General features: G+C 45.1%; 1 protein-coding gene across 3 annotated transcripts; it reads right to left on the reverse strand.

The window, feature by feature from the left end:
* Positions 1-9,296: 9,296 nt before the first annotated feature.
* fgf11a (fibroblast growth factor 11a) lies at positions 9,297-60,128 on the reverse strand. 3 transcript variants are annotated; one of them, XM_023843405.2, is made up of 6 exons: positions 59,871-60,128; positions 58,562-59,732; positions 33,949-34,059; positions 26,673-26,776; positions 10,060-10,174; positions 9,297-9,454 (listed from the first exon to the last, which is right to left on the reverse strand). In XM_023843405.2, the coding sequence occupies exons 2-6, from the start codon at positions 58,752-58,754 to the stop codon at positions 9,324-9,326; spliced, it is 654 nt and encodes a 217-aa protein (XP_023699173.1). In that variant the 5' UTR covers positions 58,755-59,732; positions 59,871-60,128; the 3' UTR covers positions 9,297-9,323. The 3 variants fall into 3 exon arrangements, with proteins under 3 accessions (XP_023699173.1, XP_023699171.1, XP_023699174.1); XM_023843403.2 differs by having other exon boundaries at positions 10,060-10,258; XM_023843406.2 differs by lacking the exon at positions 33,949-34,059 and having other exon boundaries at positions 10,060-10,258.
* Between the last annotated feature and the right edge of the window lie 8,969 nt (positions 60,129-69,097).

Below are 69,097 nucleotides of genomic sequence, written 5' to 3' on the forward strand. Positions count from 1 at the left end.
TGTTGCGATTAACACAACTACCAGATACACTATGGCAAGATTTATCAGTGGAATTACTGGGATCACTACCCTCAAAGTACTCAGTCCTAGTGATAGATTATTACAGTAGCTACTATGAATATTACGTGCTCATGTTGAGAACCACAACAAAACTAACTGACAGTCTAAAGTCAATATTTAGCTGACTTACTGTATACTTCCAGGCACACAAAGTTCTGATGAGAGTGATGAGAGATTCCTGTTTTGAAAATGGTACCAGACACTTGAGGACATTTCCAAAATGGGTTCAAGCAAATGGCCACGTAAATCGGAAAACACTTCAATTATGGAATGCGTTTGGAATGCCCAGTCAGAGGGACATGACTGAGAAAAGGAATGCAGGAAGTATTTCAAGGTGCACAGAAGGAGTGTTCAGCCATAAACCCTGCCAAACTGTGGTATAGTAGAAAGATGAGAGGAAGCTACACGACTAGGATACAGAACAAAAGGTGAAATAAACTCTATGTAAATGAACAACAATAAAGCAGCATATTCATGTGACTGTGGGAAACAAAGTTTCAACCAGACAGGAGAAAACAGACAAATTCATCACACTGTTCAATCCAAGGCAAGAGTGGAATCAGGGTAGCTGTTGAATCAGCCAATGGTAGCTCGGTATAGTCACTACACAACCATTATTAAGAGATATGACACAATGGGGCAGCGATAACCCAACCTGATGCTGAGAATACAAACACTTGTGGAATGTTCATTAATCCTGCAAGACCTTGCATGAAGCCAGAAGAGGCTGCTCCATAACTTAAAATTTTGATTGGTTGGGCTATGTGTTAAAGATCTTTCAGGTGTGTGCTATTGAGAAAGAAAAAAAAAATGTGGTAGCTATCTATGAAATGAGCAGCTCTGTTGGAAAATGAATTTGCTTGTTCCCTATCAGTTTATATTTCAGTAAAGGGAGAGTGGGTCTCATGTATTGGAATGCATAGCCTGTACCTTTAATTTGTGTAGGACAATACCAGCAGAAAAGAGTGCATTATGGGACCTATGTAAATAATTTTACAAGTGCAAACACATGTGTAACTGATTTAATTCAGACAAGCCCATGTAGAGAATTAGCCTGAATACAAAGCTATAGCACAGTGCAGGAACTAATGGATCATTTATATCTTTGCTCTCTTTAAATTAGAAGAAATCTGCTGTCTTAATTAACTGCCTGTACGAGTTTACTAGACAAAAGGGGTTTATTAAATGGAGGAGGAAAAATTCCCATTTCTTAAACAGTCTGGACACCCAACATGTCACTGTTCTTCACGGTTGTTTTTCCACTAATGGCTTTGATGAAGAGCCTTAATGAAATTTATCACCATCATGGACAGACCATTGCAGTTTTACAGAAATCTAGAGAGACATTTGCGACACGTGTAATCCCCAAGTGTTTGTCAGTACCACTTATACAGCACACTAAGCTCACACACTGAGAGCAATACAAAGCAGGCCAAATTTGATCTGATGAAAATCGAGGGAAAAAATCTAATTAAAAAATGAATAAATTGCCATTTCAATATGAGTACAATAAAGCCAAATTGGCAGGGAAAATATTAATAGGGGCTATATAATACTTTACAACATAAAGTAAAATTGGAATCACTACTAAGAACACTGAAGATAATTAATCACCTGGTGAAGCAATTTGGTGAAGGATTATCATATTTAATGTTTGGCTTAAGTACGCATTACATTCCTGATTTTTATGTATGTAATATGAATTACTCATGGTTCTCTATACGATTTAAATATTTTAACATTCATTTTTTAATGCTGTTTCTTTCATTCTTGGCTTTTTATTGTATTTCTTGGGACCATTCCACCATTGCTGCAAGACACTTTCTCGTTAAAGCAATAACTCAAAATGTATTTGATGGATCTTTTTAAAAATTTGCTGAGGTATTGTAGGGGTGATGAACTGGAACTGATTAAATTTTGAAACAGGTCACCCCAAAATTGACGCACCGCCACATAGTGACAGCAAAAAGAAGGATGACTGCAGAAGATGCTTGACCTTGTGAAAGGATATCTGTATTTCAACTCATTACTCTATTTACTCTATTTGCTCTTTGATGGATCTTACTATATCATAAAAACATTATATGGATGAAAGTATACACCTGAAAATTGACACCTGAACACCTGAGACAAATTACCCAAGACTGAAGCAACAGCAGTAGGTGGCAGCAGAGAATGGAAAGGGAGGCTGCAGCAGTCATCTTGTGAGCAATGGAATTCTGAAGGTTTGGATCTTTTTCAAATTTCCCAGGAACATTGTATAGCTCAGTGGTTTTCAAACTGTGGGGCATGAGATGATTTTCTGAATACTCTAAAATAAAGTTTACATCTCTTTTTCGTCGCCAGCCACCCCGCTCAGCAAATTTTATTGGTATCAGTCTGGTAGCAAGTCAGCAAAATTTAAAATAGGGGAATTTATTCATGATCATGTCACTTAGCCCTTGGCCTGGTCAGTACTTGCACATGAACATACAGGCACAGATCTGGTGAACCTGATTACACTGAGATCAGTCACACAAAGCTGGACTTTCAATAAAGACTCTTTGGAGAGGTGGTAAGAGTGTGTAGGTTAAGTTAGGGTGCTAATATTTTCAGCACACTGCAGTATTTTTGTTTGGGGAAATTTACCATGGGTGACCCCCACATTTGTTGAAATTTATTGTGGAGGAATTTTATTATATTACTTAGCCCTAGTCCTAGTCAGTGGTGGCGCGTGAAAGAACAGGTGCAGATCTGGTATGAAAAATTAGATGCTGCCCAAGTTTAGTGTAGGAGACTAGAGGTATAGGTTGGTGGGTGTCAGAGGAGAATGATTAGGTGCTGGGCAGGGGTGACAGTTCAGTCTCGGGAATACATAGTTGTTGTGCTGACAGGTTCTAGTTATTATCTGAAGGTCAAATGTGGAATGAAAAAAACAGTGTCAAAAAAGCAGAGATCAATGTTAACTTAACTAGGATATGGACACACTGTATGGCATACAGTATGTGCACAGTAAGTGTATGTGCTGTAACCTAACACAAATGCTGTAACCTGCAGTACAAATCCCCCAGAGCAATTTTAATTTAAGTAGACCCCACCAGTCGATCACAGAGCGCGTCACGCAGTTAGCTATAGAGATGTATGTGAGCAAATGCTCCTCAGATGGCCATATTGCACCTTGACTTACAGGGCACCTAGTCTCTGAAAAGTCTTTGCACTGCTGCTGAAACGCACTGGCAGTTCCCAAATCCAGTATCTTTAACATCTGGAAAGCTGCCAATTTAATTACCATAGAAGGTGATTAGTGTCCTTCCGGAGCTGATGTCAACACAGGCATTATTTAAACCGCTGGTATTTCAGACATTTGTGGAAAAAACAGCCACGGAAATCTGTTTAGCAAGACATTCACAATGCCTAAATGTCTACTGAACAAAACATCTCAACTGACACTTAATTTCACGCAATTTGGGAAATGTTCAAAAGGACTTTGATTACTATATTAGAGTTCTTCTTCTTCTTAGGTAACCAACATGTTAGATGCCAGATGCCTGTGAATTACATAATGAAAATGATTGATATCCAATTTCCTGCTGCTTGGGATGCCAGTTCATCGCAGGGCACACACATACTGGGAGACACACACACACACACACAATGGATGCCGAAAATCACGTTTTTGGTCTGTTTGAAGAAACAAAGAAACAAAATGAGCAAACAAACAAACAGAAAAACAAAAATGAAACAAACTCTTCACATGGATCGGGGGAGGGATTCAAACTCCTATCTCTGGAGGTCTATATAGTGCTAACAGAGGTCTAGGGATATCAAGAGGTGGCACAAAAACATACAATGGACAAGATTTACAATCATACAAATATATTTGTTTTATTCAATAATATTCAATAATATGTTTCTCATTGTCAGTTATTATAGAAATGATTACAGGTAAGATTGCAAATGCAGAGACAAGGGTTGAGGAAATAAGTATGGGTGTTGAGTTATTAAATATCAGGAAATTGTCTTTGTTATGTATCCAGTAAATGTTGGTGCATGCATGCTTCGCATAAATGTGTCTCCTCGCTTCTTCCGCCACAGAGCCAAAAATGTTGCTCCAAGGCGACAAAGAGCTCGTCTCACTTGCGTCCTTTTCACTGTGAGGACCGAATTTTGCTGTTATTCAGTTCAGTTCCTTGTCATAGTTGATTTTTTTTAGTAACAGAGGAAAAGGTAGGCTGTGTTAATTCTTTATTGGCTTTGTGCCGTCTTTAAAAAATACTGTCATAAGTCCCCCTGGCTCTTGATGGAAGACTGTATAATTTTTGTTTGTTGGATGGTTTGGAAGACCAGAAGAAGATGAAGCGCTTTCATTTTTTGAAAAGTACACCCCACCAGTCGATCACGGAGCATGTCACGCAGTTAGCTATAGAGATGTATGTGAGCAAATGCTTCTCAGAGCAATGGGTGCTGTTCGGTTTCACTGCGGATGAAGGGGCTGGGCATGTTTTTGATTGACAGCTCATCAGATTCAAGCTCCAAAAACACAACAGCATCCTAAAGGTGCAGATTTATGTTCTTCTTTTTGTTTCTTTAAGTAATTGTGTTTTGTTCCCTTGGCCGGGGTTTAGAATTGGCACATTACATCAGAAAAGGTAAATATCACACACTGTAAAGAAAATAATGACAAAAGCAAACAAACAAAATGAGCTAAAACTTTGCAAATTAACAAGTACAACTGCTGCACTGACCAGGTGGCACAAAAATCCAGGCCATGTTCCTAAGGAAGGGCAAAATGGCATCGGAACGCTTCGAGGGCAAGTGAGTTCAGAGGATGGTGGGTGACCTTGGCAGGTAAATCTGGGTTACCGGTGATCAAACGATCAAAGGCGGAAGTGAAATACAGGATGCCGGCGAACATGGCAGGATTGCGGCCAGCCATGGTGATACAGCGCTCACAGGTCACCTTCTGAGGCACTCAGGGGAAGCGTGCACTCTAGGTGGGCTCTCCTCTCTGCTCTGATATCACATGGACAGATGTGGGAAAAATGGATATTCCCCCTACAGGCAACATTCAACAGAGGCTCAGATGGGTCGTACGGTGCCCTTTGGATGATTAAATATGCGAGGATAGGATCCTGGTTTTAGTGACGGTGAGTTTTTTTTTTTTTTGTTATTCTGCTGCATTGCAGATGTGAGAAATGGGAGTGCGCTCTCCAAAGCACCAGACACAATACCTATCAGCAGCCATGTGAACATTGAAGATAAATGTGAGGGACTGACACATTCATCTTTTAAGCAAATATTTCCACTCATATCATTTATGTCACAGTAGCCTTATATAACCATTGCCTACTAACATTGACTATTGCCATCTTAATTTCTTTATATAGGTCCTTAATTTGTCTCACACCTAAAATACACACACATATGCACACGTACACATACAGTTAGTGAGCAGAATCTCTGTGGTCTTAAAAAGACATTTTTCTGAGAGAGTTTTAACCAGCAGGAATGACCAGGTAATCCTTAGCATCATCCTCACTGCAAACAGCATTTTCATGCACTACCAGTTCTTCAACATCTACCTACCACACAGAATCACCTGCAAAGCCATACTCACTCAAGAGGTCGACTTTCAGGCTGAGGACAAATATTACAGCAGACCAGTAACCACAGGATTAGTTCCTGGCTAGATATGTCAGTTAAATGACAATTAAATGGCTTTTTTTCCTACTTTGATGACAGGTCATTAAACCAAAGCATGCTATCTGTTCCACCAGAGTAAAATCCTCTGTAGACAATGCTAAGGCAGTTTCTGCAGTCCCAAATCACCTACACCCCCAACGACAGTGCAACCCCCAGATGCACTCATTTGAAAATGATGAGGCAATTACACTTACATTAAATCGTAATAACGATCCCCAGAGCAGAACCAGGATGAATCTGTGAGTTAGTACGATGACATTCGTCACCATGATTCCTCCCATGATCAGATTTTCATTTTCTTTGGGGAAGATGAAGTAAAAATACAGCTTGCCTGAAAATCAAAGTCTAATACGGAGGTTTTATATTCAAAACATTGACTTTAAATACATTAAAACACATTTTTGCTGCAATAATCAGAATATCCTCTCTGAGCACCTGTTACATTCTGTAGTGGCGATCTCCTCATAGGGACAGATCATCATTGTGATATTGATGGGTGTACCTGAATCAAACCAAACCCACAATTACTCGACAATTATGAACTGAGCCCGAGTGTCTATTAATGGCCCAGCCAGGCCCAAAAAACCAAAGCACTCCCCTATCTGTGGGCCTTCCCTGACTAAAGGGTGCCCCCTGTCTCCCTCTACACACATATGAAGGTCATCCCAAACAGGGGAACACACATTTATGGCTGCATTGTCCAACGTGAAACAGGGGAACCACAGACACACAGACATGAATGCAGATGTGCATCTATTTAACTCCGCAGTAAACAATTCAGGCAGCTGTAATCCTTTGAAGACTGGAACTTCGGAGCTCAAATAATATCCAAAAGAGGGATCTTGAAGCAGCTTGTCAACACTGCTAAATGGTACTTTCTCGTCTAGTCTTCCCATTCACACTTAGAGCTAATGGATACATTTATAATTACAAATGCAGAGACACAGGCCTACATTGATTGGCAGAAACAGTAGCGGGAGAATGGAATTAGGAATTAGAGCATGCTTCTCTCCAGACATGATTTAATACACAATGCCTAATCTGTTTCTCAAGGATTGGTTCACACTGTAGCACTCAGTCGGCACAATGAATCGTGCACAAAGTCCTTCTGGGAAAGATACATGAACGTATGATGCAGACGTAGATAAACGCTATAGACAAACCAAACTTCTGACATTCCCCTCATTTAATCTCTTTCATATTTCTCCTGAAATCTGCTCCAATCATTGTTTCCTATTTCAAACTATTTAGGGTAGCTGAGAAGTATTTTAGAAGCAGATTTAATGTCGGGGGGCATGCAATAATTTTGAATCTGTGTAATTTGAAGGTGGAGTTGTGTTGCTTCTAGCCTTGAGGCGTCCCATTTTGGGAAACAGTAGCCCAGCTCAATTGCCTAATTGAAGTCATTAGTCAAGTAAAACAGGTAACCATTAGGCAACGTTGTACCCAGCGGACTTAGTCTTGAGCTAATTTCAACAGCCAACCTGACCCTAGAGGCTAGAAAATGCAGAGACGGTGGGACTGTCATTTACGCTGAAGTGCGCATGTGCCTCAAAAGGACCTTGGCCTCCCAGTCTTTTGCACAACTTAGTTGACCTGCCTGAACACTACTGCCCTGCAGTGACTACAGAGACCACAGCTCACCCACCCCACCCCACCCCCCAGCCCTACAGGCTGCGTAATTGTATTCCCTCTCCTGAGAAGTGAGTCAAGTGGCTGATTTAAGCTTCCTGTAGCATTCGATTGTTTCTGGGAAGTTTTGCAAGTAGCTCTGCCTGCATTTAATTGGCCCTCAAACACCTTTGAGGAAAACACTCATGGAGTAACTTTCCACTCCAGAAGTTATCAGACAAACTGACCTTCTTATCCTTCAACAGTGTCTTTCATGAGCAAAGAGTCAAGTTATTGCGTTGATTTTTTGAAATGCACATAGAGCAAACTATGGCTGTCTTTACCACTACGTATTAGAACACTTTGGTATATTGCATTTCTTCAGATACATTTTGGGCTACCCGTGTTTAAACTAGGCTATGGGACTCATAGGGTGGATTTATAATTAATAATGATTACTACTGGACACACATGACAACATTACAGTACAAACAGTAGCCCAGTATAAGTCAGTGTGCCTCAGTTTAAATCTCATTTTGATGATTAACGAGAAAACTCCTTAGCAACCTGGACCTGGACCACACAAAAGATTCGTAATTTGACAATGACATTCCGAGATAAAGAAGATAAAGAGATATGCAGATAAAGATAGTAGCTATGATGGCGCTGGTGTGACACCACAATTTACCAAAATGGCAAAAAATATAGCCTTGAGGGGAAAACTGAACCAAATAATAATATTTAATGCCAACATGTGTGATGATGATAATGTATGGCAATTTAGAGCAGGGTGCTGATGGATTTAAAAACCTTTGCAAACAACACAACGAGTCAGGTATCCTTATATTTTGATTCTGATGATTCTGACAATAGTATTGGGATAAACTGTATCACCAACTGCCAAAAGCAGGTAAACTGCAATAACATGGCTTGGGAACCAGGAAATGCTCCAGAGATATTCACTCTTTTAGAGGATGTGGCTATTTTCCGAACAGATGGAGCCCTTAGGTGAACACAGGGCTCTGGAAGACATGGGACATGTTGACTGGAGCAAATTCAAGACAGCAGGAAATCTTCTGTGTAGCCTTTGTGCTGGAGAAGCTAACCCAAGTTGCTCAAGTTTGCACTGAATGTAGTTTCTTTCATTAGCACGTGGCTTCCCTGATTTTGCACAGGCGAACGACCGCTGGAGATGAGCGCAGCGTGAAGCAGCAGGTGTAGCTTCCTTGGATTAGTGCGGCGGCCAGCGTGCTTAATGATTCTGAGTCAGTGCCACTCAGAATAGCATAGGCTTGTAATGCGCGTAGCTCTTTTCTGTTATTGCAGGCTGGAAAGGGTAGGGTTCACGTGGGTTAGCACAGGCGTTAAATTAATGTAGCTTTCTTCAGTGAGGTTGGGATTACAAAGGGTCTCATCGAATTTACTGGGTAGAACTTTATCCTTTTAATTCAGGCATGCAGCCGAATCAGATTGGCCCTACCGTGTAACACAATCAGGTTAATGCAGGCTTGCTGTGGTTGTAGCTTCCTCAGGAGAGATGGGGTGTCAGTTTGGTGACCTCTCTGATCAGGCAGCTGAGTAGGTAGGCAAAAGGGGACAGATAAAAACCAAAGCTGATTCTTGCAGTGAGCACTGTCTGACTGCTCATTGGTATGAGTGATGAAAGGTCATCCTTTCAACATACAGCATGTCTCCTTGTTGTTACTGTTACCATTTTACTCGAAGGTGCCACAGTTCTGTCTCTGAGTTCTACTTTTTATTGCTTGGCCATCCCAGCTGAAGTTGGGTGGACTTTATTAGATGTGAAGGTGTGGGCACTCTTTATGTAAAGCATTCCTGGAGGTCTTCCATTTACCCCAGGGCATGATGGGGAACTGAGTTCTCTAAATGGCTGAGAAACTGAAGAATTATTCCCCTGCCATGGACCCTGAACCAAGCCCCCCCCCCCCCCCCCCCCAAATCTGTGTGGGCTAGGATGTATTCGTCTTGGGGGGATCTTTCTTGCTGTTTTGCAAGGCAGGTGAGTCAGACGTCTTGGCAGTCTTCCTTGGTGGGCTCTGCTCGGCGATGTCATGCAGAGATGGCTCTCTGTACATGGCCACTGTGCAGGGACCATGGGAGACCAGGGAAAGAATACACAACAGAATTAATAATGCGGCAGTCTTGGAGAATGGACAGCTGCTTTAAAAAAAAAAACTTGATTCAATGACATGAGCATTCAGGACCATCTTATAATCAACCGTCACCTACATTACGACTGCATCCAGCTTAGTTCTCTGTATTGCAGAGGCATTTGTCCAACCTCCTCTACCCCCCCCCCCCCCCCCAACACCACTAAGCATCCAACCCCCAGCAAAATAACAAAAATCATTTAAATTTCACTGTGCTCCCTGAATGCATGTGCCTATAAGAACCCGAAACTGTGACTGCTGGCTAAAATCCATTGGTGAGTAGCTACCAAGCGTAACGGGACCGGTGGACCAGGACCGGTCAGAAAGAGCCCCACGGATTTGTGCATAATGAGGTCTTTCTCGACATGTACAGGTTTGGACAGAAACTCCATGTTTCATAGAAGCTGTCATGTGACAGCCAAGCCATTTATCATAGCTTTTTTTTTTCAGAATATGAAAGAGCGGCATTGGGAGAAGAAACCTGCAGAAAAGAGGCAGCAAATAGAGAAGGAGCAGCTCCAGGGAAGAGACTTACCTTCAATGAGTTTGGGCAGAAAGTGGGCTGCCCCTTTGGTCTTTTTGACCCGGTTTCCCTTCATGACCTGTCCGTCTCGGTTGATTCCGATGTACCAAGCCCGACCCGACTGGCTCTGCCGGTACAGGATTGAGGAGTATGTCACGTAGTAGTTCTCAAACACGCATTCTTTGAACTTGCACTCTGGCGTGAAGTGTTCCTGCGAATCACAAACACACACTGGTTACACAGATTAAATTCAGACTGATCCCTCAAAGGACCAATACATTTCAATGCAGTAGCCAGGTGCCCTTGGCCCATGAAGAAAGAGATTGCAACGAATACCATTAGCACAGGTGTGCTGGATATCCCTAGCAAACTTACAATGGCCAGGCTACACATTTATTTCCTTAAAGAATAGTTCTATGCAAGCACACATTTGCATACATGCCGGCATACAAGCAAACAGACCCTCATAGAAATACGACATTCGGAAGTAAAGGCTTTTTCACTTTTTTGTTAAGCGTATCAACGTTTTTCAGGTTCCAGCTAGAAAAGTGGCACCACATTTCATTGTGACAAGGCCATAGGAGCGTGCTTGCCATTAAAAAAAGAACGAACGAACAACTAAGTGATGAATGATATTTAAAACGACTTACATCATGTCTTTACTCCCTGCTTCACACCCTGAAGCTTGAACCCAAATCTATTTCCCATTCTAATTCCACTCTCATCAAAATCTCATGTCGGGATTGTCCGTTGATTTACCAGCTATAGAAATGTCGGAGAAGCCCTATTCATTAGCTGTAACTCCAAATGTCAGTATGTGATATCTGGTTGGCTGTGCTCATCCTAATATGTAAATAGAGGAGCATTATTTTTCAGGGTTATTGCTATTTATAGTAATATTAAAGCTACTGGAAATGTGTAATGAAAAGAAATCAGAAAGCGAAAGGCTGATATGGACGAAGGCTGGGGAGGAGAAGAGGGGACCGGGGTACAACGTGCGAGGCCCGGAGGACTGTAAGGGGGACCTTCGCACTATCAGCCTCACACAGTGGACTGGTCCGGGGTCCACCAGCTCATTTTTTTATAGCCCTTCCATTCCTTTATTAAGCACACTGTCTATTATTATGACTCGTCTTGTTATTCCTACTTCTGGCTGGGTGGCCATAAATGGCGATGAGTAATGTGTTTTATCTCACACTGCTGCTGGTTTAACTCCATAAGCTAAGGCAACATAGACCCACTGAGCTCCACTGAAGACATCTCCGGGGAACAGAGGGAGGGTGGGATGATTTAGGATGGGGGGGTGGTGAGGTTGGCTGGATTAGAATCATCAACTCCCCAGCGTCATCATGAACCTTCGAGTCCCGCTTAGCGGTTTTTCAATTAGCCTCTGATTACAGCCTGAAGCCACCAGGTAGCTCGGCTTCTGAACCAGTTGAGCTTCTTGGTAATTAACACTTGAAGGCAGTGATTAAAATGAGACCTCCTCAGTGTGACAGTAAACAGCGGTACCGCGCTCCATAACTAGCACATGCGGACTAAGATGGCACGCAAAGTAACGTCTGAAAAACCCATGGCCGCCCCCCCTCTGAAAACAGGAGGCAGCCATTTACAGCCTCTGTGGGCAGAATCGCATGGCTGCAAATAGGCCTCTAACCCCCCACCACAGACCCCTCCCCTCCAGCCCTCCCACCTTCTCCTGAACAAGCAACATCCCATTAAGTCATCTATGCAGGTTCAGCAATGATTGCTGGTTCCACAGTGGGGTTAAAACATGAAGTCTTATAGCAAAAAGAGCAAAACCACACAACTGGACACCAATGTCACAGTGCCACAGTGCTGTCTCTCTCTCCTCTGCACCCCTTTCTCAGTCCATTTTCTCCCACTTCACAAGAATCAGTGAAATATGGGGAGTTCCTAGGGCTTGACAACAGTAGAGATGGTAAGCTCCGTGCCAGCGTCTCCCGGCAGCAAGCACGGCATGATGTTTGAAGTGCACTTTGAGCTCTGTGTGTGTGATAAGTCCAGATGGGTCACTGATGTCTTCCACTGAGGAGCAAACATTGTAATGCCAACCACCAACGTCTCTCTGCTGTCCACAGTGTGACATCCCCAGAAATGCAGTTCACAACTTAGCACCAAAATAAAAGTCTCTCTCCCTCTTTATACACACATACACGCTCTAATATACAGTGGTACCTCAGAACTCGAATTTAATCCATTCAGATCTCCGGATCGAATCCTAAAAAGTTCGAGTTGTGATCTAATTTTCCCCATAAGAAATAATGGAAAACCAATTAATTGCTTCCCGGCCCCAAAAAATTACACCTAATTATGTTTTTTTTTTTTTTAGCATTTAAACACAAAATGAACCGGATAAAACAAGAAGAGCATATACTGTACTAAACACATCTAAGCACATTTATCAAAACAGTAATTTGTAAAGTAAGAAAATAAATGTATCCAAACAATGTGTAAAGTTAAAAAAAACAATGTGTCTTGCCCCAATAGTCCGCTCCTTCTGTGTGCCACGCCCCCTCGTTAACCCCGTGTGGAATCAACGTGTGATCAGCTGTTTCTGGTTTTTGTCATTAGTCCTCTGTATTTCGTCCGCGTTTCAGTTTGTTTCCCCAGTCCGGTCATTGTATTGTCCGTCTGCGTTTTGCTTGCCTTACCTGTAATTAAACCCCGTATTCCCCGATACCCTGACATCTGCGCCTTTGTCTCTGTTCCGTCCCTGCTCGGCACGATAATATCATTATAATTAAATGTATTAATAGTATATTTTTAATATTAAATTAATTAATAAGAAATCTTTATTTATAAATGTATTTTATTTTATAATAATAATTACTGTTACTGTCTATCATTGTCTAAATGTATTTTTACTGTCTAAATATATGTATTCAGCTAGTGTAAACATGCACAATGCTATCACAGCGAATGCGAGGCTGAGACTGAAGCCTTACCTTTTGTTTCCGCTGAGAGACGTGCCGCGTGACTCATTTCCCGGCGCGTACAAGTTATCGTAGGTTGGCATTCACGGTTTGACTTCTGAGACTCAGATCGAGTTCTAGCTATTTTTTTTTTTTCGAACTGGTTGGTTTGACTTTTAAGAAATTCTAATGAGTTCAAGAACTGAGGTAACACTGTATATATATGAGACAGAGATAGAGTGTGTGTGTATAAACACACATTCTCTCTGTATATATTGTATATATGAGGGAGAGAGCACTAAAATTCCCACATATCTAAACCTGTTATTCTGTTACAATGCAATTCTCTTTTTCAGCCAGCAGGGGTCACACTACCCTGAGGTGACAAACTGAATCTAATCCAGCAGGCGAGAACAGAAACTGTGTTTGTTCATGGCTAGTTGAGATTATACCTCGCAAAGCAAAGCTTCTTAGTGGGCCTTTTAGCAGAACAAAAATCAAGAGTCTATGTTTCAACACAAATCCATTGGGGAGGAGGAAAGTTCTTGCCCAGTTTGTCTGTGTTTTTCTGGAAGGGACCCTTTTGGATTTTGGCTAAATTATGAAGGCAATGCAAAGATTTTTGCTAAAACTGCAATTTTAAGGTAACTTAATAATGTGAAAGCAACAGCACAGGACTGCCTTTGGATGTTCATCTTATAGCATTGATCACCAGTCTCATGACCGCAGAAACCCAATTAATGAAGTGCATTTCACCCTGGCTAGACTAATTGCCTAGTCGAGATGTTAGTGGGGTCACCTAGGTTTATTCAAGCAGGTTTTGGAGGCTTTTTTACGGATGCACCATTTCCTTGAGTTTAGGTATTTCATGTTACATTTTGCTGATCTTAAAGCGGCCTTCACTCTATTTTGCATTTGATTTTATTTTTCATCAGTAATGTCATTAATCTGATTCATTCCTCCTGTCACTCTGCTCAACAGACTGTGATGCAGCTATGGGTAAAAGTGGAAAACATAGAATTAAACCACATAGCTGCTTCGCTATCTATAAGAGAAAGTGAGACGGGAGAGCCCTTCTACGCCTCCCCCGCAGATAGCCTGGCCGACCCAAGCCCTCACCTCCAAATATAGCCATGAGAGTGACAGATGTTGCCTTCCATCATTTATCGTTCACAGGCAGTGAGCCGGTGGGCAAAAAAGCGGGCGAGAGATGAGGAACAGAAATCAACAGGGACAGAACTGAACAAAGGCAGATAATGCTTTTTGCTTCTCAGTATGGCCTCTGTATGCCCTGAAATTAAAAGAAAAAAAAAAAGCTAACATTTAGCCTAGAAGGGCTGGCATGATGTGGAAGCAATCAGCCCGAGCCAGAAGGAGCCGCGGACAGACAGAGACAAAGAGCGCGAGTCGAGGCATATTTCCTGTACTACACTGATATATGACAAAAACAACCTTTTATCCTTGAAAGCCAGCTAGTGCATCAAATCAATTTAGGACCCCTGTCAAGGGTCAATAGGTATTAGTACATTAAAACCAAGAATTAGTCAGAGTTCTGACATGCAGAACATGTGCCCAGGGAGTCGGGATTCCACTGAAAAGGCAGGCCAAGATTAGCCATGGGGTTCTTCCACTGGCCAAGATTTACTGATATTCCCAAGAGGGAAAATTCATTTTCTGTGATGAGAACAATGTGCTGAAGGCGTTGTGAGCATGTCAGCCGCTACACCTGTCAATCCACGGAACCTCATAAGGATGTGGAAAGCTTTCTCACAGGGGTCCGAAAACCCCCCCCCCCCCCTCCCATAGGTGCCACTCATCCTATAGAAGAGGGGCACAGCAGGAGCAGAGGGGACCTCCCCACTCAGCTCATTTTATTACTTTCAGTTATTGAATGCCTTAGCACTAAGGAAATCAAAAGCAGTTTGCTTAAATTTCTTTTTTTTCTCTCCAGCTGAAACCGTTCAGTTTAAAAGCACAACCCCAGCCTCAGGCCATTCCACCTTCCACATGGTCAGCCCCCCCCCCCCCCCCCACCTAGCTGTAGGGGGGAACAGGTGTCTTTTTAATTTCACCTTGACTGCTGTGTTCTAGGGGATTTCCCAAAGGGGAAAAGTACCCCCCCACACCCCCCAATGAGCCAGCTCTTTTCTTCCAGCAAATACCTGAAGTTCACGTATCTCTGCTGCTGTGTCTATCAGACAGAGAGAAAGATCTGCTGATTTAGTGAAATAAGCATTGTTGTCTTCTCTGTGGATTGCAGAAGGTCACAAGAAAGACTACAGGGGGTTGTCAAATAAGTGAGATCAGGGTCAGGGAATCTCTGCAGGCTTTGATGATACTGCCCCGTTAGCTTAATGGTCAGCACTGCAAACCAAGATCTTGAAGGTCTCTGGCTCCCGCACTTTCATTAATTCCCCCAGTAAAAGCTGTAAGGTAGACTGTGTAGAGGTGACGATCCTGTGAACTGCAGCAATTAGCCAGGACGTTGCTGTTAGCCAAAGCAGTCGAGCAAATGAGGTCATTAGTCCTCCAGCTAGCCACTGCTGTCATAGCCAATAGCCAATGGCTCAGCAGGTGTTTAGAATGGTATGTCATAATAGCTTCATCTGAAGAAGACCACAGCCTGAAAATCTGCTGCTCTCCAGGTCCGGTGCTGTTTGCATAAACCAGGGTATCAGGGGTGACCGTGCTCTGCTCCTGAAAGTCACAGCCTGAGTGACACGTCACCTTCAACAAGCCTTCTCTGAAGCGTTAGGATGATATGTTATGTGAAACATGTAAAATTATTGATTACTCTCATGACCATGTGCACTGGGACCCAATCTAGTATTTTATCTACAAGAGAACTTGTTAGACAAATGCAAAATGTGTTTGATACAATGGGAGACAAAATTTAGATAAATTTTTTTAAAACTCCATGCTCAGTCCTTGTTCTCATTCGCCATTTTAGCACCATGATAATCACGTGATTTTTGCATTGCGTTTGCACCTTTAAGTGCGTACAGGAGAATGTTATTTCTGTGGTGATTCCAGCTTCATATCGTTTGTGATTAAAATATATTTACATACCTTTGCTGTCTGCACACTGCATTTAAAGACTCTTCTTATGAGTTATAAACGGTGGTGCACGACTGAGGCGATATAATTCATTTCAGACATTCTGGACATTTAAAGATGACCATTTCAAGTCTTTTGCAAGTTTCATAGTTAATTATTCCCAGCTGTTTATCATTCGATGAACTGATTCATGGACTCATAAAGCTGACTGGGCTTAAACAACAGAAACAGGACAACGAGCTCCACAAAGCTGAACTACTGGCAGACGTGTGGCTTATTTTGTAGTCCGTATTCATCGTTAACCCCTGTTAGCCCATTACTGTTTTCATTAACACTGTTCATCTATCGGTTTGTATCCAGGTGCCTCTGATTTGCCTATTTACAGCCAGCCTTCTACACGCTGCCAAGGTGAACATTATATGACACAATCGCTGCGAAGTGCCTTTAATCCTGAGCTCTCCTCAGAGTTAGCAACAGCCCCCTTCAGCAGAGCTTTAGCCATCTGTGCAGAGGGATTTCTGAACAGCTCAATTATGATGTAGCAGACGTACTCTAGGTTTCACCTTTCCCGGCTTTGCATGCCTGAGGTATTGCTAAAATGTTACCTTGCTCTTTTCAGCAAAGCTTTGTCTTCAGGACGAGCTGGGGCCCTTTGACATTAGTAAGGTAAATACACATGACATTCACAGCACAAGTTTGCTATTGGATTATCTTGTACACCTGTTACAGAAAAAATGTCCAGAGGTGACACCTATGGGATCAGTGTACATTAACTGGAAAGGAAATCTTAAAGAAACTGTGGACATTTTTAATTTTTGTATGTGCAAAATTTAATATCAATTATAAATGGCACCATTTGTTAAAATCACAGCATTGGGAAAGAAGGTTTTGCAGGCTGATTATTAACAGGCTGGCCTGCTAATTCAAAGCTAGCAAGTTGCACCAAAATGGCATCTGCAAGTACCATCTCTCAGCTTAGTAGATGCAATTTAAAAATGAATACCGAGATAGTCTGCTGATTGTGTTTTTCACAGAAAGCAATGCTTGAAGCTCAAATTAAACAGTGCTGCCTAATTTTGTAGATCTTTCCATTTTCTAAAACCAATGCAGCTCCTTTTGTAAGAGGATGAGTCATTATTCTGGCTGTGTAATGTTACTTATATGGCTGCCGCACACTAAACCTGTGATGGTATCTTCTATTCCTCTTCAGTCTCCCTCTTCCTACCACCCACCTCCCTTCCCGCCCCTTTCCACTCCCAGAGGAATCACATGACCTGAGGTGATCTCTTGTCCCGCAGCCAGCGACACCCTGCATCTCAATGGGATGTGACAATGCGAGACTTAGCGGGACAGGGGCCAGCGGATGGGCTGAGCAGTCATTTATCAGGAAGGCACATGCAGATGGCATGCACTCAAACACCACTGTTTCACTCATCACTCATCGCTCTCCGCATTTCCTCCTATTATGAGCTTTTTAGAATTCTTTTATCATAATTACGTGAAAATATATCACCTATTGATATGGGAATGCAGTTCAAGTCAGTAGCATCTTCTGTTCTTCACCTTCTGCAGCCAGTGAAGCTTTCCCCTGACTTCTATAGTCCTTACAGCACTAAGAAAGAGCAAGTCTATGCTGCAGTTTAAGCGGGTGTCTGACCCACTTTATTTCAAGCTTTTTGTTGTTCCTGCTGTATGGTTGACCTCAGGTTCCCCCCCCCCCCCCCCCACCTCCTTTCCCTTTTTCTATACCTTCCTCTCTGCCTTCCTCCTCTCCAAAGTCAGCCCCTTGCTTCTGTTCAGCTCAGGGGGGTTTTTCCAAAGTGTGCAGTGAATTAAATGGGTCAGGATAGCAGTGAGCACTATTTTTACCAGACACCAGTTTTCCCTAGTCGCCCACAGGTAGCTGAGCTGTGTGCCTGAACAAAGAGCCAATGACAGGGGGTTTCCCTTGCCATTAACCTCCTGTGGCTGTTCCCAGAAGCCGCATTCCTGCCAGCCACCAGGGTCCAGCAGGAGAGGGAGAGATGAACTCCTTCCGCTGTATTTTTCACTGACATGCCAGTTCCTGTTCTACCAAAATGATGGGGGCTGTTTGTCACTGATGTGAAAGTCTGACAGCCAGACCATTCACACCTGCTCCCAGAAAATCATAACTCCAGTCCCGCTTTTTTAGCCAAAGTATCTAGTTCACTGGATCAGTCAACAATGGGAAACATGACAACTTGAGTGGGACACCAGCACCATGGGAATGTAAAAACCAATGTAAAGACAACACAGTTGAGTATTAAAACCAAATGTTTCCAGTGGTAAATCAAAATGGTCTATTTTTTCTGGTTAATTTGCATGCCTCATATGTTGTGTGGTTTTGAGGTGTGCCTATGGTAAAATGCTGGTTCAAATCCCATGGTGGGCAGAATGATGTCACTATTGGGCCCTTGAGCAAGACCCTCAACCCCAACTGCTCCAGGGACTGTCTGACCCTGCTCAGTGATCCTCACTTGCATTTTGCTTTGGACAAATGTGCTGTGCTAAATAACAATATTATTCAACTAGCATAGGTAGGACCCATTTCCAGGTTGAATGGCTACAACTCGAAACTTGAATTGACGTGTTTTAATGTAGAGGAAACACCTTTCCATCCATGTCCATTTATTCTCAAATTTGAGTATCTGTTTTTGAGTTTTAAAACAAAAACTCTTTCAAGTAAAGAAGACAAAAGGAAAAATATGATACACATCAGAGGGTGTTGAGTACAGACAGGCGTACTGACTACAGACAGGAGTACTGACTACAGAAATGCGTACTGACTACAGACAGGAGTACTGACGACAGGAAGCTGTACTGACTACAGACTGGTGTACTGACTACAGACAGGCGTACTGACTACAGACAGGAGTACTGACTACAGAAAGGCGTACTCACTACAGACAGGAGTACTGACTACAGGAAGCCGTACTGACTACAGACAGGCATACTGACTACAGACAGGAGTACTGACTACAGGAAGCTGTACTGACTACAGACAGGAGTACTGACTACAGAAAGGCATACTGACTACAGACAGGAGTACTGACTACAGGAAGCTGTACTGACTACAGACACGCGTACTGACTACAGACTGGTGTACTGCCTACAGAAAGGCGTACTGACTACAGACAGGCATACTGAATACAGACAGGCATACTGACTACAGACAGGAGTACTGACTACAGGAAGCTGTACTGACTACAGACAGGAGTACTGACTACAGAAAGGCATACTGACTACAGACAGGAGTACTGACTACAGAAAGGCATACTGACTACAGACAGGAGTACTGACTACAGGAAGCTGTACTGACTACAGACTGGTGTACTGACTACAGACACGCGTACTGACTACAGACTGGTGTACTGCCTACAGAAAGGCGTACTGACTACAGACAGGAGTACTGACTACAGGAAGCCGTACTGACTACAGACAGGCATACTGACTACAGACAGGAGTACTAAAAAACAAGACATTTTAGTTCCACACAGTAACTCTTCAGATGCTCATGTACATGTATTTTTTTATATGAAAGAGTTTGAGAGTGGCCATCATCAGTGAGACCCTGCAGCTGTTGGGCTGTAGAGCTGGCCCCACCGGCATACAAAATTCCTGGGCCCGGCACAGAGGTACTTCAAGCGGACCCCCATGACGTGCAACCCCTCAAACCTGGGTGTTCCCCCAGGACAGATGTAGTGTGTCAGGTTCAAGATGCCCACCACCACCAATATGCCAGCCCCTACCACACGCCAGGCTGGCTGCTCTGCTTTTGGGGTCTCGCTACCCTCTCTAAGAGCCTATGCCTTCAGAGACAGGGGCTGCATCTATGCATGCTCCAGAAGCAGCAGGACGGCACCACTGTCAGGGGGAGACTTCCCCAGCCCGTGTGTCCTCCAGCACAGCCTCACCCCACCCCCCCCCCCTGCAAAATGGGTCACCTTTCTTCTGCTATTAAAACATGTGCACCTGCATGGCCTGCAGCGGCTAACCCATGCATTGGTGTGTGTGTGTGTGTGTGTGTGGGGGGGGGGGGGTTCACTCTGATATTCCCAGAGATGTTTTAGATTAAGGGCAGAGAAGTGGAGCAGCCCATGAAATGGAACGGGAGGCTGCGCAAGCCGCTTGCGGGACATCCCAGCGTATGCGCACACAGCTCTGTTTTAAAGGGGAAGTCACCGAAAAAATGACCCAGGAAAACAGCTGTCCTATTAATCTTGCTGCACATGGAGTTTTCCCAGCATTTTTCCAGCCATTATCGATAACTGCATATCTACAGTGGTTCCCGGTCATTAAGAGGCTCTCCTTAGAGACGAGGCAAAGAGTCTGCCTGTGGTTTGGTGCCAGCACACTGCAGCACACTCACATTAAAAACAAAAAACATTCCCACTGAAAAATTGTAGTCCACAAATACAAATACATAATTGGTAAACGATACTTACATATCAATTTTAACATATGAAAATATGCATAAACAGTGCAGATCAACAAATATGTGCTGCTTGAATGTTAAAACAATGTTTTACACAAATTGAGCAAATACACTCACCTAAAGGATTATTAGGAACACCTGTTCAATTTCTCATTAATGCAATTATCTAATCAACCAATCACATGGCAGTTGCTTCAATGCATTTAGGGGTGTGGTCCTGGTCAAGACAGTCTCCTGAACTCCAAACTGAATGTCAGAATGGGAAAGAAAGGTGATTTAAACAATTTTGAGCGTGGCATGGTTGTTGGTGCCAGACGGGCCAGTCTGAGTATTTCACAATCTGCTCAGTTACTGGGATTTTCACGCACAACCATTTCTAGGGTTTACAAAGAATGGTGTGCAAAGGGAAAAACATCCAGTATGCGGCAGTCCTGTGGGCGAAAATGCCTTGTTGATGCTAGAGGTCAGAGGAGAATGGGCCGACTGATTCAAGCTGATAGAAGAGCAACTTTGACTGAAATAACCACTCGTTACAACCAAGGTATGCAGCAAAGCATTTGTGAAGCCACAACATGCACAACCTTGAGGCGGATGGGCTACAACAGCAGAAGACCCCACCGGGTACCACTCATCTCCACTACAAATAGGAAAAAGAGGCTACAATTTGCACGAGCTCACCAAAATTGGACAGTTGAAGACTGGAAAAATGTTGCCTGGTCTGATGAGTCTCGATTTCTCTTGAGACATTCAAATGGTAGAGTCAGAATTTGGTGTAAACAGAATGAGAACATGGATCCATCATGCCTTGTTACCACTGTGCAGGCTGGTGGTGGTGGTGTAATGGTGTGGGGGATGTTTTCTTGGCACACTTTAGGCCCCTTAGTGCCAATTGGGCATCATTTAAATGCCACGGCCTACCTAAGCATTGTTTCTGACCATGTCCATCCGTTTATGGCCATCATGTACCCATCCTCTGATGGCTACTTCCAGCAGGATAATGTATCATGTCACAAAGCTCGAATCATTTCAAATTGGTTTCTTGAACATGACAATGAGTTCACTGTACTAAAATGGCCCCCACAATCACCAGATCTCAACCCAATAGAGCATCTTTGGGATGTGGTGGAACGGGAGCTTCGTGCCCTGGATGTGCATCCCACAAATCTCCATCAACTGCAAGATGCTATCCTATCAATATGGGCCAACATTTCTAAAGAATGCTTTCAGCACCTTGTTGAATCAATGCCACGTAGAATTAAGGCAGTTCTGAAGGCGAAAGGGGGTCAAACACCGTATTAGTATGGTGTTCCTAATAATCCTTTAGGTGAGTGTATATCATGTTTCTGTCATAGGAGTGAGATTCAAAATTTTGGCCGTATGTATATAACTGCTTTGTATTTGTGAAAAGATGCGGGAATTTAGTGCGATCTTCACACTTCGACAAAAACTTTTGATGTGATTTCTGGGAATTTTGGGACGCCGGGATCCCAAGAGAATAAACGAGGTTAACGCAGCCTTCCCTGTAACCGAGATGAGTCACTGCACTCCATTGTTGACTACGCAGCTTTGGTCAGGCACAGTGTTTGATTATTCTGCACTGTTACACATATAATACCATCCTCTGCATAGACAGCACTCATTAGGGAAGCCATTACTTTGCAGTCAATACCTTAATCCAAGGATGCAACTTTCAGAAGCTGCCCACACTTGGGGAAACCTCTTAAGGCTGCATGTTCACACGCACTCAGGCGATGCTAGTCAAAGATGCATCGGGCAGCGTGTTACCGGGCTTAGCCGCATCTGGCCGATAACTGGCTGGAGATCTGACAGACACTGGACTTCACAGCATGTACCAGGTCCTAGGAGGACCTCAGATCAAACTCAGATATGCTGAGGCAAACGTGTGAACCAGACCCGTGTCGCCCCTCAATCAACTAGCTGGGGATTATCAAAGTCAAAATCAGATTATTCAACAATTAAGTTTCCACAACATTTCCACTGAATGTTCAGACCAAGTTCATAACTGCTTATTTAAGCTTCTGGAAATGCATATGCCTGTATAATATTCACACAAGAACTTAACAAAATGCTATGTTGTAAATATTTTAAATACATTAAAAAACAAAATGACCTTGAAAATGTTCCCATTTCATTAAGTTAAAAACTTACACTTTCAAAATAATACAGGTTCATTAGCATAAACTGCTGATTAATTAAAAGAACACTTTGTCTTTCAAGTGCTATTTTGCTGGAATGATTAAAGAGTCTCGAGTCGGCGTCTGACCCGGTGAACTTTGCACTGTCCTGCTACTCAAGTCAGAAGTATGATGTAAGAGTTTAAAAATAAAATGACAAGAGAGGCAGCTTGGGAAATTTAGAAAGTCGTTGACCTTTAGCGAAAATCTCCACAGAAATCTAAACAGCATCCCCTGTTAACACACATACATTCCACAATATCACAATTACGTCAGAGGCCTAGTCTATTTATAGATCAGGTAGCAAGTAAGCCCCAACATTAATTTAGATTTTATATAGAACCGCAAAATCTCAAAATCTTCCTGGGGGTATGTTTATCTTTGAGTTTTTAACAAAAAACAATAGATAAAATAGTTTAATATAATATTACATGGCAGCCAACTATGAACCTTAAAAGACGATTCATACAGATTTAGTGTGGCTGTTCTTATTGTTCATTTAAAGGAGGCTTGAATGCAGTATCACACTGATAAATGCAACTTGGAGCACCATCAGGTCTGAGACCATGTGAAGATCAAGCACATGATAACAATGTTTTCCTTTTAATGCATTTTCTAGATTACAGTATGGAGGTTTCTGTCATTTAAACCTGCTTAATCTTTGCCCCTGGTCTCATACCCCCAGCCACATGTAGGGAAAACTAGCATTTAGATTAATATCTGAAAGATACGGCCACTGACATGGAGCACTTACACTACATAGACAAATGTATTGGGACACACCTCTTAATCATTGAATTCAGGTGTTTCATTCAGACCCATTGCCACAGGTGTAAAAAATCAAAGCACCTAGCCATGTAGTCAGGTTTGCAAACATTTGTGAAAGAATGGGTCGTTCTGAAGAGCTCAGTGAATTCAAGCTTGGTACTGTCAAAGGATGCCACCTTTACAATAAGTCAGTTTGTGAAATTTCTTCCCTGCTAGATGTTCCACGGTCAACTGTAAGTGGCATTATTGCAAAGTGGAAGCGTTTAGGAACAACAAACTCAGCTACAAACTGGCAGACCATGTAAAGTAACAGTGTGGGGTCGCCTAGTGCTGAGGTGCATAGTGCATAAAAGTCGCCAGTACTCTGTTGACTCAATAACTGCAGAGTTCCAAACTTCCGCTGGCATTAACCCCAGCACAAAAACTGTGCTGGGAGCTTCATGCAATGGGCTTCCATGGCCGAGCAGCTGCATGCAGCCTCACATCAGCAACACAATGCCAAGCGTCAGATGCAGTGATGTAAAGCACACCGCCATTGGACTCTGGAGCAGTGGAAACATGCTCTGTGGAGTGATGAATCAAGCTTCTCTATTTGGCAGTCTGATGGATGAGACTGAGTTTGGCAGATGCCAGGGGAACATGCCTGACTGCATTATGCCAACTGTTAAGATTAGTGGAGGAGGGATAATGATACGGGGTTGTTTTTCAGGGACTGGCCTTGGCCAGTGAAGGGAACTCTTGATTCTTCAGCATACCAAGGCATTTTGGACAAGTCTATACTTCCAGCTTTGTGGGCCCTTTTCTGTTCCAACATGTCTGTGTCCCAGCATGCAAAGCAAGGTCCATAAGGACATGATTGGGTCAGTATGATGAGGAATAACTTGACTGGTCTGCAGACTCCTTTGGGATGAACTAGAATGGAGATTGCAAGCCAGTCCTTCACGTCCAACGTCTGTGGCCTGACCTCACAAATGTTCTTCTGAATGAATGAGCAAAAATTCACACAGACACCCTCCAATATATTGTGGAAAGCCTTCCCAGAAGAGTGGCAGCTATTATAACTGCAAAGAGGGAACAAAGTCCACATTGATGCCTATGGATTTAGAATGGGATGTCATAAAAGGTTTAATGGCCAGGTGTATGGGCGTCGTGAGGTCTGATCACTCAAGGCTATAGCCCCAAGTATTTTAGCTCCGATGCCGACCTTCCTTCAAAAAAAAAAAAGAAGAAAGAAATGTCAAGCCCTAAGTAAACCTGATTTAGCCCTTGATCTTTTCAATAGCTAGAAACTCCCCTGGCCAGGTGCCCAAATACTTTTGTATATACAGGTATAGTGTATATAGATAATCAATTCATAAGGTAGGGTGTCTTATGGCTGGTTTTTACGGACCATCTGCGATTCTGAATGTTTTTAATTCTAGTTCCGACACACTAGGCAACCATAAACTTTGACAGCAGGTCTGGGATGGTGCTGTTCTACTAAACTCTACACACCAATCATATCATCGTATCTTTTGTGCAGTGATATGACTGGTGTGTAGAGTTTGGTAGGAGAAGTGCACTACAAAGTCTGTGCACTGAATGTGCTACAAATGCATTATAAAGGTGCAGTTAATATAAAGCGTTAGGATACAATGTAAAGTAAAATATAACAACTAAATAGATGTACATTTAAAAAATAAAAACTAATGAAACCACACTGAAAACCAAAACTAACGCAAAATCATATAAATGCTGGTAGTTCCGGACTTTCTCAGTCAGCCATTCTTCAAATCCGCTAGCCATTTTTGCTATTATTCTGATCACAGACAGTAGAAAATGGGCTTATACACAATGTTTGGTCTGACTGCTTTATGACTTCAAGTTACTGTTCACCTGGCCAGTGAGCAATCAAGGTTCACTTGCATCACTGAGTGGAGCCTCCGCGTCGTGATAACTTTTGAGTGTTGTGCGGCCTCGTGCGCCACTACCGCGTCCGCGTGAAGTAAAAACCAGCCCTTAGTGTTTAGGGCAGGGCATGTCGAGGAATGAAAGATTCCTTGCTGTAAACCAGATTTTAATCACCACGTGTTTGTTTGTACAATGAGAGCAAACTGGACCTAGAAGTGACATAGTGAATCACTGACCAGTCCAATTTTATCATGACTCGTCGTGGCCCAGGCACAGTGGCCCCTCACCATTTTCACCTGAGTCCGCCCTGCGGACGCATTTCAGCTGCCCGTGCTTCTGAAAAGAATCTCTTGCCTCTTAACATTCCCATCATTCTTTGCTTATCCGACTGTCAGTAAGTCAGAATGACCCGGCATTATGATCCAGGTTCTCTTTCCAGATCTGATGAAAAACATAGCTTCTATAGAATGGTTTTATAGAAACCTGAAACTCCCATTCTTTGCTGTACAGATGGCATTTAAACTTTAGTCACTGTCTAAATGAGGCACTGCAGTGGTCATCCTGCAGCGAACCACAGAGCTCATCCCGACATCATGAACTCTCATTGCTGAATTGGTCTGACATGCAAGGATGAAGCTTCAAGGCTTTTTCATACCAAAGTGGAACTCGGAGTGAGATCAGTATAACAGAGATGATTAGCTGGATGATTAGAAGGAAAACAGCTGACCAGACGAGGAACAGGCCCTCCATGTGGGTTAAAGTAACTGTTTTTTGCTGGGCTAATCTTCTGGGTTTCACAAGCAGAGCATCATCAAACTGAAATCTGCAGCTGCAGCTGCTGACATCATGGCTAATAAACAGAATAAAAAAACACATTTATATTCCCACCATTTACACTAGTTAGGGCCCCTGGAGCCTATCCCAGTCCATCACTGGGCATATACCCACACCCACAAGGGCCACAAGACACATCTATGGACAGAAAGAGGAAACCTGCATGATACGGCATGAACAACAAACCCCCCCACCCCTCCCACCCCCAAAAGTAACCAATCAAAATACAAGACTTGTAGTATTTTTAGTTTTCCAGTTGTAGTACCCCTCCCCCTGCCCCATTGATAATGCTGATATTAATGATCCTGGTTACATCCATCTTCGGTGAGAATAGTCACAGTCACACTGGTAATAGTTGGTAATAGTCTTAAAAACACATTGCTTATACTGACAGCATGAATCCCAGCCACAAAAACATTCTCAGACGGTAGCAGTTGCCTGAGAGCAGTGACAAAAAAATACCACTTACAATAAACGCTACGGACTTACTGAGGTGTACAGGTATCCATCGCTGTTCATGCCGATGTAGAGGCCTGACTTGGTGCCCTGGATGGCCACAATTCGCAGACCCACCGGGATCAGGTTGAACTGCACTGCCGGGGACAGAGGAAGAGGAAACGGTGCATGTCAGCTTACTGTCAAAGCAGGAAATGCTGTGCTAACATTTTATCTCTCCCTTCTCCCAAGAATGCAAAATAAAATGGAACAAATGAGATCACCAAAAATCATGAAACATAATATAAATTCTCCTTTCTAACGGCAGTGTTGATAGTTGCCATTCTGCCCACTTTAAGTTGCCCTGAACTGTATCAATAGCCCTCATCTTCTATACGATAGGAATCATCAAGCCCTGTAGCCATCAAGCCCTGTAGCTATCAAGCCCTGTAGCAATCGAGACCTGTAACTATCAAGTCCTGTAGCAATCGAGCCCTGTAGCTAAGCTGAGACTGGGCTGTTCTCCCAGGCTTGGCTTCGCTAATGCTGGCTACCCATATCTTTTCAGTCATTTTTAAGATTTTATTAATTACTTTTAAGGTCGTGCATGAATTATTCCCCAAACACATTTCAGAGTTACTGTCTCCATATGTTTCCCCTTAGGTCTACCAACACAGCAACTCCTAGGCTCCAAAGGAATACCTTTGTAATGAGAGGGGACTGTGCCTTTGTAGCAAATGCACCAAGGCTCTAAAACAGTGTACCTCTGCATTTCAAACAGGGTAAAATCCGTTTCCTCATCTAAAAACTGCCTTTTTATTAGACTTTTGTTTTTACTGCTATGTAATTAGCATTTTTTTTACTTTTTTATGTCCGAGTTCTATATTTATTGTGCTTTAACTTTATTGTATCTTATTGTAATGTATTTTAATTGGTTGGATTTTATGACACTAATCGTAACAGTTACAATCTGTATCGTTTCGATAATTATTTCCTATTTCTAAGGAAAGACTTTGAATGTACTTTACAAAAAAGTGCTATAACCTACAATGATGATAATTTTATGATAAATCGCACAATTATTATCTGCATTTGGGGCAGCAGGGTTACTCAGTGGGTAGTGCTGAACATGGTCCAGGGTTTGAATCTGTTTGTGTTGTGTGAGTTTCCTCAGGGCAAACAATCTAAAGACATGCAGTTTCTCCAAAAACCTGTCTGTGTGCGTGTGTTTGTGAGTGTAAGAATGCCAAAAGTGTTGTATTTTGTTTGGTTACTTATGGTTAAGGTTACGGCTGGGTAGGGGTTAAGGTTGTCATGTTGGGATTAGAGTTTTCCCCATAGAAATGAATGGAGAGTCCCCACAAAGATATAATTACAAACCTGTGTGTGTGTGTGTGTGTGTGTGTGTGAGCGGGTTTACCTATCCTTATGGGGACACAATGTCCCCATAACCTGATAAATATCCATTTTTTTTCCCTTATGGGGACCGGTTTCCTGGTCCCCATAAGGGAAAACTCTATTTTATAAAAATCTGTGACTACTATGAAAAAACTAAAAATGCAAAAACTCTTGTATTTTGTTACGTTAATTATGGTTATGGTTAGGGCAGGGTAGGGGTTAAGGTTATCATAATTAGCATTAGCATTTTTCCCATTGAAATGAATGAGCGGTCCCCATAAGAATATGTATACCCTACATGTGCGTGCGTGTGTGTGTGTGTGGCCCATCCCGTCACACTGACCAGGATAAGCTGGTAGAAAATGGATAGATTGTCTGTATTTCCATTCCACATCAAGAAAAAGAGAAGCATGTGACAACAGAAAGCTCATAATCCCAGAAGTAATTTAATTTTTCCCACAAAGTTTCTCAAAATGAAGGGAAGGTCTGTGCAATGAGCTTTCAAACTCAACACATCTGTTTTACGATTAAATTGAGAGATATGATGAGTTTCCCACAGACTGGAATGCATCCAGTGATCCAGTGATATCTGCAAGAATACGATTTAACTAAGGACTATTCTTCTATTCTGTTCCGAGGGCAAGGGAGGCTGGGTAATAATGGAAAGATGTCATACCATAGGATGGCTATCACAGAACTGTTAATTAATTTACATTTACATTTGTTTATTTAGCTTTCCAAGGGGCCAACTAAGTAGACAGCCGACCATTTAAGGGTTAGCAGAAGACAGCAGGACAGTGGCTGGATCAACTAGTTGGAGATTCACCAAAAGGCATCAAAACCAAGAATCCCCGCTTTTAGGGAACCATGGCATTATGACGACACCATCTTACTTCACTGTAGAATAGGTCAATTCTGAGACAGGGGATTGTCGTTGTCATTATTTATTCACAAGAGGACTCCCCCGGATCGATGAAGCGTGAATTATTGTTCAGCTACCAATTCACAAAATACTGATTCAGGCTATTGAACTTGTACCCCACCTTTTCTTTGATTTCAGTGTTTGCTTGTCCACAATAGCACCAAAATTTGTGTGAGACACAAATATGATATATATATATATATATAAAACCTCTCACCTCCCCACACAGATCACCCCTTTCTATTTTTGTTTGACCCCCAAATACCTTGTGCACAGCACCAACACCTGCTCCCCCCCTGCCCCCCCCCCCCCCCCCCTAAAGCTTGGGTGGTGGGGAATCCATTCACTATGGCAGTCTGTCCTCTCCCCTGCCTGCCTAATGGGTCACTGTCTGCCTTTCTCCCTCCACAAATGTTCCAATCGGCACCAAGGAGCTGCTAGATTAATTAAAGCCTTCTGAGTGGGGGGGAGGGGGGGGGGGCAGTGAACGGGGTGACACTGAATCAATTTCGCCAGTCAATTCACAGCTTAGGATCGGTAGGACAACAGGAAAGCAGGAAAAGGTGAGAATGGGTGAGACGGGGGGCAAAGAGGTACGCCGGTCATACTTTAAAAGGGCTAAGGTGATTGGACGCCCCTGAATGGGAGAAGAATGTCACCTTTTTCCACCATCCCACAGGGTTTTGGAATTGGGTCTGAGGTCAGGCAAGGTTGCCAAAACCTCACACTGCTGCTGTGCCCTTGACAGTAGATGCCTTAAGTTAATACATCATCAGCACATTAATACCAGCTGTCCAATGGGAAACACTCCAGCCCCTAAAAATACTACTCCTGTCCAATAAAAAAACAGTGCGGCCGGTAGAAAAACAATTTCTGCCCAATGAGAAACAGTCCAGCTCCTAAAAACACAAATGCTGCCCAATGAGAATCAGTCCATCCCCTCAAAATAGTACACCTGCCCAATGAGAAACAGTCCAAACAATATCTTATGTTTGTAATGTGTTATTTCCTTCACTTTTATGTCGCTTTGGACTAATGCATCTGCAAAATAAAGTAAATGTAAACAATACCCTTCATTTCCAGCGGGAGACAGCGCAAACTGGACTCCACGCCATGACATTACTAAGGGAACCTTATCAGGGATCCATCTGAGTGACAGGATGAAGTGCAGGAAGCACAAATAACAGTGCAGCGGCATCAGCAGTAATTCATTATTATTACTCAGATTTGTGGACGGACACATTCTCTCACACTCATATCCATATATACCTACAGAAAACACACAAACGCATTATCCCACAAGCACAAGCAGTTTCATTTCCAAGCAGTACAAGGGTACAGACACCCAGAGAGACCACAAACCGCAGCTCTGGGTCAATGTATGACATCTGCTGATGTTTCATGGGATCGGGTTTCTAGAACAAGGGAGGTCCGTAACGCTCAGCACCACATAGCCGCTGGTAAACTTATCGATCAGTTGAACATTTCACAGGCCACATTATCGACTACATGATCAACTGATCGCGTGTCGAGCTGAATGGACACACTCAGCTGGATTCACACATGGTTTCATGCACCCCCAGCTGACCTTGAGGGCTGGCCACTGGGCCACCATGCCCTGTCACCCTGGGGGTGTCCGGGACGGCGTTTCAGTGCGAGTCGCAGGCCACCACATCCACCCTGCTCTCAGTCTTGCTCCCCTGTCCCTTTCTTCTCCTGCCTTTCGATTTGCCCTTCTCTCCATTTAACCTGCTCTCTCTCAAATGCAAATGAAAAAAAATGCTTTATTTGCCTGACATGCAGACCTCGTGTTCCTAAAACAGGCAGCGCTGATACAGGGAACATGGGGAAAAAAGAATTTATAAATACAAAGCTGAGCATTAAAAAAGGCTATATCCCCCACCCCCCCGACTTTTCTCCACTATTTGCTCTCTCTCCCCCTCTCTCTCTCTCTCTCTCTCTCTCTCTCTCACCGCTTCCTCCTTTTCTTTTTCTCATCCGCAAGCCGGTACTGTCAGAGACAGCATGCAAAGTAGGTAGTAAAAGGTTTTCTGGCTTCTAAGCGCATCGCAGATTCAAAAGGAGAAATTCGATTGGTTTGGTGGGGGGGAATGGGTCAGAGAGAAGCCCCCGCTGAAGGAAATGAATAAACTTTGCTATTAACAGGGTGTGTAATTAGAGGACATAAAGGGAAATAAAGCTGACGGCCTTTATAGCTTTCTGAAGGGGGGGGGGGCTATCAGGGACGTCTGCGGAGCAGAGCAGCTGAAAGTCAGTCTGGAGGCTCGCAGGCAGCCCCCTCTGCGTCCTTTGCTTTCTCACACCCCCATCTGTCTAGCCTGTAAGCACCCCCCCAACATGGATCTCTGCAGCTGCTGTTGACTGGCACCCCCCACTTCCCAGTCATTTGGGACTGTGAGTCTCTAGCGAGTCACAGCTGTAATCTGCCGACATCCTGTCACCTGCCTCCTCTTTCGGTTTGGTGCAGAGAACAAAACCGAAATAGTGTGGGGGGGGGGGGGGGGGGCTCTGCATCTCCCAGAAGGTTGACTTGCTAGTTCAGCTGTCGCTCAGTGACATGGGATGATTTGTGCACTTCCTGGCTCTTTTGGGAGGGGTGGTGTCCAAGGCTGTCTTCTGGGCCCCCTCCCCCCACCGGGAGAGCGCGCTGCCACCATTACTGTCTTTACACAATCCCCTCATCGCCGTCCACTGGAATTTAAGTGAGGCGGCCTGTGACGACCCCCCCAGCAGACAATGATGGAGTGCCCATCAGTGCTGAGCCACCTGCTCTTTTTGGCACAAGGGGGGCCTCCTGCCTGGTGTGGGCGGGGACCCCCGATCTCCAGTAAGGGCCCAGGGCGTCGGCTGCGGGGATCAATATGACAGGGCGGCATTAGTAAAATGAGCAATTAACTGGCAGCGGTGAGCAGCCGCAATGTGTAACGGCCCTGGCTGGGAGCCAGCTGGGGCACAGCGCCAACTACAGGCAGGAGAGAGAGGGCGAACGTGCTCACATCCAGTGTCCTCTGACAACTCCTACGGTCAACGGTACTTTTTCTGCGCATATGCTTCTGTGAGTGCATATGATTGTGTGTGTGTGTGTGTGTGTGTGTATGATTGTGTGTCTGGGCATAGTGTGTTTGTGCATGCATGGATTGGGTTTATATTACATTGTGGGGACCAAATGTCCCCCACAATGTGATAAAAACCTGTTATTTTGACCTTGTGGGGGCCAGTTTTCAGGTCCCCACGAAGATCTGTGAATACAATCAAAAAACTAAAAATGCCAAAAATCTCTGGGTTTTTTTGGTTATTTATGGTTAAGGTTAGGACTGGGTAGGGGTTAAGGCCTTCATGTTGTGATAAGAGTTTTCCCCATAGAGATGAATGGAGAGTCCCCAGAAAGATATAATTACAAACCTGTGTGTGTGTGTGTGTGTCTACACCTTTGCCAGAGATTGTAGGCTGTGTCCCATTGAAGGAAAGGAAACTCTTACCATCCAGTAATTAATACAGGTGGTTGGCAATTTTAATGGTTCTCAATCAGATTTACTTAAAATAATAATAATAATAATAATAATAATAATAATAAAAGTGTGCCTTGTAATAGGCTGGCGCCCCATCCTGGGTTGCCCCCTGCCTTGTGACCCTAATCTCCGTGATAGGCTCCGGCCCCGCCGTGACCCTGAACTGGACAACCGGGTACAGAAAATGGGTAAATGTATTTTATTTTTATTATTATTATTATAACAGCAAACTTGAAAGTGTCAGTAATACCAGGGCCAATTCACCTCACCCTCCTCTAAAGACTTCCGCCGAAAACCCGAGGTGGCGGGGGGGGGGGGATTCTGCTTCTCAGCTGGAGAGGAGGATCTCACTCCAATCTCCTAAATTATTTATCCCATTTGCTGCTGAATTTGCCATTTTAGGGGCTTTTGCATAATCCGCAGTGAAGTGCATAATTATTCCCCTCTGTGTGTCTTGGGGTATACCCCCCCCCCCCCTTCGACAGCCATGGGAAATGACCCCTAAAAGTAAGCGGGGCATAGTGGTGGGGGGCGCAAACACACATACACACTCACACACAAAACGTTTGTATTCAAATCTTTGTGGGGACCGTCCATTCATATATGTGCCCGCACACACACACACACACACACACACGTGCTGCACCTCAGACAGTCACACACGCACGCCCACACCTCCTATTCACACATCTCATGTGTGTGATTCACACGCAGCGAGAGCACTAACCCTGCGGTGCACACACATGCCAGCACACAGAAGCATGCAGACGGTGGCTCGATCCTGTCACCCTACATCACCACGCAGAGGGCCTGCGACACACTGCTGCTATTCCAAGGACTCTGATGTGTCTGTAACCCAAAGGAACATCACAGCTTACCTTGGTGAACCTCATTTGCAATGCATACTGACAGGTACAGAGCACTCACACGCTCACATACGCTCGCACACGCTGATGTCCACAAGCATATGCAAGTACACACACACACCGGCACATTTGGCCTCAGTTAAAGCTGAATGAAATGGGTTTTACTCTTTTGTTTTCCATTATTCATAGATAATAACCAAATTACTATTTTCACACTGCTATTACACTGCTGCTTATCACGGGGGCCGTGTTTACCTAGAACACCCCATAAAAACTCACTGGCAGGCAGACACACACGCATACGCATATACACACTATGCCACTGTTATGCCAACAGCCTGACATTTGGGGGAAGACCCAAAAAATTACTTTTAGGGACCATCGGACAAACAAAAGACAGAGACAGATTAAAATTAGCAGACAGATGCAGATTTTGAGAGCGAGAGAGTGATGGACAGTAACTGACACAGACCCGACAACGGGATGAGAGAGAAGTGCACACTAACAAAAACTCTGCAATTAAAACAGACAGAGAGGCTGATTCACAAATGCTGGACAGACACACAAGGGCCGGCAGACATAGAAACAGAAACCGGACAGACGGACGGACTTACAGAAGGAGCTACTCTCATCCCTGGTGCCGTCCATGGTACCGTCCGGCTGCATTTGCAAGTAGAATCCGTGGCGGCAGTACAGGCGTGTGACGATGCCCTTCAGCTGCGGCTCTGGGGAGGGAAGGGTTAAGGAGAGGAGGGGTCAGGCGGGGTCGGGGGGGGGGGGGGCAGTAGCGTGTTCCCCGGGACGTGCCATTTGCACACAGTCACGGCTTCCCCCGCCCTGACAGCGCCTCTGTTGACCAAAAGGACCCCGGCACAGCTGTGGGACGCGTGACACCGAAGGTTAAAATGGCCGTATTTCTAACATAAACGGGCCACGTACGGCAAAGCGCTGAATGTTTTATGAGCTGGGACTCTCTACCTTCCTTTGCTAAACGACTTGCCGTCATGCCCAGCCGCTCACTCCATCTCGGCCAAACACGAGGGCCATATGGGGTCCTCCACTAGAGCCTCGCAATCGGGGACCCACATATATGTGTGCCCGAGTCCAGGCTAGACAAAAATAATGCTGTCGACATCGCCCCCCCCCCCCCTGCTAGGACAAAGAGGAGAATGCAAAGCAGCAGGATGGATGAAGGCTCTAATTTAAGTGGGTTTCTGGGGATTTCTGGGGAGAGAAGTAATAATTGGGGTCCGTCGGGCTGAAGGAGCAGCGACCAAAGTTAAGCGTGTGTGAGGAGTAGAGCGGCCAAAGTGACCCCAGCTGTTCCTATGCACAGCAGTGTTAGGAGTTCCCGTGACACAGTGAGGACCGCCCCCCCCCCTCCACGGTCACCAACAGCTGGGGGGAGGGGGGGGCATCGGTGTCATGGCGATACAGGAATGTCCCTCAGCGTGTAGCAGGATTTTCTGCCCATCTCTACCTTTGAGATCTGGACTCTGACCAGCATTAAAAACACATGGAGCATCGAATTTGCTGATTGCTTAACACCTAGGAGGCCGATGACACCCCCCCCCCCCCCCCCCCCCCCGCCACGGGCTGTGTGCTTTGCTGGTCCACCTGTCCAGCCAAAGCAATCTTAATTCTCATTAATGCGACTGAGCAGACAAACATCCTGCAAACAATAACGATTTAGGGCAGAGGACACGCAATAACAATGTTTATTTTTATTGCTCATTTTTCATCTTGCCCAGCGAAACTACTCAGTGATGCACGTTTAGGACACTGGTACCCCCCATCTGTATGTGACGGACAGCTGTGAAAAGAGTGGGGCGCACACGCAGTCACGGGGGTAAGGGGGTGCTAGAAATACACATAAAAGCAGGAAGCGCTGACTGGGGGCGTGTTAGCCCCGGCAGACCGGTATACGGTGGGGGGGTATATCTGCTGGCCATTTGCGGGGGGGGGGGGGGATGTGTGGGCCGGCTTCGCTCACTATGCAAAACACTGCAGGCTCTGCCAGGAGCCTGGTGACTGAACCCCCCCCCCCCACCACCACCCCTCCGGAGTGTCCTCGCAGGCGTTACGGCTGAACAGAGCCATTCTGGGTCTAAGTGATGATTCTGACAGTAGAGAGCAGCTCAGCTCCTCCGCTGTAGATCCTGGAATCTGCTCCAGCAGACTATTACAGCATGCAGCTACTCAGTTTAGTCATTAATCACCAGCACAAAAAGCAGCCATCCCTCTGTGCTTCTCCAGTCGGCCTCTTTTTCTACCTCCTTGCAGTATTAATTAATGCCTTTATGTAAAAGTACTTCTGGTGTCATGTATATAGATCTTTCTAGGCGTGAATGTCACTTAAAACATTTGGTTGGCACTGGGGCCCAGTGTTACGCAGAGCAGAGGTGGCGCTCCATTTCCAGTGGCACCCCGCCCCAGCCATGACCTGTCACTTCACAAAGCCAGCCTGCAGGCCTGCTGGGGGACCCCCCCTCCGGGACGCCAGCATCCCGACGGCCACTAAAGGCTGACAGAAACACACAAGTACAGCAGCAAGTTAAAAAGAAGCCTTGCTCTCTCTCTCTCTCTCTGTCTCTCTCTCCCTCTCTCCCACTCTCCTTGCTTTTTCTCTCTCACTTTCTCCCTCAGACTCTGAGGTCCTGAGTTATGTAGGTTTGCGTCCCACTGAATAACACTATATATCACCCAATCAGCAGGGGAGTGCAAGTCATTATTTTTCTCCACTGAGAGGCACCTTACCCAGTAACGTGTGAGTGTGTGTGTACATGAGTGTGACGTGGAGGGGACAGGGCAGTGGGGACATGGCGATTCCGTTAGAATAGATTCACGGTCTAAATAAAAAACGAGGCACCTTATACAAGCTGTCGATAACCTGCTCATGCACGACGGTGCTTAACAAAAGCCAGCTTGTCCAGCGAAACTCAAGCCCTGATATTTCACTTGGAAAGAGCAGAACAAACCAGCCCCCAGCCTGTGTCCCTGCCAAGAGCCTCCTCCATATGGAGGTGCTGCTGCTGCTACTCCTACTGCTACTCCTATTCTTACTATTGCTACTCCCACTACTACTTCTGTTCTTACTACTACTACTCCTACTATGCTTACTGCTACTCCTATTCTAACTACTGCTACTCCTACTGCTCCTTCTATTCTTACTACTGCTACTCCTATCTATCTATCTACCTATCTATCTATCTACTGCTAGTCCTACTGCTCCTACTGCTGCGACTCCTACTGCTATTCCTATTCTAACTACTTTACTCCTACTGCTCCTACTCTTCTTACTATTGCTACTCCTAGTCATTCCATTGGTATCTCTATGGCTTGTGTCATTTCTATTCTTATTCTTACTACTATAGTGAGTGGCTCAGTGGGTTCTGTCCCTGTGATCAGAAGATTGCTGATTCGAGCCCTGGCTTTAGCAGAACAGTCAAATGTCTGTAGGCCCTTGAGCAAGGCCCTTAACCCCCAGCTCCAGTGGTGCTGCAGGTTGGCTGACCCTGTGCTGTGACCCCCAAGCTACAGAGACCAAGATGGGGCTGAAGAAGAGATGCATTTCAATGAGCTTGTGCAAATGGCAAATAAACCATGTTGGGTAGTTTTGTTTCACCATCAATATATCTAATACTACTGCTGTTACTGGTACCGTTATTACTACTCCTGTTACTCATACTGCTGCTTTCATTGCCATTGCTACTGTTAATGTAGTCCTATAATCTATACTGCTAATATTACTGCTGCTGCTAATCCTCCTGCTTCTGGCATTTCTACTGTTATTCCTAATACCACCACCTAAACATGAAATACTACTGGCATTACTGCTGTTGTTAGTTTACCAATTCGGCTGTTATTACTGATTCTGTTACTTGTAGTAGAAGCTAGATGCTTCTGTTGCTTTTACCCCTGCTACTAAAAATAATACTTCTTAAACTTCTAGTACTACTACCAACAATACTGCTAATGCTACTGGAACTGGTCCAATGCTGCTGCTTCTAATATTGTTACTGGACTGAGGGCTGCTTTCAGTGCCCCTGCTACTGTTACGGCTGTTGCTTTTGCAGCTGATAGAGTGGGTCATTTTTATAGAGAGCTGTTGGTTTGATTTCCCCCTATATTTCAGGTTGCGGTTAAGATTTTGCTGTATGCACGCACTATGTCAGATTGTCTCAGTGTCCCAATGCAGAGGTAGGTAACAGCCCAAACTCCTGCTGTCTGCACCCAGAATGTCACACTTAGCAAGATTCATAGGAGGAAATGCAGAGTAAACACACATAATGGCAGTATTTACTGATGCAGTTAATCACTCTGACCCATATTCCCCAGGCACTGTGCATGTGATACATGAAAAGCAAACTAATTCTTTTACGTTTCAGGCTAATTTGCAGAGCCACCTGCTCTAATCCAGCTGGAGTGGCTGGAGCTCGATGGGGCCAAAGGAAGCACAGTGACAGGAAGCTGAAGCAGGAAGCTGAATGGCTCCCACGTCCCCAGTCTATGACACAGTGTGTGGCTGTGCACAGACGGGTGTCTGCCTGCCTACCTGCCTGCCTACCTGTCTGTCTGTCTGCCTACCTGCCTGCCTGTCTGTCTACCTGCCTGCCTGTCTGCCTACCTGCCTGTCTGCCTACCTGCCTGTCTGCCTACCTACCTGCCTGCCTGTCTACCTACCTGCCTGTCTACCTACCTACCTGCCTGTATGCCTACCTACCTGCCTGTCTGCCTGCCTACCTGTCTGTCTGCCTGTCTGCTTACCTGTCTGTCTGTCTACCTGCCTGTCTGTATGCCTACCTGTCTGTGTGCCTGTCTGCTTACCTGTCTACATGCCTGCCTGTATGCCTACCTGCCTGTCTGCCTGCCTACCTGCCTGTCTGTCTTTCTGCCTGCCTACCTGTCTGTCTACCTACCTACCTGCCTGTCTGCTTACCTGTCTGTCTGCCTACCTGTCTGTCTTTCTGCCTATGTGTCTGTCTACCAACCAGCCTACCTGCCTGCCTGTCTACCTGCCTGCCTGCCTGCCTACCTGCCTGTATGCCTACCTGCCTGCCTGTCTGTCTGCCTGCTTACCTGTCTACCTGCCTGCCTGCTTACCTGTCTGTCTGCCTACCTGCCTGTCTTTCTGCCTATGTGTCTGTCTACCAACCAGCCTACCTGCCTGCCTGTCTGCTTACCTGTCTGTCTGCCTACCTGTCTGTCTGCCTGTCTCCTTACCTGTCTACCTGCCTGCCTGTATGCCTACCTGCCTGCCTGCTTACCTGTCTGCCTGTCTACCTACCTGCCTGTCTAACTACCTACCTGCCTGCTTACCTGTCTACCTGCCTGCCTGTATGCCTACCTGCCTGTCTGCCTACCTGTCTGCTTACCTGTCTGTCTGTCTACCTACCTGCCTGTCTGCTTACCTGTCTGTCTGCCTACCTGTCTGTCTTTCTGCCTATGTGTCTGTCTACCAACCAGCCTGCCTGTCTGTCTACCTGCCTGCCTACCTGCCTGTATGCCTACCTGCCTGTCTGCCTGCTTACCTGCCTACCTGCTTACCTGTCTGTCTGCCTACCTGCCTGTCTTTCTGCCTATGTGTCTGTCTACCAACCAGCCTACCTGCCTGCCTGTCTGTCTGCCTGTCTGCTTACCTGTCTGTCTGTCTGCCTGTATGCCTACCTACCTGTCTGACTGCCTGTATGCCTACCTGCCTGCCTGTCTGCTTACCTGTCTGCCTGTCTACCTACCTGCCTGTCTGCTTACCTGTCTGTCTGCCTACCTGCCTGTCTTTCTGCCTATGTGTCTGTCTACCAACCAGCCTGCCTACCCGCCTGTCTGTCTGCCTGCCTGCCCACACAAAGGCAGACCTATAGCTGGGTGCGTGATATTTAATTAAATGATTGCCTGTCTTCATCTCCTAGGGCAGCAACATGGGGCTCGACAGAGATGTCATCGTGGAAAAGAGCTAATGGGGGAAAAGAATGAGCCAGCTCAAGGGGTCTCCCCTCTCCCTGTCTGACTTAAACACAGATACACAGATAGACACATTCACCGAACCCTCGCACGTATCCCTCTCCCTCTCACACCCACTCTGTCCTACAAAAACATCTTTCACCCCAGTAACACACTCATCCTCCCCACACAGCTGAAAATGCATTTTAACATGTTGTGGTTTCCAAGCTTGTGAAGGAGGTACAGTTCAATTATAGTTTTGGTGTTAGTGTAAATAGTTTGGTGTTTTGGTGTTGCTGTGCCTGGGTGTCGTGCTAGGAGGCAGAATAAGGGATGGAATGATTGATGACTTGGGGGGGGGGGAACTGGAAGACCCTGAAGCCACCGAGGGGGGCCGTTTACGTGAGTGTTTTGCAAGCTTTCACGCCATCTCTATCACACCGTGTTGTGCCTTGAGAATTAGTAGTGTACAAGTTTGTACGGCATGGCTGTGAACAATAACAGCCATTATTAAACAGTTTAAAGAAAATGTCCAATTTATTTAGTAGCAAATGCCATAACACTCACTCTCCTCCTCACGTACACTCACTAACACACTCACTCTATTGCTCACATACACTCACTAACACACTCACTCTCCTCCTCACATACACTCACTAACACACTCACTCTCCTCTTCACATACACTCACTAACACACTCACTCTATTGCTCACATACACTCACTAACACACTCACTCTCCTCCTCACGTACATTCACTAACACACCCACTCTCCTCCTCACATACACTCACTAACACACTCACTCTCCTCCTCCCGTACACTCACACTCACACACACTCTGGGAGTGACAACACACCCCTCTCCTTTCTAGGTGTAATGATCTGCAGCTTCTCTTGAGGGAATGGCAAGAGATAAGCAAAGAAACAATGAAGGGGGGGTAACACTCAAAAAAAGTGAAAGGGATCAGGAAAAAGGGGAACAGTGAGAGTAAAAGAGAAAGAGAAATTGTAAGGAGAGAGAGAACAGCTAAAAAGACAAGAATATATGAAGAGGAATAAAGGAAGGGGAAGGATATATACTTAAAATACCTTTATGGAACATGTAACCTGTGCATTTCAATGTCAATTTTGAAATAGAGATAGAGGAAGAGAGAGTAAAAGAAAAGGGTGAGGGCACAGGGAGAAAAGGAGCACCGGCTCACTTCGGGACTGACACATGCGGAGAGCAGAGCAGAGACGATACTCCCCGGGGTGGCGGTGGTTCCCGGGGGCGGAGGGACGAGCAGAGGGAAAAACCACTGCAGAGGTGCGGAATCCCAGGCTCGCTGATGTTAATTACGCTAACAACAGCTAGGACAGAGTCCGCGTCCCTGGCAGGTGGCCAGGGAGAGGGGGAAGGGGGAGGCGGCCGGCCAGCAGCGAGAATGAGAGGATCAATTCAGGCCGCCCTGGCATTGCAGCACAGGGAGGTGTCAGAATGGAATGGGCAGAATGGAATGGCAAGAATGGAATGGCCGCGGACCAAATCTGTCACAAGGTATAGAAGCTGCTTTCTCAGCTTACCTACTCACTGTGGGGACCGTCTGACCACCCCCCCCCCCGCAGTTCATGCGTGGTCCTCTCGCCTGCCATAAAGGTGGAGCACATCCCTGAATGTTCACCTTCCACCTGCACTGAAATGCATTCACCTTCAGACAGCACAGAGGGTAGAGATCTGTGACTGACAAGACCCCAGAGCGGTGGATTGTGAGAGGCACACCACTACATTCTGGAAGCATCTTTATATAGTGGGATTTAGTAAATAATAAATATATGATTTTCCTTAATTACAAACAGTTTCCCATCCAGTGACCATGTCCTCCTGATCTCCAGGTTAACAAACACTATGCTGCTCCACCTGGCTGTGGGGCCCACTAGCTCAACCTTGTGCCCAGCTCCTGATTCGCTGAGCGGAACCGAAGGCAATCTGTGCAGTTGCTAGGCTGTGACCGAGAGCACTCACTCAGAGCGACCAGAGCAACCTACTCTACGGTGCAGTGATCAAAGCTCAGTCCCACATCCACTCAATACAACACCAAGTTTGCACTGGTCAGGCTGGCATCCTTACCAGCGTTTCATGTCAGGTGTGCGAGGTGGGGGCAGATTAGGGGCTCCACCCCTTAGGAATAATGGAATTCACTTATTAGAAATGGAATTTACTCATTACGTGTAGTTGAGTAATCTGCTGGTGTGACACCCCCCACCCACCCCAATTGGCAAAATTATGCTTTTGAGGACCCAGTCAGCCTAGGACCCCCTGAAAAGTTAATTGGCCTCTAGCGGTAGGCCGGTTATGATAACTTCACTGTAGAGCTTTCACTCAGACAGTAAGCTAGTGCTCTTGCTGTAAGGCCGCCACAACTGGTCTGTCCCGGTAAGAACTGTAGAGGTCACATATAGCAGACCTGCAGGAATATCATTCACCTTCATGCCGGTTATTATTCCACATCAACTGCATTCATGTTAACACCTGCCAGAGAGTCAATACGAATGCAGTTAATATTTTAAGATTAAATCCCACACCCTTACTGGGGAGATGGGTGACCCTCCACTGCTTCGCTCACCACTTATAATTACAGGGACACAGAGAGAGCATCAGCGGGGAGAGACAGAGGCTAAAAGAAAGAGCAGAGGGAGACCTAGACAGGCAGCACCCAGACAAGGAGAGTGTCAACAAATCGTAAAGAGAGAGAGCAGACAGAGAGACGTACAGTAAACTGATTCCAAAAGACAGAGCAGACGGGTCCAATGAGAGAGCAGACAGTGCCCCACAGCACCGGGTTAGTGCCTTTAAATTCAAGGTGAGGCTGCTGTGCTGCTGTTAGACACTTTCTCGCTACACACAGAGAGAACAAGACAGGGACCAAAGAGGCTGTCAGCAGGCTGGAGCTGAGCGGCCGTGACATTCCTGCTCAGAGCTGGCCGGGCGGCCGCCTCCCCCGCGCCTCCGAAACGCTGAGCCAGCAGACCTGGCCCCACCCCTCCTGGCTGCCAGGCTGCACGTGGTGGAGTCACAGCAGTGGGACATGGACTTCAATGCTAATCAGGGTCCCCAGTGCGCCTTCCCCCCCCCCCCCCCCCCAACTCTGCCTTGCCAACACCGAGTGGAAAAACCCCCATCTTCCTCCTGTCAGGAGCCGTAAAAACAGAAACGGTTCCCTGAGCTCTTCGAGAGCAACGCCCACTCGGATGCTCACGCGCACTGGCAGATGCTCGCCAGACTCACCGTCGCTACACCCAGACGTTTAAATAATTTCACAGTTGTCGCTCACACCAATGGCCTGATAAACAAAGCGCAGAGCGCCGCCATGTTCCTCTACGACGATGGACTGGCGAAGTGCGTTAATGTTCGCGCTAGCTGGTCATGTCTCGAAAGAGCGGCTGTCCATTTTCACTGAAGCCTGTGGTTTTCATTGGCTGAAGTTCATCGGGGTGGCTGGAATGGGGCTGGACATCCACTTGCATTTCACATGGCCAGGGAGACAGAACACATACATGGTTACCTCTACTTCCAGCACTCTGCCCCTGAGTCCGAGGGCATCGCGTGTGTTTACATGTGATCGGCTTCCTGACTCGCGGGCCCTATGTCTAATCTCATGCATCGATACTCTTTAATTAATCTGATTTGCCAGCCTCTCTCCACCTAAAAGCTCCTCTGTTGCCTGCAGTCTTTGCAATAGTGCAAGACCAGAAAATAAGGTTTCAGAAACAACACGCCTTTTCTTCGCTGATGGCTGTGGCGGATGTCACGCTGCTATTAAACAGCGGAGGCTGTGTGTCCTGCCAATGTCCAGAAAATTACGAGAACCCAGCACCCCACACTAATAAGCACCTGGAATAGGATCTCTACTATACTTCTTCTAGTCCTCTCCATTTTAGAGAGTCCAGCTGTTCTTTGGGGGCTGAGCATTGTGTTAGGGTCAACATGGCTGACAATGAGATTTGGGGGTGAGAACTGGCAAACACCTACAATACTAGTGAAAAGTGGAAACACCTACCGAAAGTCATTTGTTTTTCAATACCATGACAACCCTAAGCACACATCAAGGTTAAGTATTATCTTGTAAACACTCAGATTTATTTAATCCCATTTACATCTGTTACTTAAACTGAGATGAGAATGGTCTGATGTGTAATTAGGAGTGAAGTGGATTTATGTGGGACCTAAACCTTACAGAGCTGGTTTGGGATGAGGTGGATCAAAGAGTAACAGCAAGGTAGCCAATCTGAACCCAAAACTTCTGGAAATTCCTTCAGGACTTTTGGAGAAGCATTCCAAGACTCTCCAAGGCTGTCATAAAGGAGCTATTTTGAAGAGTCTAAAACACAAGAAATATTTGAGACGACTGAACACTTCTCTTGGTCACTACAATATTGGTGCCACCTTACAATAAGACTACCCATATAAAGGGTTTATGAATGGTTTATAATCTGGTTAATAATTAGGTTGTAACACTTTGTAAATCATTAATAGACAATTTAATTTAAACAAGTTATAACAGTTTTCTTTTTATTAATGAGTTACCACCATTTACAAGTGGCAAAAGGAAGCCTTATTGTAAAGTGGTACCGCAATATTTAATATGAATAACTTCATTGCTTCAAGGCAATTTACTATAAGGTCAATAACGTAGCTAAAATAGAGATAAATGCATTAGAAGCAAGTGTGTCCAGAATTTTGACTGGTACTGTAGATGCCACAAGACAAAGTAAAAGCTGGTGAGGGGACATGGCCTCCATATATGAAAATAGTGATAATAATAAAGATAATATTCTAATCAATATGCAATTATTTGTGGCCGTAGGAGGAGAAGCCAGAGTTAATGACTTTCTCTCACATCCCTGAGGGCTCATTAGGGAACATGAAAGACTTTTTTGTATTGTCTGCTTGTAGTGGCTTCTGAAAAGGAAGGAAACTCTCTAAAGCACGTTCCTCTCCATTTCATTGCTTAATTTTTTTTTTTTTTTAATTCAGCAACAGAGAGAGAGACACTCAGATTTGTTTCATCCCATTTTCATCTGTTAATTAAACTGAGACGGGAGTGATCTGATGTGTAATTAGGAGCGAAGTGGAATTCTGTGGGAATGGAGATCTCAGGAATTGGGTACCTGCCTGGTCCAAATCCTACAGGCGACAAAGGCAGTTTCCACCTTCCAAGGGGTGTCTAGACATAACCCTAACCCTAACCCTAACCCTAACCCCCTAACCCTCTAACCCTAACCCTAACCCTGATTTAAGGAAAAGATACAGAAACCAGTGGTCATACGTACTGAGCACAGGTTTAGCATTATAACAGGTTTCACTGTGCAAAGACAAAGAAAGCAGATAGAAATAGCCCATCACAGCCCATCCTATCAATAATTTAAAAATAGTAAAATGCAAAATTCAACATGAATTATACTGGGCAACTCGAATTTGTCAAACAGAAGACAATAAAATGAATGTGGTCTATTAATTTGTTTTGAAAGTGGGAAAAGCATACTCATTTGCAATTTATGCAAGTCTAATTAAAAAATTAATTGAATTTGGTTTTTGAAATCAGTTATAATTACGTGTCTATGATTGCAATAACAAATAACAAATTAGTGACTTTAAGCAGTCATATCCAGAAAGGGTGTGTATGTTGTGTATGCAGGTTTTTACTGTAACTCCCTAATTAGATTGCTAATTAAAGGACTGATTGGCTGAAGAGTCCTCACACATGGGCTTCAATAGGTGAACTACAGGTTATCCCAAAAACCTGCAAACACACCGGCCCTTTGCAGACAAGATTGGCCATCCCTGCTTTAGAATGTATAAAACATTTTCTGTTAAATAAAAAGATAAACAACCATATTCGCTATGTTATATATACAAATATAGTTTAACTTTACATTAAATTATTAAATTATTATTAATAATTATAATTAATTACCATAAATTATTATTATTACTATTAGTATTACTATTATTATTACTATTATTATTAAATTATTAAATATTATAACTTATTAAATTAGGCTATATTATGTAGGGTGGGTGGCAGTACCCAGAATTTCTGGTTCTGACCCAGAGGATGATACAGACAGACAGGCTGACATATCAGGCTGATGGAAATGCGGCCCGGCAAGATTTGCCATGGGTGACCCCAAAGTCCAGGGCTGATTTATAACCCAAGTCCACACCCACTGACAAAGGCAAATACATAAACAAACTATTATACTATTATAACTTACCAGCACCTATGCAACACAAAGCACTGTCCGGGGCTATGGGATGATTAATTATTCACCATGTACCTAAATATGAAAGTTACTATACCATCTACCAAGAGACCAAGGCTTCTCTAACAAGCAACTTAATGTAAATAAGTCTTAAAAAATGAAAAAATGACAACACGCGCCGTGGGGCATAGTTAATTAGCAACTTTATGGAAGACAGATTAAGTTGATAAATATCCATATCTCAAGCATGCAGGAAAGTTATACTGCTGACGTCTCACTTTTTTCGCTTAGAAATGTTCACTGGATTAATTATTTTGTCCAGTGCAGGGAAACTGGCAGGTGGGGCTTGTAATTGTGGGTTTGTTTCTCTGTGTGTTTGTTATTGTTTCATTGTTTAATTATCGATGGCTGTCACAATCGACTTACTTAAACTTGCCCCAGTTTCCCCAGTCCCATGCGGCAGGGACAATCGGCATCCTATACCTCCACTGTGTGTTCCCCGTCTTGCACGATGAAATCTGGACTCTGGTTCTAGCCCAACTCGCAGATTGCACCTGGGTTCAAATGAATACCTTTTCATTCAAGCATCCATTTCTCTTAGACATCAATAAAAGTACCAGACAGTTGGACACACAAAGACGAGGTGTGATGTAATGGAGTTTCTTTAAAATGCATACATAGGCCAGACCACATATCTTTATGAGAGTGTAAAAAATGAAAAGCTGAAAGTTGTAGTGCTAATAACTTAATGGGGCTTTTAGTGTCAGTCCATTTAAGCCTATAACAGCTTCACATCAATATAATGAAAACAATAGTTTCCTCATTCAAATTATAAGGCTACCCAAATTCAATAATTATAATATTTATTATTTCACACACCCTTCAATATTTTTATATTGAAATAGCTTTACTGTCACTTGGTATAATAAGTGCATAAAGTAAAATTAAATATTAATGTTAAAGAGGGACGTTGATCCTGTGTGTGAGATTTGTTATGAGTCTAGTTACTCTACAAGGGAAAGCTGTGTAATTCTAAGTGTTAGTTAATTAACTAACGCCGGTGGAGGGATTACTGGGAGAGTTCTTTTGTTTTCCTGCTAAGCAGCTCATACTCACTTAGTCACTTACAAATACTGCACATACACATTGTTGAATAGATACAAACAGCTCAGCAACAGCATAGATAGCTAAACATAGTGCAACTTATGCATTACAAAGAGAACTGACAGCATGCACCAGAAAACACACAGAGATTGAGAAATACAATACATAATGCTTTCACATTCTGACTGTCTTAAATCTTTTCAGGATCCACATACTGGTTTCAGTTAAATAATGTATATGCAAAAATACTCTATACCTACAATTTCTAGAGTACAATAGCCAGTTACTTTGTAGGGATTTTCATCTCCATTGAGTTTATAGCCTAGTATATTTATTCTGTAGAGTTTTTTGCAGAAGTTGAACTCTAATAGTGTTACTTGGATTTCAACCTTCAGTTAATTAATTGGCAGTCAAACTCTTAATCACCTGTAATTAATACTGTAGGCTACACTGCTGCACTTACAGTATAGAAACATCACAAATGACACTTCCAGGTTTCCTGAGATTTTAGTGTGATATCTAACCTATGGAAAGGATTAAATTCTGATTTATCTGTCACATAGATTTCTGAATGAGTTTGCCATTAGATATTAGTTTCTGACAAAGGTAACCAAATTTCTAGCAAACACGGAAGCTCACATCTTCTGCTACCGAAAAGTACTGACTCACCACAAAAGGGAGCTACCACTGTATTGCAGTGGGTCACACCAGTAAGACTGGAAACTCACAAGTTGACCAATTGTATATCTTTTTCTACATCTATGCCCTAGCTGTTATCATAAGAAGCAAAACAAAGTTCACAAACATAGTCACAAATATTTTGACAAGTGCTGCTGTACACATACACTCTTGATCCTTCAGTTCTGAGGTCATTGAATATATTTTAGTAAAACAACACACCTCTTGATAACTCTTATATTCGAACTGCAAGCTTCTTAATATAAAGGATTCAGTAGCAGAACAACAAGAGCAGAGATTGCAGAAGCTGCCCCGTAGCGAGAGCTTTTGGTGATTCCCAGAGTGCAAGCTAGCTCCTCCCTGATCTCTCTCAGGTCCTCTCTGTTCCAGGTCAATTCATCTCAACATGCTTTACGCATTAACACATTATGTAAATACCACCGGAGCAGCACAGAATATCATACAACAATAAGCAATTAAAAGAATCAGATACTCTCCACTCTCTCTCTATCTTTCCATCTTGCTTTCTCTCCTCACTCTCTTTCTATCTCATTTACCTCCGTATGGAGGTCAAGCTCAATCTGTCCTTGTCGAGTTTAATCAAAGTATCTACAAATTCCATTTCAGCTGCTGTGCACACAAGGCAATTAGGATGTTCATTTCTCCTGAACTCTCGAAGGCTGCGATGCCGCAACCTTTTCATCTCTGTACTCTGTATTTTCCCCTGGGAGTAAATAAGATGTCCAAGCACCCACCAGTGCTGATGTTCCTGGATGAGGTCATGCTAAACAGATCCTAGATCAGCGTTTGTCGCACCATCATCTGACTGCCCCACTGAACGTACCTCTGCTGCCTTTGGTCTCCAGTTCACATGTATATCTGTTGTCCAGACATTGCTCTATACCAGGGCTCAATTCTCAATTCTGGTCTTGGAGGTCTAGTCTGCAACACAATTTGCAGGTTTCCCTGCTCAAACCGTATTCAGCTCACCAGCTAATTGCCAGGTTTAGTAGCTGTGTTTGAGCAGGGAATCTGCAAACTGTGTTGCACACTTCCCCTCCAAGACCAGAATTGAGCAACTGCTCTATACAGTCTCTTCAAAATAAAAATTTAAGGGGTTTTTGACCTTTTAAATATGATTTCTAGAGCTCACCACATTTTATAGCAAAATATTTACCCTGTGGTGGATGTTTGCTGACGTTTTTGTACTACACACACACACACACAAAGGTTTGTAATGATATCTTTGTGGGGACTCTCCAGTCATTTCTATGGGGAAAACTCTAATCGCAATCATTCAATAATAATACTAATAATGATAATAATAATAATAGTAATAACAACATTTATCTTCATCTGTCACCTAGCTATATATCCTGATTAGCTTTATTACAGGAAGCACAGGGCAGGATCCCAGGCCATTGCAGAGCACCCACCCACACACACACACGCAAATGTAGGGTAAACATATCCTTATGGGGACCACTCATTCATTTCAATGGGAAAAATGCTAACGCTAACTATGACAACCTTAACCCCCACCTTGCCCTAACCATAACCATAAGTAACCAAACAAAATACAAGAGTTTCTGCATTTTTACTTTTTTCATAGCAGTCACCGATGGATATTTATCACGTTATGGGGACATTGTGTCCCCATAAGGATAGATAAACCCGCTCGCACATACACACACCCACACACACACACACACAAACTTTTGTAGAACTTATGGATTTTAATTAATTTTGTAGGCTACAGGTTTCTTAATTATTGATCTACTTGCGTGTTTTAATTGTTGTTTTAATATGTGTTTTGTTCACTTTTTTAGGATGACTTATTTTGTGGCACTTTGAGATTTATTTTAAATGTAAAGTGCGTTACAAATAAAATCTATTATCATTATTATCTTTGTGTGGACTGTCCATTCATTTCTATGGGAAAAACCCTAATTCCAACAATGATGACCTTAACCCCTACCCAGCCCTAACCATAACCATAAGTAACATAAGTTTTGATTGCATTCACAGATCTTTCTGGGGACCCGAAAAATGGTCCTATAACATCAAAAAAACTGGTTTTCATTACATTGTGGCGGACATTTGGTCCCCACAAAGTAAAATAAACCTAATCCACACACACACAGACAGACAGACACACACACACACACAACCTCTTAACCTGCCAAGACAACTGCATTCACAAAATGACATGTGACGCTTGCAGGTTATCTGTGATTCTTAGGGTGAGGATTAGCTTCTGGTTTTATTATCCATCAAGTGTTTTTCTGGATGACTATGGGAGAACATGAGAATTTTCCTTTATATAATATCAGTTAACATACCTAAGCATTTTTTAACCAAGCTGAGAAAATTCTGCACAAATACACATATTTTCCACATCAAACATTCCACATTTTCTCTAAAAACTCACTCACTGGGACAAGTTGAATCCTGTTGATGCTACAGTCCTGTCCACCCTACAATCCACGGGACAAGCTATTGACCTTGTCGCATAATATACTGACTTACAAAGTGCTACACCAATCAAGGGACATTTCAAATCAAATTTTTCTTCATTTGTTGCCTACCAGATGAGAACCTAAAGGTATCAATTCATTCATCATTCAGGTTTGCATCTTCATTCTGTACACTATAAGCCTCTAGATCAGGGGTTCCCAAACAGTCGATCACGATCGACTGGAGTAATTCTCAGTCGATCATGAATTGCGTCGCAAGCGTCCGTGCACTTGCGAGCGTGCGCCCATTTTTCAGTGTGCAACTAATCGTGTACTGTAAACATTTAGCACGTAAACCTTTAGATCAAAAACCTATCATTTTCATTCAGAGTGGGAAGAAGATTATTTTTTTGCTTACTCAAATTCGAAGTCCATATGTCTTATATGCAATGTGAGTGTGGCTTTACTGAAGAAGGGCAATTTGGAGCAGCATTTCAAAACGATGAATAAAAGCTACGAGCCTGAGTTCCCTGCTAAAACAGCCATACGCAGCCGAAAAGTGTGAGAAATGAAAAGTCAGTTAGCAGCACAGCAGTGAATTTTTACCAAGCCGAACACCAAAAGTAAGGCTGCAGCGATAGCTTCCCAGTGCCAGCAGTCCCAGTAAGGTAGAGAAATACATTTATTTGCACTTTTTCAATTTGGATAATTACCTGGATTTGTCTGTTTTTTCTGTGTGCATTTTAACTATGTAGAAAAGCAATAGGTAGAGTAATAATAGAGTAAAAGAGTAATAGCTATGGCTCCCTATTTGAACTGGTAGATCTCGGCACACTGGCCACTTTAAAAGTAAATCTTGAGTTAAAAAGGTTGGGCTCCCCTGCTGTAGATCATCAGTCCTCATATAATGAGTCTGTACATTACCAGTCTGCATTGTAAATCTCTATACAGAGTCCGTACATCATCATTCCATATAAACCAAGTCTCTACCTCAACAATTTTCACATACAGTCTGTACATCAGCACTCATATACCTTTACATCACCGGTCTGCATCATCAGTCTGTACACCATGAGTCTCTATACCACCAGCGGCTACATAATGAGTCTCTACAGCATCATTTTTCAAATAATTCAGTACATAACTAGGCTGGCATCCTGTCCAGGATGTTCCCCTGTCTTGTGTTTCCGCCCCTAGCCCCATATCCCAGACCAGAATGACTGGCTGGAAGATGGTTGGATGGATCACCAAGCTGCAAAAATCTCTACAGAGTCTCTACATCATGGGTGGCCAATCTTACCCAGCAAGGGCTGTTGGCTTTGCGGGTTTTCATTGCAACTCCCTAATTAGATTACTAATTAGAGGACTGATTGGCTGAAGAGTCCTCACACTTGGGTTTGAACAGCTGACCTACAGGTTATCCCAAAACCCTGCACAGACACACTAGCCCTTCGCAGATAAGACTGACCACCCCTTCTCTGCATGATCAGTTCTCTTAATTCACAGAATCGCAAATTTTAGTTCAATTTCTAAGTACTACACAAAAAAATATCTGATTGAGAATTATGCAGTTTTCATGAGCATTCGGCCCATTGTTTAGAGAGATCTAAGCTTACACAGGCAAATACGAATTACCCTAACAAGGACACAATTTACCACAGTCTTTCAACTGGCCTCTATCTGCAAATAATTTAAATAACAGCCACATTTCCTGCATTAAAAACCTTACAGCTGAGGTATCATTATTCAGGCAGTGAATCTAAAGAAAAACTGCAAAAAATGAAGCCTGAAACGCATTACAGAGGAGTTCAATTAAAACAAATGCATAAATTATGGAAAGGGCATAAAACAACATCCACAAGTTCAGATGTCCTAGTGGGAACTATTGGTTTCATTGTCGGGAAGCAGAAGCTGCTACATGCCACACAGACGTTGTAGAGAAAGGTGCGTCCCTCAAAACTGCCTGCCCTGAGCGAGAAGGAGAGCGAGAAGATGCCACAGAGACCCATGATCACACTGGCAAAGCTGCAGATCAGTAGCTGAGAATGGACTAATGGTTCTCCAGTTAACCAAACCAAGGGGACTGCAAACACTGACCATACCAGGAGGGTGGCACGTGAGAATCTGCAGAGGTCAATAGTTCAATAGTTACAGAAAGTAAAAATCCAGACCAAGATTTTGTTTCCTCCAAGCAGTTGAGTACTCTGTGACTGTGACTTTAAACTCAACTTCCTGGTTGAAAGAAAATCTTGGTGTGGATTTTTGCTTTCTGAACCTGAACTATCTGCCTCTGCTTACCTGAAAAAGCCATTTCAAAGCACGTCTAAGGTTTGCCAAAAGCTCAGTGGTGACCCATTTGGATTTTGTAGTAAGTTAAGGCCAAGACGATGTTTTTTTAGCTGAAATTAAAAGCAATATATGTGGCAAAAATCTAACACTGCCCACATCTGTCAAAACACCATACCTCATAGCTATAGCTGGTTTCCAGCAGCAAAACTGGGAATCTTTAATCTGAAGGAAGGATGGAGGTGCAAAATGCAAGGAAACACCGAAAGGCAACCTGCTTGCCTGCTAAAAAAACTGAAGCTTGGGAGAAAGCTTCTCAGTGGCTGAAGAACACGAAGGTGAACACTCTTCAGTCGAAGGCCGGATCACGATCCAATTTTGAATCTGCGGCAATGAGGAAATTGTGCACATGTCATTTGACTCACAAGAAAAACAGGGAACAATTCAGCCTGGAATAACAAGCCAAAGTCACTTCTGAATGGTCTACAAAGCTGGAACATCCTCACCCCAAATGCATCTTTTGCTCCAAAAGGCGGCTTTACAGAAAACTCAAACGTTATCATTCAATGCTGACTTTCAGTATTTCGAAATAAAAAATATCACAGAGAACTATATTTTAATGTAGGATTTCTAACTCAAGAAAATGGTCAAAAGTTTTGCAAGGCACTAAAATCGTTATCTATCTAATCCAGGGGTCTCCAACTCCGGTCCTGGTGAGCTACTCTCCAGTAGGTTTTCTATCCTACTTGGCTTCTGATGAGCCACACCTGGCCCTGGTATTTACCTGAGAACAGGTGTGGTTCATCAGAAGCCAGGTAGGATTGAAAACCGACTGGATAGTAGCTCTCCAGGACCGGAGTTGGAGACCCCTGATCTAATCCGTGCATGAATCTTTACAGTCTCACTTTAGTGTTCACTTTATACTCTCTTTACCTTACTAGCCTCTGAAAAACCACTGTTCCTGCATCAGTCTGTACATACTCACTGCCATTATATGGTCTGTAGAGCATTACTATGTATTACTGTTCACCTTTGTTCTACTTAATCAAAGCTATCTGTGTTCCTATCCTTTAAAGGAATTACTAACCAAATTTGAGCTCTGTTGCAGAGATGAGCTCTGTGAACACTGTTCCTTAAGCTGTCCACAGTCATGTCCTCTAAAGAAATACAAGTGACGAGCACTAGAGATGTTTCGCTGAGCCCCCTTTGCTGCAGTGAAGGATACTGGCCTAGACAAGTTCCCTCCTGTGGGCTTTGAAAGGAAAATGAAAGGAAAAGTGATTCATCCCCCTCCGCTCTCGCACAGTTTTAGCTGTGCAGCTGAAATTAAAATCAAACAACTGCTTAATAGGAACCATGAAAACTTCAACCAGCACATTACATGGTATCTCATTTTTGCTGGGGTGTGCCGTTTCACTGTCTAGAAGTGTGTGGCTGCATATGCACGTGTGTGAGGTGCACGTTCACAATGATAGACGTGTCACAGACCTGTCCTTACCCAAAGTGCGGGTGGGGAGGGGGCAGTGAGTACCCCATCCACAATAATCATTTCTGTATGATTTTGGGACTGCTGTAAGGCGAGATCATCCCAGGCACAGGTCAGAGGACATGGTCATTAGCAGCCCGCCCAAGGTCTTCACCTGCAGGGGTGTGGCCTCCCTTGCCACCGCCGCTGACAACTGCAAGCCCCAGCATCATAAAGCTCTTCCTGCCTCTTGCTGCTACCACCCACCCCAAACACAGGCACAGGATTACCGCCCCAGCAGGTGAGAACGCATCGCTTGTGTGGGACGCCTGCGACAGATTAGGGTTTAATGCCGGATTTATAAACAAAACAGCAGTTTCGGGCAGGGGTGGGTGGGCAGAATGTGCCCCACATGCCAGGACCCCACAAGGCGGCCGTCCCCTCTCCTGCAGTGCGGTTAGGAAGGCGACCTAATGCCAAGACCCAGCCAGGTCCTGTCACACGCATGATCACGTCCTGTGTGGCTCGCGTGACCCGCCAAAGGACGAGCATATTGGCCCGACAGGGAAAACTGTGCCAAAAAAGCCAATTAATTAACTTATAGTTGCTCAGCGAGGATTAAATGTGCCCTCCCATGGTTGGCAAGCAGCGGGCAAAGGAAATGGCTCCACAGTCACTAATATTACCAGTGAAACTGTTTTCCAGCACTTTCCAGTCAGAGAGGGTTCAGGGTCTCTGTGGGAAACCTCGGGAATGGTAGGTGGGAGCTGCCTGGGGGGCTGGGGGGGGGTGTTCATCTCCCATGCAAGTGAGACCACCGTGGGATCAGGGAGCACAGAAGAGTGATAAAAACTGATCCGTCCCGTGAAAGTGATGAAAGAGTGATTTTTCAAAGCAAACTCAAACAATGCATCTCGGACGGACGCCATGGTGACCTCATGCACTACAGTGACCTCATGCACCATGGTGACCTCATGCACCACGGTGACCTCATGCACCACAGTGACCTCGTGCACCAGCCATGGTGTCCAGCTGAGAAGCCATGCCGTCTATATGGGAAGGAGGTTATACTATGTGGGCTGTGAGAAGAACAATATTGGAGAAAATAAATAAATGAATCATATACAGTGCCTGCGGGTGCCCGTGCTGTACTTGGTTCAGACTGGGGGGGCATAAACCTGTCAACTAACTGAGGGGCTTCACAGACATCAGAATAGAAAGACATCTGCCATGGGTGATCGTAAAGCACCAGCCAAAGCTACAGCCATAATTGTGGCCTGTGGCCCACATATCGCCCCCTGCTGGTCTTCTCCTGCAGTGTGGTTCATGGGGCACTCGTGTGTGCCAAACACACCCAGTCACGGCAGAGAGACCAGACCAGATTCTCCCAGCCTTGTTGAGGGTATTTTTTATTTATTTTTTTGCCAGAGGGCCGCCTTTCTGCCCCTCGCCACTCGTCTGTCAAGTTGGCTGCCCTCACCACATCAAACGAGCCAGATCATTCAGATCCAAATGAGGACAAACACCCCAGGCACCCCGTTCCTCCCAGGACACGTCCCGCCAGGTGGCTGAAAGCCACAGGGACATACTGCACACGCTCAGTCAAAAATAAGTCTCTGGGAGCATTGTGTCCATTTAGAGCATGGCTAAGGGGCAGCATCACCGCACCCACTTGGCTCACACAGTCCTTGTTTGTGCCTTTATATGGCTGGATGTTTGCTGAAGAGAGTCAAAGGTACGGCAGCGATTCCGGTCCTGGGAGCTGATGCCCGGAGACCTCTCCGTTCCTTGGCCACTGCAGAGGGAGCTGGATACCATGAGCTATTCCGCTGAGCCTTCATTGTTTCTTGCGTGTGCTTCTGTGAAAACATTCAGCCTGGGACTACCCAGCATCCTCAGGCCTGCCTGACCTTGCGCTGCAGGGCGGGGGTGGTTACAGGGCCCGTGACGGCAAGTCGGGAGGAGGTTCTCATCAGCACAACCGAATCCAGCTGCTTAGGGCAAATATTCAGCAGCACAAACTAGCAAAACTCTGGTGAGATGAAATGAATAAAGGTAATCCAGGCTTAGAGCTCCAGCTAAATGTAAACATATTAGCATTTCGCTCGTGTTTGCAGACCAAAATGCCAAACAGAGTCCCCTCACTGGGAGATGAACCTGGCCTTGACTGCCAGTCAGAACCCTGTACTGGGGGGATGGGAGGTGGGGACAAAAAGCCCACAATGGACCCCATCACAGCCTCTGACCTGGTTTCCGCACAGTAACTGTGGCAAGGGGGGTGGGTCTTTCTCCCTATACACACTTTTTGCTAATTTGGTTCTGTAGCTCTAAATAAGAACCATACATAACATTAATTCTCCACAAACCCCCACAGCCAAAAGTGATTTATCCTCCCTTGTAAGGTTTGTATATTACACCTCGTCGCGTCACGTCAAACAGGTGAGCTCGCCTGTGACGTGTGGGGTTACACGCAAGGCGATGAGGATGCCTGTGCAGCAGCTCCCCCCCCGTCCCCCCCCCGGGTCTTTCCTAATGGGTGGGACGACCTTGCCAACGGCTGAAGCGCCTGTTGAGATTGAACGTCATTAGTGTCAGTTTAGAGGGTCGTTGGAGTGACGGAGTGGAGAGGAACCGATGGCGTCGGCTGGTTGATGCCCATGGAGCGGGGGGGTCACCAAGGCATTTGCAGCCCCTCAATGGAGTCATTCACCGCACGCAGGCAAACACTCACCACTAGGGGGCTGGGCTGCGGGGCGGCTCTGTTTGCCAATCCTAGATGTGCAGACACCATAGATGTGGCTGTGTAACCCATCTCTCCCTGCTGTGAGGACAGCCTCAGCTCCTGTAGCTTACACCCCCCCTACACACACACACACACACACACACACAGGTTTATAATTATATATTTGTGGGGACTCTCCAAGACTTTTGGGATTTTTAGTTTTTTCATTGCAGTCACAGAGCTTTGTGGGGACCTGAAAAGTGGTCCCCACAACATCAAAATAACAGGTTTTTATCACATTGTGGGTGGCATTTGGTCCCCACAACGTAATATAAACCTAATCCACACACACACACACAGCCATTCACAAACGCTGTCACATTGACACTGACACTTGCAGATGCTCAGACACATAATCACACACAGCAGTCAGTGTTTCACAGACTGCAAATTAAAAGTGTGCAGACAAATTACGCACACAAACATATTTACCCTGCCAGTGGTTGTAAACCCCTAGAAATAATCTGAAATACAGCAGAATATAAGGCTGTTATTTCATCAATGTTTGGATCTCATTGTATCCTGACAAAACCGTCATGAGTGACACCTGCCACACATCCCGTCACACACCTACAGGGGTGTGGGTGGGAGCCAGAACTATCAGCCACATTAAAATGGATGTTAATGGGAAGTCGCAGGGAGACAGCGATGTGAAGGTGCATGCACATGCGTGTGTGTGTGTGTGTGCGTGTGTGTGTGTGTGTGTGAGTGAGCCACCTCTCCACCCACTCGTATTTCCCCGGAATAATGGCAGCGCTGCTCTGTGCAGGTTGGCAGTTTCCACTGTAATTACCATGATGAACTTGGCACAGGGACGTCGTTAACATCCCCGGCCACAGCAGAGCGCCGCGCTGGTCTGCCTTCTCCCACCGCTCAGCACGAGAAGATCCAGCACCATGACCACCATGATGGTTTCGAGGGGCTCATCAACGTTTAGGGAAGGAATAATATTTTAATAACTATATACTCTAATTACACAGCACATATTCATCACACAAGACTTCTGATTAAACAGAATTTAAAACCAGCATGGCGAAAATCTAAATTTTTTTATAGCCAGTCTCACTGTTTACTTGATAATATTATTAATTATTATTACAAGGCTATTATTTCACAATAGAGCATTTTTGAGGAAACAACCAATGATGACTGTCGTGCATCAGCACATAATGTATTTTGAGCCCTTGTGCACAAATGGCTGCCACACAAGCATCAAACAGGGGTCCCGTTAGGAGACGATGAGCCCCCAGAAACTCACTGCCCACCAGCTGTCCTCAGGTACCTATTCCAACAGCCTCCTTGGTCATTTCTCTCCATGGCCTCGGTGCTCGTGACGCGGTTCTCGGATCTCCAGATCACCCAAAGATCATTTCAGCCTTCTGCAGCAAACTGGATCGCAGGGGAAACTTCCAGCATAGCTGCTACAGACAGCTAATCAATTTGGCTGGAAAGGTAAGGCTGATTGAAAACTAGCCGATGCGTAACCAAGTAGAAATCGAATGTGGTATCGCTGTCAAGTTCAGCCAAATAATGAGGAAACACGCAGTACCTGGAGGACTCATGTCAGGAGTTGGTGAAAATGGAAATGGAAGAGATACCTCACTCTGAAGCACCATCGACATGTAACCCTATGACATCAATGGCCACAATGGGAACTGGCCGGGCTGAGGACTCGTGTGAACACTAGGTGAGGCCACCAGCCATTGGAAAATATCTATCATTATTCAACGCCAAGAAATCATGTGTTAAGCTGATCCATGGCTACCCAGCAATGCCAGCTGTACAGAGGTAACAATGTTTCCCAGCATATATCATAGACCCAAGTCACGCTGGAGTAGCAGGGACCATCAGGACCATGGCAGGGCACCGGCTGGTGGCACCCTTCCTTTGGCTTCCTGTGGCACACACAGGCCCAGCTGCACCCAAACATTCACTCTGGACTTCAGAAATCCCAACCTAACCCTTTAAATCTTTGCTACTCCAGATAAATCTGCCCACCAGCTGTGGGTATTTCTGCGCTGGAGGGAATGCTAAAGCCATAAAGCCAAATCCACTGCAAGACCCCCCCACCACACACACACACATAAATACATGCACACCCAAACCTCACATTCACGGGGGCAGCTGTGGATCAAGGCTACGGTCGCACTGAAAACAATGGATCTGTTTTCACCATCAAATGTCTCACACCCAGATGGTTTTGTCCACCTGAAACATGTGGTAATCAAAGGCTGGAGCCCACAGTTGGGGCGGAGGAGGGGCAGGGACTCACCAGGTCTCTTCTCAAGCCTCCGGCCGCGGTTACTGCACAGCCGCACCTTGGAGATGAGCACCAGAATCTGCTTCTGGCAAAGAGACTTGTTGCTCTTGGGGCATGGCTTGCGTTTGTTGGATACCTGCCGGTTGGCCTGTGGGTCCTTCACCTCTCTCCGCTGGCGGATCAGGGAACTGGCAAGGGCAGCCATGGCGACCCCCTCAGACAGCCTCGCCCGTCCTGGGCGAGCAGTGAGGGGCCGCTTGAGGAGCTGGTGGGTCGCGTTAGTCGGCCGTTATCCCCCCACCGTGCGGTGTGGGGTGGTGGGCTCTAGTGTCCCAGGTTGGGGTCAGAAGGTGGCAGGACTCTTTTGTCGTTTGATGATCCGGGGGTGTGGCCTAAGGCATAACCACTCCCCTTAAGCACCACCCCCCCAGCAGCAAAACCATACAAAGGAGTGGGGGGAAAAGGAAACCCATGAGGAAGTCACATGATTGAAGCAAAAAAAAGTCCCAAAAAGGTATGTCAACAGTCAGTTCAGGAGTGGAGAGAATGTTTCCAACAGTTAAGTCCAGCTGCCTCAAGGTCTCTCCAGCTTCCTTGGTAAAGTTGGGAAGTGCCGTCGTCAAAGGGATTTAGAGAACAGGCTCTGTGCAAGAAGTCCAGCCAATCAGGTGAGAGCGGAGGTGATAGGTTGGCACTTTATCCCAGAGTTGCCAGAGTTACCAAGACACTTTAATTAAAGGGGAGGGGGGGGGGCATAAAAAAAGGTCCGATTTCCTTTCTCTTCCAAACTTTCGGTGCCCCCCCGCTCCTCCTTTCCTCCAACCCTCCCTCGCCCCGAAAAACTGAGCGAAGTAGAGAAAAAAAAAGAAATGGGAAGAAAATTCAGCCCAGGGTTGAGCTTCGAAGCAAGAGGCTGGCAGAGAGGAGGGGGGCGCAAACGGGAAGCGAAGGCAGAGGTGCCTGGTCCACCCCGCCAGGCACACCCCCCACCCCGGAGCCCGGCCCTCACTTACCCCAACACAGGGCGTTTGTAAATTCCAGCGGCCGGCAGAGACAGAGGTGACATTCATGAGCGGCTTGCACGGGGGGTGGCGAGAGCGGCGCCGCCTGCGCACAGATGCAGGGGGCAGAGGCAGCGGGCAGATAACTCTCTCCGGTGAGTTCCCAGAGGCATCCAGGCGTCCTTCAGAGGGGGAGAAAGAGCGACTGGTGAAAGGAGTGCAGGCGGAAGACAGGGATACGGACGGAGGGACTGAAGAGAAGTGGAGTGGAGGATGAGTGGGTGCCGCAAGCTGGAGGGGACGGTGGTGGGTCTTCTCACCTGCGCTACGCGTGCAGCTCCTGGGTCCTCACACTCTGCTCTCCATGTCCCCTTCAGCAGCAGCAGCAGAGCGACAGAGCCCGCGAGAGTGTGTGTGCGTGTGTGTGCGCGTGTGTCTTCAGAGCCGGGACGCTCTCCACTCCGCTGTCCGCGCACACACATGTGCGTGTATGTGTGAGTGTGTGTGACTCCCCTCCGCGCCGCTCAGTGTGTCACAGAGCACCAGAAACATGCTTTACATGCTCCTGCTCCCTTCTCTGCTCCCTCCCTCTCTCCCTCCCTCCCTCCCTCTCTCTCTCTCTGTAAACCCTCCCCCGTCTCCCTCCTTCTCTGTCACTCAGAACCCCTCCTTCTTTCACTATCACTCACCATTCCTCTCTCTCCACATCCTCACTCCCTTTTCTCATTCATCCCTTCTTTTCTGTTTCCCTCTCTTTATTCCCACTCGTCTACCATCTCCCCCTCCCTCTCCCTCAAACACCCCCACCTCCATTAAAAAAAAAGATTAAATGCTCTTGATGTTGGCTTAAAGCGACACGCTGCCTGCGACAGTCAGATGGCGTGTGCCGGAATCGCCCTGCATAGTGACAGGAGAGGCAAGGGGGCTGCAACACATAAGGTAGGCGGAGGGTATCCACACACACACACACACACACACTCAGGAAAAACTCCCTAGCCCTGGGCTCCCCATTCACAGGAATATCCTCCCACCCAGTGGAAAAATTCCCAAAATACGTCGTGCAGAGTGTTAATGTGACAGGGAATCAGGGACCATGGGAAATACCTGTGTACTGTGAGGGGCTGCTTCGAGTGTAGAATGATCATTTATAAAAGTCATTATCTAATTATTATTAGTTTTATTCAATAATAATAATAACATTATTAATAATAACACACACGCACACAGACACCCACATACATATGCGTTTGTACTCATATTAATTCCAACAATACCCAGCCCTAACCTTAATTATCTTTTAAGAATCTTTTGGCATTTTTAGTTTTTTGATTGCAGTCACATTTTTATAAAACTGAGTGTCCCCACAATGTCAAAATGACAGGTTTTCATCATATCATGGGGACATTTGGTCCCCACAATGTAATATATGCATAACCTACACACACAAACACCTTAGGCGATTGCGAGAATCCAGTTCACCTAACTGTATGTCTTTGCACTGTAACTGTACTGTAACTGGAGTATCCAGCCTTAACCCACACCACAAAGAGAGAACAGAAAACATACACATACACAGATCAGTGGCGTATTATTATTATTATTATTATTATTATTATTATTATTATTATTATTATTATTATTAACACTCAGGGAGAAGAGGAAGACAAGAGGCAGACATCAAGTGATAATGACACAACAGGGTTATAGAGTGACAGATATTCAGTCAAGCACAAAATTATATAACGCGAATCACTACAGCTGGCCTTGCCATGATAAACACACAGTCAACTAATTAGCTTAGTAGCTTGTATTTATGTTATTATTTTAAAAAATCCCTTTCACTGCCAATTTTCTTGTTTGTTTGATGAGAAGGGAAGGGGTTTCCCCTGGTTTTGTGGACTGGTGTCCTGCTCTCACTCATTCACTCTGTTGGAGTCACCCCCCTGCTGGCCATGTATGGTCACTGCAGGGTCACAACAATGACCCAGAGACAACCCTTATTGAAAGAACTGAGCAGTACTGTAACACAACTGGTGAAAGACAAAAGAGCAGAAGGTGCCAGTGATTAAACAGATGACCCGAAGCCCTAGGACGGATACTGCTATTGTACCCTTGAGTAAGGTATACACCCTGGATTGCTGGTTCTGAGTCACTTAAAAATATATAATAATCAGATGACCCACTAAAGGTACAGCGAATCACAGCTGCAACAGAACCTGACACGTCTATGTACCAACACACCTGCTTAGCTAAACACACGCTGGCGTGACTGAGCCACCCGGTTCGAGGGAATCCCTGCATGTGGCAGAGGCCAAGGGCTGAATAATTCATTAAAAAGCACATAAGTCAGACACTTCACAGGGAGCTTTACCGGCCTCCTCAAACAAGCACCTCTGCCCTCACCTCCACACAGGGACGCGATGAGGCATTCCGGAGCCCCTATGCCCCCTTGTCGGCCAGGGGGGTGGGGTCCCCTTGGTAGATTTGACTGATATACCCCGATGTGGGGACGGCCCTGGCTCAGCTAACGTCACTGACCACCTCAATCGCAGCTTCCTGATGTCCTGGAAGAGTGCCGGTCTCCATGTGTGCACACATGGTGCAGCCAGTTGAATTTGTGGCAGCTGTTCACGTCCTCAAACGCCACACCGAATGGCGCCAAGTGCGTTCAGTCAGTGAGGCGCTAACTGCGGGCATGGCCGATGTGATGTGAGGAGGATATAAGCGGGGGGGGGGGGGGGGGGGGGGGTTGCGAGGGCAGCAGTGTCAGTGTCATTTCCTGCCCCACGGCCGGCTCCTGTCTCAAGCCAGGCATGACGTGACACTATTATTCTGATTTTCTGATGCAATTATGCTCAATGGGACACCTGCAGACCCACCATGACACCCCTGCCTCACAAAAAATTGACCTCATTCTGTCATTCCGTCTCTTCTTCCTCTTGCTGACCCCCCCAGCACAAGTAGCCGTGGGCCTTACAGGGGCCCTTTGACTCCCTCCATTACATAACAGTGCGCTGCACCTTGATTCGGCCCAATGCATTCATACTGACCGCATTTTCTCCCCCCAGAGCAGCATGCTGGTATCCATAGCAGGTGGGGCTGCAGCTGATCCCTCATTAAAATTTATTCCGATACGTTTAGATGGTGATTGTGTAGCACGTGGGCTTTGCACATTCTGAAGTGTGTTTTACTGGGGCAGCGTGACAGCTAGTTTGTCACAAGCTGGCAAAGCAGGCTCGATGAATCGCAGCACGCGCACAGCGAGCTGGGGGGACGCTGAGCCTCGGTGGGAGAAGTTAGCACAGCACTTGATCTTCCCCCAGATCAGAGAGAGGACGCTCTCGGAAGATAGACCCCCCCCCCCCCACATGCCCATACTGAGCTACGCAGGGTAGCCGGGAGAGCGCCTTATCTTTAGCACACTTCCCATGAATACAGAGGATGCGGAGAGCATCAGGGGTGGGGGAGAATCGATAAGCAAGGACTGGAGAGAATTATATGAGCATGCTAAAACGTGGTACCTATCTCTTACCTAACTGATGTGATGCACTGAGAAGCCAGCGCAACTAGCATCAGTAATTAACAATAGGTAGCAAGTTACTGTTAAGCTAAGGGTCAGACTTGAGGATTTATCTGGGGATGAACACACACAGATAGCCATGAAAATGTGGAATAAGTGCTGTTTACAAACAACCAGCGGCTGGGGGCGGGGGGGTCAGTGTTAAACAGCAGCACTGTCAGGGTGCTATGGGACAGACTGGGAGGGTTACACAGTGCTGTCAGGGTGCTATGGCACAGACTGGGAGGGTTACACAGTGCTGTCAGGGTGCTATGGGACAGACTGGGAGGGTTACACAGTGCTGTCAGGGTGCTATGGGACAGACTGGGAGGGTTACACAATGCTGTCAGGGTGCTATGGGACAGACTGGGAGGGTTACACAGTGCTGTCAGGGTGCTATGGCACAGACTGGGAGGGTTACACAGTGCTGTCAGGGTGCTATGGGACAGACTGGGAGGGTTACACAGTGCTGTCAGGGTGCTATGGGACAGACTGGGAGGGTTACACAGTGCTGCCAGGGTGCTTTGTGACAGACTGGGAGGGTTACACAGTGCTGTCAGGGTGCTATGGGACAGACTGGGAGGGTTACACAGTGCTGCCAGGGTGCTTTGTGACAGACTGGGAGGGTTACACAATGCTGTCAGGGTGCTATGGGACAGACTGGGAGGGTTACACAGTGCTGTCAGGGTGCTATGGGACAGACTGGGAGGGTTACACAATGCTGTCAGGGTGCTATGGGACAGACTGGGAGGGTTACACAGTGCTGTCAGGGTGCTATGAGACAGACTGGGAGGGTTACACAATGCTGTTAGGGTGCTATGGGACAGACTGGGAGGGTTACACAGTGCTGTCAGGGTGCTATGGGACAGACTGGGAGGGTTACACAGTGCTGTCAGGGTGCTATGGGACAGACTGGGAGGGTTACACAATGCTGTCAGGGTGCTATGGGACAGACTGGGAGGGTTACACAGTGCTGTCAGGGTGCTATGAGACAGACTGGGAGGGTTACACAATGCTGTTAGGGTGCTATGGGACAGACTGGGAGGGTTACACAGTGCTGTCAGGGTGCTATGGGACAGACTGGGTGGGTTACACAATGCTGTCAGGGTGCTATGGGACAGACTGGGTGGGTTACACAATGCTGTCAGGGTGCTATGGGACAGACTGGGAGGGTTACACAATGCTGTCAGGGTGCTATGGGACAGACTGGGAGGGTTACACAGAGCTGCCAGGGTGCTTTGTGACAGACTGGGAAGGTTACACAGTGCTGTCAGGGTGCTATGGGACAGACTGGGAAGGTTACACAGTGCTGTCAGGGTGCTTTGGGACAGACTAGGAAGGTTACACAGTTCTGTCAGGGTGCTATGGGACAAATACAGACTCCTCAGTTTCAGAGAAGAAGTTGTTCTTACGGGGGCTTGTGCAAAGTGATTTTTTTTCTCGGATTCACCATGATGGGCCAGGGAAGGGGGCAGACACGCCCGACATGTTTACCACAAAGGCCTTGCCTACCCGGCATCACACGCGCGGGGGCCAAAGGAAAACAAAACCAAACTCTGTCAGCATCTTTGACGAGAGCCAGATGGGACTGCCCCCCCACAAAAAAGAAACCTGGAAAATGGAGCATAAATAAAGCTGATCTAAGGAGTTTCTTCACGAAGTGGTTATTACTTAAGACATAAACCCCCATCGGCCATTAACGGAATAAATTTGGGGAGGAGGGGGTGATCACGTCACTCCATGGCTTCGTCCCAGTACGGGGAACATACCGTTTGTCTTCCAGCCCTGGGGGAGAGAGCATTGAGACTGAGAAGATTTAGCAGGACCCTGGAATCTAGCACTGGGCCTGCTCAGTGAGGGAACCCCCCCCCCCACCAAAAAAAAGGGATGCCCGTAAGACAGGCAGGTAAATCACTTCCCCCTCTGGTAACAGCACGTTTATCCTGCTGCCTTCTGGCAATATAAAACACGGACAGAGCCCCACCCCCAGAAGCACCCCCCCAACCTACCCTCAAACAGCCATTTGGAGATTCATTGAGGTCTGATGCTGTGATTCTCCACCAATCTGCACAGCTCCTTAACTCCCCAGCAAAGCCCTCGATTTCCCAAAAGCCAGAGCTGGACCGGCCTACCAGGCCAAGTCAGTTATTTGCTTCAGCTTCCAGATCAGCTCTCTTGCTCCAAAATTCCCTAACAAAGCCCCCACCTGGCCCTTCGCTGCAGTGTCTGAGGGCTGCTGGAGGGAGATGGTGTGTGTGTGTGTGTGTGTGTGTGTGGGGGGGGGGTTAGCTACCTGCTAGTATTGACGAGAAGCGTGCTGGAGTCGCGCCAGCCAATCGCGGGGCGGCGGCGACGTGCGTATGCGCCGAGTGGTTACACAGGATTCAATTAGACTAATGGGCCAGAGCGAATGGGGAGGGAGGAGAAGGAGACGCGGGGAGCAGGCAGGGTAGAGGGGAAGGGGCATCCAACAAGGACAGGAGAGGGGCAGGCAGAAGGAGACAGCCCTCCATCTCAGGAGGGGAGAGAATCAAACACGCCCAGCCAGGTGAGGATGAGGGCAGGTGTAGTCTTTTAACGCACAATAGTAAATCCATTTAACAGAGCCTGTTTCCTGTTAGGAAGGTGGTGAGTGTGGGGGGAGTCAATTTCTCAAAATGAATTTGGCTGAGCGGCTCTTGTAGGCGGTAGCAAGAGGAGCTTTGCTCTGTGATAAAGCATTATTGACTTCAAACTATAAATAGAAAGGCCCCCCAGGTCTACTGAAAAATGTCTCTGTGCCTTTGGAAGGGGTCACTCATCAAAGCGATGGGCGGTTGTGCTTCTATTTACTTTGGTCATTTTAATCGCAGCATTTTCAAAGAGTTCCATGAAAAGCTTTACTATTGTTATCAGAGTGACTGATACGGGCGATGCTGCAGGGACCAAAGCCTTTACAGACAGGGGGACAAAGACATCTCAGTGATGTAGGTTCTGAAACAGAATCTATGTTAGAAGCCTTGATTGGAAAACTAATTGCCAGCCTTACTAACAAGGTTACAGGTTGAGTGCAAGTTGCCCGTATAAGGCTGTTTATCCAGTGTTCACCAGTGACAAGTTAGTAGGGCTGAGCGATATAAACTGACTTTAGAGCTATCACGATTATTCGATTAAACTAGATTTTAAAAAAAAGCTTTGATTAAAATGAGTCTTCACAGATGAGGGCACAAATAAAGAGCAAACGCATCAGTTGTGTGGAAACACTTCACACTGAAAGTGAATGAGAATGAAGTCGTCTGTCAGTAACGCAAAGCAGAACTTAAATACATGGCTGCCACGATTATCACAAAACAAAAAGGTGGTTTGACACTGTGCAAAGTTTCGATGGCATACCACACAGTACTAGTGCTATGCAAGAGCACCTGAAGGGAAAACACACAGGCACTATTCTGGATGATGGACCCGTCAGAATAGGCAAAACTCCACCATAAATGTCTATTTATGTTTATTCAATTACCATACATACAGAGAGCTTTGTAATATCTTTTGTCATTGTAGTTGCTAAATACACTCATTATTAAAGCCTTATTAACACATTATTAAAGATGTCTGCTTGCTACCTTAAAATTTCCATTGAATAAGTGTTTGAAAAAAATCTTTAGACTAAAATCTGGGCTTGTTGTACATTGATTGACGGTACCAGTGTGTGTGTGTGAGTGTGAAAGGAAAATGGACACTAAATAAAAAGCAATAATTTGTGAACGAAAATAAAAATGAAAACACTGTGTAACTGTGTAACCCTCCCAGTCTGTCACAAAGCACCCTGGCAGCTCTGTGTAACCCTCCCAGTCTGTCCCATAGCACCCTTCTTCCATTGCTCCAAGGTCCAGTTCTAATGCTCACATACCCACTGCAAGTATTTTGACACCTTTCTGTCACAGCCAGCAATTTGTGCTGCAGTATCTCTCCTGTGGGATTGGACCAGCAGGCTAGCCTACACTCCCAAAGCCCATCAGTGAGCCATGGGGCTCATGACCCTGTGGCCAGTTCACCAGGTGGCCTTCCTTAGACTACTTTTGGTAGGTGCTGACCACTATATACCAGGAACACCCCACAGAAATTCTCTGACCTAGTCATCTAGCCATCACAATTTTGCCCTTGTCAAAGTGGCTCAGATCTTTACACTTTTTTTTCTACTTCCAACATAACAAATTCAAGATCTGACTCTTCACTTGCCTAATATATACTGTAATGGTACCTTTGGCAGATGCCACTGTAACAAGATAATCAATGTTATTCAGTGTTTTAAATGTTATGGCTGATCATTATTTATATACACACAGCTTTTTTTAATGTTTTGTATTCATTGAGACATACTAAGCTTCATATTGCAATATTTTCAAAACAAACAAAGCAGCTGAACATTTACCCAAAATAAACTACAGCCAGATTAGAACATATCAACTAACAGAGTCTGTCAGAGTAGTTGGTGGTGTTGCCTTGACTAGGGTGGCAATGGGCCAGGAACTTTCTAGAAACTCTCCATGGGAAATTAAGCTAGGGAATTGTGGAAATATTCAAACAGGGATATACAAACTGTTGTGAATTCCCATATATGCCCTTTAATTCCCATATATTTCGATTAATTCATGGAAAGTTTCCAACATTGAAAATTCCCAGAATTTTGCAACTCTAACCCTGACACAAAACATTGCTTATTATTACTTGCTTTTGCTCTGTTTAGTCTCTATGGAATCCAAAATATTTCCAAATGGCAAAAGATGCTTATCTTTTCATGACCGGTTCTTATTTGTTTTTCTCATCTATCCTCATGTTTTCCCTAAAAGCAGGAAGGTACATCTATTTTCCTTTGCTCCCAGCGTTTTCACGCTAACTGCCAGTTCCTGATGACCTAAGAATTAAATTGCATTAATCAGCCTTTTCAGAATCTCATTGTTTTTCCTAGATGCAAACATTTTCCAGAAGACTTAATTGAATGACTACACTGACATCTTCCTTTTGCACAATAAAACAAAATGAACAAAATTAATGTTCTTATTTACAGTATATGTATGCGATTAGCTACAATCAACAAGAACAGTACAAAACAAAGTATTTGAACTAGTAAAGAACTCTTGGTTCTTTCACTTAGAGTATAGCAATTCCTTGCCCACAAAACAGGGAATACAGGCAAAGAAGTGGCTTTATGTTTCCTAATGGCTGAAGTCACTTGCGTTAAAATTTTCATTTGTGCTGTTTTAGTATCTGAGATATGTGTACATGGTCACATGGCACCATTGTGAAGTCCCCCCTGCTGCTTCAAGTATTCACATCAATAACACACGGTTACGAATGTTTTAAAAAGGTGTGTTTTTATTCATTTAAAAAATCGCTTACATTTAACTAGTATGACCGACATGTTTTATTAAATTATCAATGTATATTCAGCTTGAGAGCAATATGTTTTATCGATTATAACCGTATATTTAACTCAATAAGAACTGTTTCACTGATGTTTTTTTTTTTAGATTATGTATTTTTAGCTCAGGATCTTCAGCCAGCTGAACTGCCAGCGGGGCTGCATGACATTTACGGTTCATTTATTGTATGGCTTTGTTGCAGGTGTTTAATGTAAAATAATTAAATATGTTGTAACTATTTTGTTCAGTTCCATAGGGCTTATAATGCTCGTCCCATTCCCACCCGGAAAGGAAAAATAGGCCTACGTTTCGTTTGACTATGCTTATTTTAAGCTAAAGAACAAAGACAAACCTGTAGGCTATGTTCAACATTTAATGTTTAAAACAGGCTACATTTTCGCACAATATTAGGCTAGAAATGCATACGCTGCCTGGTCAAAAAAAAAAAAGTCGCCATTTGAATTTTTCGTTAGACCACCTTTAGCTTTGATTATGGCGCACATTTGTCATGGTATTGTTTCCACAGGCTAATGCAACATCTCACCCTTTATTTTCATCCAGATTTGCATTCATTTCTCACAGAGAACCT

Source organism: Paramormyrops kingsleyae, chromosome 10 (genome assembly GCF_048594095.1).
Source record: "Paramormyrops kingsleyae isolate MSU_618 chromosome 10, PKINGS_0.4, whole genome shotgun sequence".
NCBI classification, from domain to species: domain Eukaryota; kingdom Metazoa; phylum Chordata; class Actinopteri; order Osteoglossiformes; family Mormyridae; genus Paramormyrops; species Paramormyrops kingsleyae.

What these genes read in the sequence shown, in the direction of transcription:
- fgf11a (XM_023843403.2), bottom strand. Translation starts at nt 58,754, where the DNA reads ATGGCTGCCCTTGCCAGTTCCCTGATCCGCCAGCGGAGAGAGGTGAAG. An exon ending in ATGGATACCTGTACACCTCA is followed by an intron (nt 10,259 to 26,672) that starts GTAAGTCCGTAG and finishes TGTGATTCGCAG; the next exon opens with GAACACTTCACGCCAGAGTG. An exon ending in TCTGCCCAAACTCATTGAAG is followed by an intron (nt 9,455 to 10,059) that starts GTAAGTCTCTTC and finishes GTCCCTGCACAG; the next exon opens with TGGCCATGTACAGAGAGCCA.